Raw genomic sequence first — 72,089 nt, forward strand, 5'->3', positions numbered from 1 at the left:
CTTCTATAAGAAAAGTTTCGCCGCTCTACTACTTTTTGGTTCAATGTTAATGTATAAACTCAGGTTATACCATTAAAATATTCATGGCTACTGCACTATGCTAAATATATTTATTGATAATAAGTTAAAAACTGGGTCATTTCCTCTCAAATTCAGGAAATCAAAGTTATTGTTGACGCATATGTTAACTAGTCCTCACCACATCATAATGAATGCGTAGTATCCAAACATTCGATCGTACATTCTTGGCATCGATCGTGAAGAGCTCGGCTATCCACAATATTGGGTAGGGAAGACCACGGTATAGAGCGTCACGAAACTCTCGATTGATTTGACCGGCTGGAATAAAATGAAAGAGATAGACGTGATTAGGAAATCGCATAACTTTGATATTCAGGATAGAATACTGTGTGGCCCTCAAACATCGTACACACAGTTATATTTCTTGATGCAGCACGGCTCATTCAACGAAAGAGAAGTGGTGAGGAAAGGACTTCAGAAAAAGCTCACGATTTCCAGAATTTATAGGAATCTTACCGAATGGTGAAAAGAAGTTTCTGCCTTGGCTCCAAGATGGCGCCCATGCAAATCTTTCGTTGTAGTTAGTTTGTTCATCGAGTTGATTTTCAGCTGTACCTGGAAAATACCATGATAAATGAGATCATAATCAAGGTTTCCATTAGAGAAAGATATTTGTGAATTACGAAACTGTATATTCAGTACTTTGGTCAGAGTTGGTTATTTAAATCATGGAGGTATGAGGGGAAACACACCATGTTCAAATGTGTACAGTGTCAACACACAATACCTCATTCTCGAAAACTCCAGCTGATATTTCTTTCGCGATACTGCAAAGACGGTGTCGCAAAAGATGATGTGGTTTACGACGATGCTGTGGTCTCGAACACCTACCACAAAGACGTTCCCCCTAGGACTGTGCAAGAGTGTATTAAACTGCCTGTCTCTTCCCCTGCTGAGGTGGGCGGAAGGAGAGGGTACCCATTGGTGAATCTGGGCAACAAGCCTACAAGACTGACTATCCAAATGTCACAGTATTTAAGTTAAGTAGCTGATAACTACCAGTATGGTAAGATATAGTTGGTTAAGTTGCTGATAACCACCACTATGATAAGCTAACAGTAAGTTAAGTTGCTGATAACCACTACTATGATAAGCTAACAGTAAGTTAAGTAGCTGATAACCACTACTATGATAAGCTAACAGTAAGTTAAGTAGCTGATAACTACCAGTATGGTAAGTTATAGTAGGTTAAGTAGCTGATAACCACCACTATGATAAGCTAACAGTAAGTTAAGTAGCTGATAACCACTACTATGGTAAGCTAACAGTAAGTTAAGTAGCTGATAACCACTACTATGATAAGCTAACAGTAAGTTAAGTAGCTGATAATCACCACTATGGTAAGCTAACAGTAAGTTAAGTAGCTGATAACCACTGCTATGGTAAGTTAACAGTAAGTTAAGTAGATGGTAACCACCACTATGGTAAGTCAATAGTAAGTTAAGTAGCTGATAACCACCACTGTGGTAAGTTAACAGTAAGTAGATGATAACCACCACTATGTGTGTTTGTGGTTTAAAAGAATCGCCGTTTAACAATCGCTGTTTAAACAACTGCCTATCAACCAACGTAATATACAGGGCACAAGTCACACCAGATAACAACATCACAAAACTATACTTTGGGCTAACAGAGAATTCATTTAAACAGCGATTCTCCATCCACAAACACATTTACTCATAAGAAGCTACAGTACAGCACATCTGGAGACTTTTTTGAACATTTATACCTAAGGAGCAGTCATTTTCCTCGTTTGCAAAATTGTACGCTTCATTAACCTACCATACATTTATTGTGAGGCAGTCAATAGCCGAGCAGATGTGTGTGTCTGCCAAAATGTATGTGATCTGAATAAGTTAAAGAGTAGGTAATAAAGCTGTACAGTTGTAAAATAATGTATTGACTCTATGTGTTTGATAGTGTGTATGATTTGACATTTTATGCCATTAAATGATTTCTTATTGGTCCTTAAAAAGTGCTTATTGTGGACACACCCTCTCTCGCCCTACCCATTAGTTGTCATGGTGACGCTGTTTCTGCCCAAAATCAAGACTGAAAGAGAAAACCCTGCTGACTAAGTATTTCCAAGTATAGGTTACAGCTCAGTGCGAGACCCTTTTCGCAAAGCTCACATCTATTTGTCAAGAAATCTCTCATTGTTATGTATTGACGCTGAAATTGATTTCCACTGTTAGTTTAATATAGTGTACCATACTGAATTGGAGCTGTAAAATACACACTAAAATGTTTGTAGCCAGGTTAATTTCGGAGGGGCTTGAAATATATAGCGCGAAGGGGTAGGGGGCTGCGAAAATTGTTATGACCAAAAAATTTATCTCCCCCCCCCCCCCCACCGTCGTGAATTCTGACCAACGTTATCAACTTTAACAGCCATGTCTGGTCTACTTTTAGAAGCTTGCCTATCTTCAAGTTGAAGATAGGGCCGGGGCTTCGCGGTAACACGGAGCATCTCAGTACATTTCAACGAATGGTTAGCCGAGCGTGGTCGCTGAGGGCACACGATACAAGGTAGATATCGGTACATACAGAACAGCCCTTTTACGTAGCGATGCAAAGCGCTAAGGACTGAGAGAGAGTCTACGATCACTGCTTGTCATAGCACTGTAGAAGAGAGAGAGCGATATATAAAATTATTCTTGGCGTGCCTTATAGACACGTCATATACTGACGTAATGATCACGTGGTTTCGTATCTTCACGACGGCTGCATCCTATTTACATCCTTCTTCGCTGGGCTCTGGCTGTGGGGTATAGAAGTAAACATAGTCACCTTGGCAATCAACTGAACCCGGATCTTTGTTTTAGAAAAATAGAACAAACTATAAATATAATGTGATACCTTTATTTGTGACACAGTACTTCGATACTGTCGTCCTAGTAGTGGTAATTAAGTAGGATAGGAGACTAGTATAATTGCAGAATAGTATTAACAGGGTTTGATAAATTTCCCAAGGTTCATCACCAGAGGGCGCAAGAATTACGCCTAGTGCTACGAGTATGTCATTAACATTTACAGGTCGCCAAATTTAAGACGAGGTTTAATTATCAAAATAAACTTTTTGGTGTATTTCATTTTCAAAAGTCATGTGACCTGTAAATGTAACATAGTAAGAGAAAATGGCCATTCTGAAGACTCTGTGGTCTGAGACATGGATATGGATATGAACTGCAAGTTGAAGACTCTGTGGTCTGAGACATGGATATGGATATGAACTGCAAGTTGGAGAAATTTTAAGACGGGAATACGCGAATGGCAGATAAATACTTTTGTATGAAAAACAAGAACTGAAATTTGATTTGCAGAGTAGCTGTATTACGCAAGTTTTAATCTATCTGGAGAGGTTAAATTTCCAAAACGTGAATGCTGTCAGTGGATCCTCGTTTTAATAGTCTCCGTCGCTGACTGCCCCTAATCACGTGATAGCCTGACCCTTATTTACCATATATAACCCCTGTTCATGTGTAACCGATCGAGGTGCTCACACACGCACACATACATCGAGCTCCGCTTCATATAACTATAAGTGCCTTTATTCTGATCTCTTAGGGTCCCTGGTAGCAATTAATTACAAGGTCAAGGTCGAAACGAATCTAAACCAACCCCACCGGTGATGGCAACTCGTGGTAGTGACAAACCTTGTGAACTTGGTGACAACCGTGAAGACGTTCAAACTACAGGAGAAGAAATTGACATCACCAATGAGCTGAAAGCGTACATTTGTACTCCACAGGGAGACAAGCCTCCTACAGTTGCTGTCATAGTTTATCACGATATATATGGCTGGGAGTTGCCTGCTAATCGAGTGGTAGTTGACAACTTGGCAAACCATGGCTATTTGGCCATCATGCCAGATTTCTTTCATGGCACACCGTGGTCACCTGAAAAATTCGGCGACACAACCGTGGAAAAGTACCGCACATGGATATCTTGTCATCCTCAAGGTCGAGTTGATAATGACACAAAGACAACTGCACAATATATTCAAAATATACTTGGCATTGACAGCATAGTGATCATAGGATTTTGTTGGGGAGGTTTACAAATAGTCCTCCAAACTTGCCATTCGGATGCCATGTTCAAAGCAGCTGTTGGATTCTACGCTGTGGAACTTACACCTCAAGATGTTCTAACCATGAAAGCCCCAACTTTGCTGATTTTTGGTAGTGAAGACAAAACCTATCCAATCGAAAGGATCAAAACCTTACAACATGCCCTTTCCACAGCCAATCGACTCATCGATTCCAGCAGAGAGGACGAAGGACATTTATCCGGACCAGCGGCAATGATTAAAATCTTTGATGGAATGGGACATCGCTTTGTTCACAGAGGAGACCGAAATGATGCAATTGTTCAAAAGTCTGCAGAAGAAGCCATGGATGACATGTACACGTTTCTTCAAAAATATACATAATGAATGGACGTGTACACTGTTTGAAATACAACAAACAAACTGTCAACTGCTCATATTTAGCTGCGTGAACGTGAATAGACATGTCTGAATGACTTCAAAGTTACATGACGTCGGAATAATGAGTTCATAGATATAGACATGTTGAATCGAATACAGGTTAATTTTTCAGTGTATGAACATTTGTTTTTTCGAATGGAAAAAGGTAGACCCGGTGATTACTGACTGTATAGAGTTTATAAATGATAAATTATCAAGTCTTCAGGCTGAGACCCAAATTGTACTCAGACTTTGTACTCATTACCAGTAATTGGACAGTTAATCCAACCCTGGTTTTGACGTCAGGCTTTGAATTCACCGGTATATTCGTAAATACATGATTAATAACGTGCAGATAATGGGGGGGAAGAGAAGAGAAGAGAAGAGAGAGAGAGAGAGAGAGAGAGAGAGAGAGAGAGAGAGAGAGAGAGAGAGAGAGAGAGAGAGAGAGAGAGAGAGAGAGAGAGAGAGAGAGAGAGAGAGAGAGAGAGAGAGAGAGAGAGAGAGAGAGAGAGAGGGGTATTAAGGCAGAGGCAGGGTCACGCTAATTGCAAACGGTCAAGTCATACGTATGTCGTTTCGGACTGACCAAATCTCAATTTATTACCTTCAGCCAGCGTATTAGGTACGTACGTGCGATTGGTAGTCGATAAAAGATGTACTCAAAGAGTTAGACAATGAGTGGCTATGAGTGACAAATAAACTATTATGCAATTATTTCTACGAAGTTTAAAATGTATCAAACTCTGACATCGGTAAATAACACATCTAATTGATAGGGTAGTTGCTGAGACATGTTAAATGTACCTATCCACACAGCTATGCGGAAATGGGTTTATTTGGTTATTGTGAAAAGAAAATATGCTGGGACATAGTTTGAGTCGAACTGTAAGGTCAAAGTCATGTCAGCTATTTTTATATATAAAGAGACCGCAATAAAGTGAACGTTCGTTTGATTTCTTGGGGTATGTTGGAGGGATGATCTCACGACACTAGCTACCAATCAAACAGTCAATGTTTAGGTAACCATAGAAACAGGTTATACTCTTGTTGCTATCACCTAGGTACATTAACCGTTATTAGCTTTTGATTTATTTTTTTTGATAGATGAAAACGGAACATTTATTTACTGTAACATTCACAGGAATATTTGTTTTTTCGAATGGAAAAGTGTATACAGACCCGGAGCATGGGAAAAGGGTATATAGACCCGGTGCATATGAAAATGGTATATAGACCCAGTGTATGGGAAAAGGGTATATAGACCCGGTGCATGGGAAAAGGGTATATAGACCCAGTGTATGGGAAAAGGGTATATAGACCCGGTACATGGAAAAAGGGTATATAGACCCGGTGCATGGGAAAAGGGTATATAGACCCGGTGTATGGGAAAAGGGTATATAGACACGGTGCATGGGAAAAGGGTATATAGACCCGGTGCATGGGAAAAGGGTATATAGACCCGGTGTATGGGAAAAGGGTAGACCTGGTGCATGGGAAAGGGTATATAGACCCGGTGCATGGGAAAAGGGTATATAGACCCGGTGTATGGGAAAAGGGTAGACCCGGTGCATGGGAAAAGGGTATATAGACCAAGTGCATGGGAAAAGGTATATAGACCCGGTGCATGGGAAAAGGGTATATAGACCCGGTGTATGGGAAAAGGGTAGACCCGGTGCATGGGAAAAGGGTATATAGACCAAGTGCATGGGAAAAGGGTATATAGACACGGTGCATGGGAAAAGGGTATATAGACCCGGTGTATGGGAAAAGGGTAGACCCGGTGCATGGGAAAAGGGTATATAGACCCGGTGTATGGGAAAAGGGTATATAGACCCGGTGCATGGGAAAAGGGTATATAGACCCGGTGCATGGAAAAAGGGTATATAGACCAGGTGCATGGGAAAAGGGTATATAGACCCGGTGCATGGGAAAAGAGTATATAGACCCGGTGCATGGGAAAAGGGTATATAGACCCGGTGCATGGGAAAAGGGTATATAGACCCGGTGCATGGGAAAAGGGTATATAGACCCGGTGCATGGGAAAAGGGTATATAGACCCGGTGCATGGGAAAAGGGTATATAGACCCGGTGCATGGGAAAAGGGTATATAGACCCGGTGCATGGGAAAAGGGTATATAGACCCGGTGTATGGGAAAAGGGTATATAGACCCGGTGCATGGGAAAAGGGTATATAGACCCGGTGCATGGAAAAAGGGTATATAGACCCGGTGCATAGGAAAAGGGTATATAGACCCGGTGTATGGGAAAAGGGTATATAGACCCGGTGCATGGGAAAAGGGTATATAGACCCGGTGCATGGGAAAAGGGTATATAGACCCGGTGCATGGGAAAAGGGTATATAGACCCGGTGTATGGGAAAAGGGTAGACCCGGTACATGGGAAAAGGGTATATAGACCCGGTGCATGTGAAAAGGGTATATAGACCCGGTGCATGGGAAAAGGGCATATAGACCCGGTGTATGGGAAAAGGGTAGACCTGGTGCATGGGAAAAGGGATAATAGACACGGTGCATGGGAAAAGGGTAGACCCGGTGCATGGGAAAGGGTTATATAGACCCAGTGCATGGGAAAAAGGTATATAGACCCGGTGCATGGGAAAAGGGTATATAAACCCGGTGCATGGGAAAAGGGTATATAGACCCGGTGCATGGGAAAAGGGTATATAGACCCGGTGCATGGGAAAAGGGTATATAGACCCGGTGCATGGGAAAAGGGTATATAGACCCGGTGCATGGGAAAAGGGTATATAGAACTGGTGCATGGGAAAAGGGTATATAGACCCGGTGCATGGGAAAAGAGTATATAGACCCGGTGCATGGGAAAAGGGTATATAGACCCGGTGCATGGGAAAAGGGTATATAGACCCCGTGCATGGGAAAAGGGTATATAGACCCGGTGCATGGGAAAAGGGTATATAGACCCGGTGCATGGGAAAAGGGTATATAGACCCGGTGCATGGGAAAAGGGTATATAGACCCGGTGCATGGGAAAAGGGTATATAGACCCGGTGTATGGGAAAAGGGTATATAGACCCGGTGCATGGGAAAAGGGTATATAGACCCGGTGCATGGGAAAAGGGCATATAGACCCGGTGTATGGGAAAAGGGTAGACCTGGTGCATGGGAAAAGGGATAATAGACACGGTGCATGGGAAAAGGGTAGACCCGGTGCATGGGAAAGGGTTATATAGACCCAGTGCATGGGAAAAAGGTATATAGACCCGGTGCATGGGAAAAGGGTATATAAACCCGGTGCATGGGAAAAGGGTATATAGACCCGGTGCATGGGAAAAGGGTATATAGACCCGGTGCATGGGAAAAGGGTATATAGACCCGGTGCATGGGAAAAGGGTATATAGACCCGGTGCATGGGAAAAGGGTATATAGAACTGGTGCATGGGAAAAGGGTATATAGACCCGGTGCATGGGAAAAGGGTAGACCCGGTGCATGGGAAAAGGGTATATAGACCCAGTGCATGGGAAAAGGGTATATAGACCTGGTGCATGGGAAAAGGGTATATAGACCCGGTGCATGGGAAAAGGGTATATAGACCCGGTACATGGGAAAAGGGTATATAGACCCGGTGCATGGGAAAAGGGTATATAGACCCAGTGCATGGAAAAGGGTATATAGACCCAGTGCATGGGAAAAGGGTATATAGACCCGGTGCATGAGAAAAGGGTATATAGACCCGGTGTATGGGAAAAGGGTAGACCTGGTGCATGAGAAAAGGGTATATAGACCCGGTGCATGGGAAAGGGGTATATAGACCCGGTGTATGGGAAAAGGGTATATTGACCCGGTGTATGGGAAAAGGGTATATAGACCCGGTGTATGGGAAAAGGGTAGACCCGGTGAGAGAGAGAGAGAGAGAGAGAGAGAGAGAGAGAGAGAGAGAGAGAGAGAGAGAGAGAGAGAGAGAGAGAGAGAGAGAGAGAGAGAGAGAGAGAGAGAGAGAGAGAGAGAGAGAGAGAGAGAGAGAGATGAGAATGAGAAATGAGAATTCTTATATATAACAAATACAAATGCTTCTATTAAACGTCTAAAATGCTAATACATCTCTGGCTAAGTACGTGTTTTATACCATGATATTTGTAATCACTAAATGCCATAAATAATTTAAAGTTGTCGAACATTTGTATGGGACCTAATATCATAGTCCACAGTGGGAAATGGTCATAGCTCTATTAATCTGAAAGAATATGACAGATAAATGGACCATGGCCTAAATAATTAAATTTCTAATGAAAAAGGACAGCAAACATGGTGGTGGCTTAATGAAGTAGTCATACACACATATATGTTGTACATGACAGAATTTCTCATAACTGTATTTCAGAACTTACATTACATAATATAATCATACGTACGTACATCAAGTAGTCTAGAATTCTAAACTGGTACAGTAAATTACGTATTAAAAACTTCATTACTAATATTAATGAGTATTAGTAATGAAGTTTTTAATACGTTATTTACTGTACCAGTTTGGAATGAATTCTAGGCTGGCAATCAAGTCGAAAACGTAAACATGTATCATGAAGGTCAATTCAAGGAAAAATACTGAGGTAAAATAACAATGAACGATTGGCCGACATCTATATCGGATTGTAATCAGATTGCACTTAAGATATAAAACTTTCGTTCAAAGCTCTTGGAAATTAATGAAAAGTTTTGTTTATTTTTTCTTAGCGTGAAAGGTTACGTTGCCGTGTCACTTTCACATGCGCTGTGCTATTTAAAAGAAATCAGTGGCAACACTTTTCCACACAGGCATGTCTCTGAATATTTCTTTCAGAATACAGTAAAATCGACAATATCGATAATATAGACGTGTTTAGCCAACTATATATGAAAGGGGTAAAAATAAACTTGCTTCTTTGATCGCGCAAGTTCACTCACCGCGAAATCAACGTCTCGGGAAACAAGTGCCTGTGCTTTTCCAAGTACGGACGTTAGGCTTTCCCATAATTCTTGAGTTTTAAGAAAATGGCGACTCCTAGCAATTTGGTTCATGGCGATACGGGACCAGAAAAAAAACATTCTGATTACCTCTATCATGATGATTTTGTAGGTGTTACATATGCCGATTGTGACGACGAGGAGAGTTTGGGTAAGTACTTTTTCTATAGGGGCTTTAAATACGATGAAATTGTTCTATTACTGTCCAAGTATTATTACATGCACATGTGCCGTAGAAGAAAAGAGTTCGGATTGAAAAGAAGCTACGTATGATATTGATGCAATCAGGGACAATATAAGGCAAGTTATTGATGGTCCTGGTTGTACAGGAGGCTATCGCACAGTATGGCACACACTCCAAATGAAGGGTATTCGAGTTCCAAGAATAGTTGTACAGGAATTGCTGAGAGAATTAGATCCAGAGGGAAGTGAATTAAGGAGAGCTCATCGTCTGAAGAAAAGAGTGTATTTATGCCAAGGTCCCAACTATGTTTTAGTCCAGTTGCCAGGGGTGGGTTTGGGGGGTTAACCTTGCAATGTGAGTAATATGATATTTTTTTTGCAGATTCCACCTCAGAAAGGTGTCCTGTTAGCATATCTGACGGGTGCCACTCGCGCACCCCTGGGCATTTTGTTATATCGCGAGAAAACCGAAATACCATTGCTATGGGTAAACACATGTTTTGGTAGGCTTAATACTTACTGCCTATAAAACCATGTCAAAGTTACTTTAAAGTCATATTTACATGTTACATAATAATCATTCAATTACAAATATTTTAAGCTGTTTCTCATTACCCGACCAACCCAAATTTTCAGCTCCGACATCAAAGTAAACAAATATTGTTATTTTCACTCAATCTTGATATTTTGAGGAACAGTGTCCTCTCTGGCAAGAAAAAAGTCATGGAGTCTGGACTGTCGACATCATCTATAGTCATGCCGGTGACAATGAAAATTGTTCACTAACAGAGCATTTCTTTCATGACAGAAGTTATTCAAGTAGGGAAGGGGGCTGAGAAGATGAAAATTGTGTAGAGAAGCTGGGAAACGGTTTGTTACCAGGAATTCAATAAAAAGAAGATGGAGAGGAGGAAAAGGAGAGGCAGAGAAACATGATGAAGATGACTTTTTACTTTTTTTTACTTTTCTTTTTTAAATCAGCCAACCGACCAACCCATAGTTGACTGAAAAAGTAATGAGAAACATAAAACATGGAGGGTGACCCTAACGATTCCACTGAAAGAGAATGTTCACCCATCTTTTGATATCAATTTATACATATCAGAGGTGTTTTTTCAATTTGCATTGACAGTGGTAGAAATGCTCAAAATATAGAAATGTTGCTTGAAAAAATGTACATGTAGATTTAATTTTCAGTTTTAATCACGAAGACAGTCGTGAAATCTGATGGGCATTGTGGTTGAAGAACAACCACCACCACCACCACCACCACCACCACCACAACCACCACCACAACCACCACCACCACCACCACCACCACCACACATACAAACACACCAACCGATATCCAGGCCCTTATCAATCAAATTATTACTTCAACTTTAAGTGGCTATATGGATGAGAATTGGGTATTTATTTTGGATTATTAATTTATAAAACATTTTTATCATGGCTTCCTACTTGAAATATCTATGTGAAACATGTACAATATAGATCAAGTCTGTGTTTGTAACTTAATAAACTGCAGAAGATTGAGAACATTTTATATGTGAAATATTTATGTACGCACAATAACAAAGTTTTTGCATATTGATAAAGTTGTTTAAATTTGTAAATTCAAAATTCAAAATAAATTCCAAGTCCTAATCCATACGGCCATTAATTCTTTGTCTATATAAAATAGAAATGTTATTTTAATCCCCAAAGGAGGCTAAATAGACTCTTAATGCAATACTTCATAGAAACATTATGGGAAGACTAGCTTAAATCGTGATATCCATGGGGTATGGTTGTGCCAAATGTCACCTGGTAGTGGATATAAACAGCGCCCTCTATGAGGTCCTGGTCCTTTTGAAATAATATAGATATCCTTGTTTTCATGGAAATCAACAAATCTTTTATTTATCCATGGATTTAACACATTATTCAGCAGCACATTGGATTCAAAAGTGAGGTTATTTTTAATATAATTTTGACCTAAAAAAATTGCATGATGAGCCCAAATTGTCACGTGTTCATGATTCTAACCAAGAATGAATATGTTCATGTGTTGTGTATGTAATGATCATCAGAATGGTTCTCAAAACATTTGAGAGTTTTCTTGAACAAGTAACAAGTTTTGACTTATTTCTGAGGTACGTACTACGTTAAGGTAAGTTGTAAAAAGGAATAAAAACATAACATTAGTTTCTGCACGGGGGGGGGGGGGGTCCGGTGGATTTTTCCATTGGGCCGGACAGACGAAAAGTCACTGGACCCCCCCCCCCCCCGAAAAAAATCGTAAACCTCATCCACTTTTACGTTATCGTCTAAGATGCATTTTACGAGGTATCACAGAAGAAAAATAAGCTCTGTTTTGCGAGATTGTACGCGTCTGACTTTCCAAATAATAAGCTTACCAACTTAAATTAGATACACAGTCACAGCAGTGTTACAAACCTTTTCATTTTGCCCGAAAACGGATTGGGAATAATAACATACGAAAGTGGAAATCAGGCTTCAGCTTACTAAAATAGGTCTACATAAACTAAAACTATTGTTGCGACATCTTGATAAAAAAAAGTATTGAATCCACGTTGGCTTAAACTGAGAGCAGGGTGACGTTTCCCATGATCTCCAATGCGTACGTTTTTGGACTTCCACTCTTTTCACTATCTTGATTTACATTGTGGTTATATCTGCACAGCAAAGACATTGCCATCCATAGGGGCGTGTAATATTTCTTAGATTGTTGTTTTCCTGGTCTACAGGCTAAATATAACAACCTTTTGACTATATATTCCTAAATACAAGGTCGTGTTCTTTCTACTAGTACTAGTATAAAGATTGATACATTTGTAGCAGCAGGATTCATACGATATTTTCTTAAGAAAACGGCAATTTGAGCAATAATACGTGCCTCTGTGTTGCCATCACCCAATTGTGTAATCTCCCATGAAATAAATCAACAGCAGTTTTAGTTTGTACGTAAGTTGAAAGCACATGGTTTTCGCAGTAGTATTTAAATATTTTGTCTTGTCGGAAAGATACTCGTTACACTTTTGTTATGTCGTATAAGGTCTAAACGATAACTGATATAAGGAAAACAAACTGTACAGTTTTCAGTATGTATAAACATGATTAACTACACTGGCGCAAACAATTGTAAAATTTAGCAAAAACGCTACAAAATATATTTTGTATTAATAACAAAATCTATTTTAGATACTTTAACGTGTTATTGACTTAGCTGCTGTTTTCATCATCTATATACATGCAAAGCACTGTAGATTATTAATCAAAATAAGACCAGACACACATGTCGCCAGAGAATGAAATAAGGGAGCCGTCTTTATTTACGTTTGGGGGAGGGTCGGAGGAATTTTTTTGTTTTTTTGTTTTTTTGTTTGTTTGGTTATTTTTTTGGGGGGGGGGGTTCACTTGAAAATTGGAGTTGGTCGGGGGGGGGGGGGCTACCGAAAAATGGAGGAAAGGTAGGGGGGGGGGGCTACACAAAAATCTCTTTCGAAAAACTTGTGTACACAGTATCAGGATTATTTAACCTGTTACATAAAATGTAACTTTATTAACATTTTAAAACAATTAGAAAATATTGTCAAAACATTAAAGCTTTTGGTTTTCCTAAATATTTGTTTTATGTACAACATGTAAATGTGGAGTTGTGTGTGAAGTAGAAACTAAATTATATAACAATATCTTAAAATAAATATGTGAGTAATATATAACTACTAGTATAAACTCTGAAAGCAAACTTTGAATCAATTAGTTGTCAGGTTGTCACCCAGTTTGTAAATATGTAAATATGTACTGAAGTCATTATAATTTGACAGGTGTCATTGTAACACTAGCTTGCCATTACTAGTTTGTTTCAGCTTAGAAGTGTCTCTGCTTTGTATTAAATAAGGTAAAACTTCTGATTGCAAATATATTAATGGAAAGTCTCGACTAGTAAAACACATTGCAAAAAAACTGTCTTACAGTCTCGTAAACTTCACCTGATTATTTCACTCTTTGGATTCTTGACTACTAAAAGCAAAGCTATGCAGTGATGCAATACCTGTGAGCAGACAGATGACCATTCCAACAAACTTTGGGTAATTTGGCTTACTTTAAGGTGGAGATGCACAAAGGGAAGATTTTAAGGGTGACATATTTTCACACATTATTGTGATGGTTACCCTTACTCTCACAAGACTTGCCTTGTTTCTGGTGAGTCTAAATTATTTAAATTACAAAGAAGTGAGACAAGGGTTGTAACTGGATTTGTTGTTGCTTATCTGTCTTATCTGTGGCAAAACTTTATCAGCACACTATTGTTTTTCTTTTAATTAAAAAAAAAACAAATAAAAAAAAACTTTGTCACATATTTGTGGAAAATACTGATATGATTATGTGTAAATGTAATAAATTCCTTCTGCAAAAACTGTTTTTCCAAAAAAATTGAAATAAACGGTGTCAGAAATTATGTACATATTACATTTACTGTATACTGTAAAACAACTGGTACTTGTACAGATCATAAAACTTTCATTACCCTGAAAACTTCGAAAGAAACCTTCAACACTGCAGCCAAACACTTAAAAACAATTACATCTAAAAATCACATATTGGTGATATCCACATAAAGTTATCATTATGATTGATACAGTGACTTTAAATGTATGTTGTTCACGTGCGCACACACTCACACACACACACACACACACACACACACACACACACACTCTCTCTCTCTCTCTCTCTCTCTCTCTCTCTCTCTCTCTCTCTCTCTCTCTCTTCTCTGACTATAGACACTGAATTAAGTTGTGTCTCCAACTAAACTACTGTGTTTGATCATTATTTTGTTATGTTCATGTTCAAATGCTACAGTGTATACCCGATACTGCACAACCTTTGTCACTGTTTTTAGGATGTATCACTTGATATTTCACTGGAAACTGACGATTGTCTCATGTCCTCTAGGAAATGCTGTATTTTCTCTGTTGATTCAGTACTGAAGCATTGCTTCTGCAGCAGGTACTTCAGTGATGTATTATGGTGTTTGTAGTTCATGCTATGTAATTCCTGTTCATTAAATGTGTCCACTGGTGTCCACCCTACGTGGTTGTTGTTGTTTACATGATCGATGAAAGTTGTTGCTGTAGATTCATTAGTAAGACGTGTCAGGGTCACACAGACTCTCATTAGAAAGCGCTTATGTTTTCGTGTTCTTGCCTTGTGACGGTTTTAATATTGTGGGGGGGGGGGGTCGTCCCAATTTCTAAGTCAGGTGGGGGGTCATTGATTTTTTCCCTGCAGGATGGGGGGGGGGGAGTTGAATTTCCACTTCTTATCAACCAATTCCTCTGACACCCCCAACCGTGAATAAACAACACAATCACTGCCGCTCCCCCCCCCCCACTTTTTTCGGGAAAGTTATAGCTTACATATTCATTTTAATTATATACATAGTTGGGAGTTATATCTTTCTTTGTAAAATGGTTGACATAAATATGAGTTCCGTTATGTGCATTTGCGTTCAATATATTGATAATTATTGACATTTCCAAAATACACAATTAGTCAAAAGGGAAACCGAAATAAAATAAAACTTTACCGTTAATTTTATGATTATTCACCACAAAAAAAAATACTAAAACACTGCCACCATCAGATCTCGATATCATTTTTATTTTTGTGATTATAGTTTGTGTAATTGTCTAAAAACCTGAAATCGTTTCGTTACTAAATTGGATCTATCCCAACGGTAGGTTAAGTGCTGTTAACCTCTGACCCTATATTTTAATACGAAATCCTGGAACATTCAGATGAAATCTGGCTAGATAGTAAAAATCTGTTCCAACGGTGGGTTAAGTGCTGTTAACCTCTGACCCTATATTTGAATACGAAATCCTGGAACATTCAGATGAAATCTGGATAGATGGTAAAAATCTATTCCAACGGTGGGTTAAGTGCGGGTAACCTCTGACCTTATATTTTGAATACGAAATCCTGGAATATTCAAATTTGTCCTGTGAAAAGAAGATGAAATCTGGATAGGTGGTAAAGAGCTATTCCAACGGTGGGTTAAATGCTGGTAACCTTTGACCCTATACGTAAATAACAAATCCTGGAATATCCAAATTTGTGTTGTCAAAAGAAGATGAAATCTGGATAGATGGTAAAGATCCCAACGGTGGGTTAAAGTGCTGGTAACCTCTGACCCTATATTTAACTTACGAAATCCTGGAATATCCGAATTAGTGTGGTGATTTTGACCGCTCACACTGGAAGCACAATAGATAGAGAGCTCATGTGAGTATCTACACTCATGTTTACTAACCAACAGCTTCTAATGAGACCCTGACCTTTGACTTTGACCTCTAATTTTAAGGTCAAATAGCTAAGAATATTCGAAGTGTATATACATACTTACATTCACTGTCCGGTTTCAAACAAATCTGATACTAAGGGAGTGTCCAGATTTTATTTCCAGGGGGGCCGGAGGATTTTCGGGGGGGGGGGGCATCAATTTCTCTCAGGAAAAATTAGGGGGGGGGGGCTAAACAAAAATTTAAATTTTTTTAGGGGGGTCATGGAAAAAAACATGATTATTTAATGCAACATAAATTGACCTGCAATTTTGCCACTTCTCAGCGTAACTTTTCCGCGAAGATGTGCAAGACTTGTTTCATCACAATCACTATCATCAGTGTTATCATCAGTACATGAATTTTCTGAGCTATCAGTATCACAATTGTCTCCATCACTGCCTAGGACATGCATTACAGATGTGTCATATTCACCAGTCTCAGAGTCACTACTACCTGTTTCACTCATGTTTCACTCATTTGCAGTCATTTTTCTAGATGTAAATGCTGGTGTTCCTACCATTGTGAGTGGATATTATGTCTAATTTTCCTCTTTTTAATTTTCTCTGTTTTGGTAATTTATGAGCATCAAGATATTTATCGAACTCTTTCACTTTCAATTTTTCAAGAGTTCCACCCAAGAACAACTTCAACCAGTCATAGTCATTATATTTTATTTTCTCTTTTTTTCTGTTGCTCTTCCCGATGTTTGGATCTGATTTTACTCTCTCCAGATTTTTCAGATGTTCAATGTAGTTTTTGACAACACTTATGCTGACAATGCATTTCTCTGCAAAATGAGATATAGCAATTTCATCATGTAATTGTTTAGAAGCATACAGCTTTTTTATGTTGGCACAGGGTTGGAAGTCATCTACAGTTTGGTTTGTGTTTGCGGAATCACCTTATACTGGAAATAGAAGTTAACATTATATATCAGTCAAAGTATAACAAGCAAAAATGTTGATAGTTAAATTATTTCAGTTTTTGACTATTCCTTCTAACAATATAAATGTTCACATTTATACTTGCATTGTTGACAAACTGAGCAACACAAACCGGCATTGGAACTAAAGTTGTATTCAATACGTATCTAAAAAGTAGAACAGTTGTGAAGTATTTAAAGTATACCCGCATTGCCCAATGGAAATGTTGTTCTTGTCACTGTGCATGAAATGGTTATCTTCTTTTTTCAGTATAATGATTTACCCTGTAAAGGTTTATACACTTTATAAGTTATTTATGAGTATTTTTTTTTTATAACACATACACAATGTATGTACATTGTGTATGTACATTGTGTATGTATAATGTGTGTAAGTCTACGGGGGGGGGGGCATGAAAAAAATTCAAGAACTTGCAGGGGGGGGGCATCAATTTTCCCAAGCTTTTGTAGGGGGGGGGCATGAAAAAAATACACAAGGAAAAGGGGAAATCCTCCTGTGTCCCCCTGGAAGTAAAATCTGGACACTCCCTAATGTTATAGAGACTGGGGTCAGCATATATTCACTTTTGCTATGCGGCATAAACACTAATGGCCAGATGGCCGTTTTATCTCAAAAATTCACATTTTTGCCATTGCCATGATATCCTCATGGCTGTAGAAGTGGGATATTATCCAATGTCTTTACATTATATTGGTGGCAGCGGTGGGATGAAGTCCTTACCATTGATTCTTGGAATCGATATCATGTCCTTTTACATATCTGACAGCATTTAACTCATGTTCTGAATAGGGGAGGGACATGGTTTAAAGAAAGAAAGTTGAGACATGACTTTTTAGCATAATGGAGTCCGGGGAGGGTCACATTTCGCATTAGTCCGAACATATTAAACATCCCCGGCCCCCCTCTTGTAATTACTAAAGGTTCCCTTAGAGGATACCTAACCCCCCACCCCGTACACGACTTGGTGTCTTCTGTTAACTGATATTTGGTTGGACGATAAATCAGTGATTTCACAAGGCCATTTTGTGAGGAAGCAAACATCTAGCAGACCAAACATACAAAGAGAACTGGGTGGAGAAGCCGCGACTAGCGTCCACTTGAGGTTAAATTTACAATTTTCATTCACGCAAATTATGTCATTCATCATGGGTTTAATTTATAAGCATTCACAATGCACGTTCGAAGATAACGATCATTCACCAATAACGCAATATTCACTATTCACAAGTTTCAAAAAAAAATGCTTTAACATTCACGCGTAATGTATACCCACCCCCCTCCTGTAGTTGTGTGCATGCTATAGATGTGACTGTTTATATATCATTCACTAAAGAGTTGAGACTGTGTAACTGATGTCTGTGTGTTATCTTTATGGTATCTATCTCAACACGAAACCTTGTGATCAGGCTCATTGATGTGGGCAAACTTCTTCGTTAAGAGTCGTAATGTATTCCTAAGATACCTGGTCAGATTACACTAATATATATATTACGTGTATGTTTACTGGGGTTCTACACTGTTTTTACTCATCTTCATGAAAATGTAAAGTTTCATTTTGTTATTGCAGTTCACAAACTTGATGTAGCCATGAAGTGCATAGTGTTGTCATGTAAATTAGACTTTACAATTCGCTTTCTTAGTATTTCAAAGGGACCGTTGCGTCATTTAGTTCTATGGTGGTGACATTATCAAAAACTTCCGCTTCTAGAATGAACCTTTTGTCCAAAAAATGAATCAGCCCGTAAGCAGCTTACAAACTCATTGCGGCGTAAACAATACAGTGAACATAAGCTTTGTTCACATTATTTGTTTGGAAAGTACGAAAAAAAAAGAACTTGGAGTTGGGCAGTACCTGTGTCGCCACCCACGAACGATGATTGCATATACTACTTCCGGTTTCTGATCAATACACCGTACATCCTGTTTTGAGTGCCCAAAGTCCGATGCTTGCTTTCGTTTGGACCTCAAACCTCAGACCACAGTGTCTGAGCTCAGACTGAGTCCGAATCTGAATTTGAATATTTGGACGTATTCTCCTTTGTATGCAATGTGTTTTAAGTTTGCGCCCCAGTCCTATGTATATGTGCCGATAACACTTACAACATCTAACAGTCTAAAAGACATATACTATAGAAAAAACACCGTATATAAGATAGAAACACTTTATAGTTCATTATATATATATATATATATGTATATATATATATATATATATATATATATATATATATATATATATATATATAATGAATGTATGTATGTATGTATGTATGTATGTATGTATGTATGTATGTATGTATGTATGTATGTATGTATGTATGTATGTATGTATGTATGTATGTATGTATGTATGTATGTTACATAAAGTTTAGAATTAAACATATTTGAGTTTGTTATCTCTTAGTTTTTATTACACAAATACAACTTCGTAACAATTCTGACATACGTCATTGTTGTGTTCACAGGATGTTACACTTATCTTATTGTATTGGGAACATTTACAGTAGGGAGGTGTAATTTAGTGTACCGGAGAAACTCTTGGAAAGAAAAGACCAATAAAATGTCATTTTGTGAGATAACTGGTGACGTCATTGGCAACATGGCTTACAATATACTGTCCTTACTGTCAACACCTCAACCGAGTTTCAACAAACACATTTTTTAAGATTAGTGTAAACTTTTAGTGTTATACCACACACAGTTGATTTACGTTTTTCTGACAATGCAATGCGTGAAAATAACACCTGTTGAAAGAGTCATGTCACCGAAATGGCGCCGAAACTCTAGAAAACTATCGACTATTATTAACCTTTCCAAAGAACCATAAATGGTATTGTACTCATCATACAGTTTCAAATTCTCCTCTGCCACGTTCGCCGTCGTGTTTGTCGCAGTGTTTCATAAAGTTGTAAATTTTTACAGTGAAAAGCTACTTCGACTTTACTTGATTCAAAACTTTGACATTATTCACGTATTGACTTCAACTAAATAGCATAACGATACAATTCGGGAGACATGAAACCACAATAGCTGTACTGATCGCACACACTACTGCCAACATAAAGGGTGCCGCCGGTAATGTAATCACCAATGTACTTTGTGATTGGATAGAAACATGACTGTTTCTATAGTAACTGTCACACCCTTGTAATCCAAAGTGACGTTGTTCACAGGGCCCCCAACGTCGATAACAATCCCTGGGAAAACTAGAGGTGAACCCTATTGACAATATTACTCCGCAAAACCAAGTATATAACTTTCGTTTTATCGTTTCCGTTTGTTTGGAAAGTGTGAAATCCATAGTTAAGCATAACTAAGGTCAAGAAGTATTTATTTTGAACGGGATATTACGACCGAATAAATAGTCACAGGTACTATTTTCAGGGCTGCGTAGTCATCGACAAATCAACTGTCGGTAATTGGTGGTTACGTTTTGACTGGAGTCATTTTCATAATCTCGATGTGTGTACTGTATATTCAGCCATCGTGTTTATAGTGAACTTTATCTTTAAACAGGAAATCGCGAATGGTACACGTAACCAGCAACGCGACGTTATTTTCTGTGGAAAGTTGATTCTTGTGTATTTCAGTTTATCGACAACGGGTTGGTAGGTGTATTTTTTAAAACTTTATTTCCGTGGGGTTGATCAAGTGGGTACTCGCCATGGATCCAAATAATGGACACCAGGTCGTTCACGTTCGGGGAGATTCCGATACAGACTTAGAAGAACTTTTTCGAGCAGTTATGAATCCAACCAAAGACACTATTCCACCACCATCTACTCAAGTTCCGTTAAGGTTGAGAAAATTACCGCCGTCTTTCTTTAAAGAACCAGACAAACCAATGAAACCACCGTCAGCCAGTCACTCCAGGGAATCGAGTGCGGACTCAAATAATGCAGGTGGGCCGTTTGCTACCCAGAGTCTGGGTCTCCCCTTACATCCAAGGGCCCACTCTAGTCCAGCAAGTTTACAACAAATGCACGCTGCTGCTTCTCAACAAACTGTAAGTTCACATGCACGACAGCATAGTAGTTATGATGTCTCTATTGACGATCTGCCATTTCCACCAGGATGGGAAGAAGCAAGAACGCCGTCAGGTCAGCGGTACTTCCTAAAGTAAGTATATTGTATGGTGTCGCTACTTTTCTGCGTTCCCATACTACACACTGTCATGCTTTCAGTTGTAAAATAATTACACTTTCTCAAGTTTTCTGAAATGGAGAGTATTGTTCAGGATGTGTGATATTGATGAACACGGGGATTGAAGATGAAATGTCGGAAATCCACCCGTATAACAAACACACATTACTATGTTTAGCTCGGATCACATAAAAACAACACTCACAGTGTCCTGACTGTACACAGTGCTAGTTCGTACTTTAATATGGGAACAAAATGGCGTCTTAGATTTAGGTTGTTACGCTCCACTTAGAAATAGCGTGAAGAAAGTTAGAACCAATTGAAACGATTGTGATCTAACTGTACGATTTGTATGGCGGATAATGTGTTGTTTTCACTGAACAATCGTTTCTCAACGATGAGAACTGCCAAAGTGTGAATTTGTTGTAGTGTCGAACTTTGTAAGTCAGCCACTAGTCTGCTTTTTGATATACACACGTATTCCCCAGATCGGGGGCCATAGTTGATTCATTATGACACTACATGACGAGTTTGTATGGCACAATTTATTACGCTGTATTTTACACTTGTGTTAATTGTCATTTGATACTTCCAACGTAACAATATTCGTGTGCTTAGGACTCCATTCGATTAATTCTAACTGCTGTATAGAACTACATCAATCTATTTAAAGACCCCTAAAGTTGAAAGAGTAGATTCAACTGTGGAGGCCATATACAAACTTTTCCAAGTGTTATGTTTCTCCTCAGTGTCTTAAAAAGACATGACGTAGAAAGTAGTATCGTGTTACACTCTGTCTGAAGTAAGGCCATTTATGTCGATAACCAGCTCAGAATACATTATTTTTAGTCATATAGGTTTTAGCCAATGCCCATTTGGTTATCCAAACATACACATCAGATCATTGTGTATAACTGTTTGACCTTAGTGTGTAGTTATAATGTTCAGAAAGTTTTGACAGCCTGTGGGGTAATACATTAACCTTGGCCTCTAGATTAAAGTAGTGTTAGTAGGGGGTCAGGTCATATTTATCAACCTGTATATTGTATTCAGCTGTTAAATGGTGATAAGACAATATCAGCTTTTAGAGTTGAATGGGATAGAAGGGAACTACTACTGACACCAAATTGTATTCTTGTAGACAAACAGATACCAAAGTTAAAACTTTCTGTCTGGAATCACATTACAATATTAATTATTGTGTTAGTGTAAGAATTTGTAATGGAACTGAACACAAGCAATCTACATTAATTAAGACCCAACACCTGTAATGTTTCAAAATTTATATTCATATGTTTCCACTTTGGAAAATTCAGTGACCCCTTTGATAGAAAAACTGGTCAATCCCAGTTCTCTCTAGCTTGGAATCCATGTGAATGGCAGTTTTTAATTCTTTTTTCCCTATCAAAATACAAAATTGCCATTCATCTGGATTCTCGGCTCAGTTCTCTGTCTCTCCATATGTTTGTGTGTTTGTTTGTGTTTGTGTGTGTAAACTCTTATGAATAAGCACATTGTTGTAAATATATCGATATCAGAAGAGAGGAAAGGGGTACTCCCATTGAAGAGTATACAGCCATGTGCTGCACAAATGGGTTATTTTTTCACAAACAAATCCCTAAGACTAGGTCAACTGTTCATCTGAAAATTCCATAATCATGGGGCCGATAACATGGGAAATGTCATCATGTTTTAGAAATACCTTCACACCATCAGACTCAGACCAGAAGATTATGGGAATCCTTAATAATAGGTTTGTTTTTGGATTATACATGAAATGTTTTGAACACGGGTCACACACACCCTATCACCCACCCCATCACACACCCTATCACACACCCCCTATCACACACCCCCCATCACCCACCCGCAATCACCCACCCCCTCTGAATTACATTAATAATACAAACACATTTTGTGATTGTGTGACTTGGTAAGAAAAGTAGAAAACCATTTGATTTGTCATCATATGACATAAACTAGGCCTACATTCATACTATATACATGTGTTGGCCATTTCATACCTGTACTCAAATTGGATGCTTGGTTTGTATGACTAACCACAGTGCTCATGTAGTTTTGGGCAATGACTTGTAAACAACAACAACAACAACAACAACAATAACACACACACACACACACACACACACACACACACAACATATACATTATACACACACATTGTATAAATGTGAATGAATAAAATATTTATTACCGAAAGTTATAAGTACAGTTTGGTATAATCTAGTATTGATGGTGTATAGTAGACAAATAGGAATTGATAGAATAAATTGAAAACTTGATGAAAGATGACAAATACATCATGGTTCATACTTGTTGGGTCAGCAAAATTACAACGAAATTGTGTTTCGGATAACCCGATCTAGTTTAAGCCGCCGACCCTAAACAATTCTTTAAACATTTATAAAAGAAACAGTTGATGGTGGTTGACCAATTCTTTGTCTTCTTCACCTTCATATACATATTTGTATGTCTGTTTTCTTTCCCCAGCAGTGTCTTTCCAAATTTCATGAAACTATCACAGAAGGGGTATTCTTACCAACATTTCATTTGGTTTTTGGGTTAAAGCAGTATTTGTCAAAAATAAAAAAGGTAAAATGAAATAACAGAAAATCAAATCCCGACCTGCCTAACCTGTTTTCTTAGGCCAGGTTATCACACACACACTATTATTTTTTTCTGTCTCAGTGTGGAGATTTTTTGTGATCAAGTGATACATGTACAACAATAGGAGTAGGATACCAAAAGTTCATGTCCTTACTTGTAGTCATTATTTTGAAGCCCACTAAGGGGCCGTGTCATTTTAAAACTGACGCACGACAAACGTAATTCCTTCGTTGGGGGGGGGGGGGGGGGGTAAGAGGGGTAAGAGTTCATTTCGTTTTGCTTGCGTCAAAATCGCAATAAGGATTTTTAATTCTTAGTATTAAAGTTAAATGTTGGGGTATAACTAAATAAATATGAATTTAAATCCAGAAATTACCGATGCGCGATGAGATGTCACGTGTTTGACGTGACCTCTAAACTTGGACTAAATTGTTGTAGATAGCGTGGTGTTGAGAACATTTATTTCGGCACGAGCAACAAGTTGATCATTGATTCAATCCTTCTATTAACGTGAAAATCAAAAGTTCGATCGCCTGAAAGAATAATTATTCAGCAATAGTTTAGTAATTCCAAACAGATTTGTAGATGTTTTCACGTGGTAGTTGAAACATGCCTGTGAAAGCTGTGGTTAGCACCAGTGTGTTCATCACTGTTGCGACAGTCAAAATCAGCGTGTATAAATTACAGAAATGTGCGAATAAAAACCACTCGACAGAAACAACTTGAAGGCTAAAAAGTATGAGAACTGGTAAATACAATTTCCAGTTGAAACTATGTTAAGCAGAGACAGTAAAATGTTTTTCAATTTGAATTGCAATTAGAGTTTGTTGTGTTTATCGATGTCATATGGTATATAATATAAACATAAATGTAGGACAGGTCATTCATTTTCCCATTAAGACATTTCAATTTGAGGGGGAAGAGGGTTTCTTGTGTGTCAGATTTAAAATGACACAGCCCCTAACTGTAGTGAAGTGACTGATATGAAAGTTGAAACCTATGGAGATGTGGAATAACTATATAACAGTAATATTAAAGATTACAATCATTCAATGTAGGTCATAGGAAATGAAAAAGGAAGTAACAAGTCAAGATATAGCATTATTACAGGATTTAGTATTTCCTGTACTTCACTTGTATTCCAAACTACAATCATACCAATACCAGAGTAGATCCATTCCAAATTGTATTCTTGTTGTATTTTATGATTAAATCTGGAGTCAATCATAATGTACTAGTTACTGTAAAGAGTAAAGTATAGTCTTCACTGTGACTCTGAGGTCAAAGGTCAAAATGGAACTTGGAGATAACTATTAGAAATGACAGCCATCACTAGTATTGCCAGTTCATTTCCACACCCATACATGTGTAACATTACTTGAGTGCTTTCTGGTATGTGTGGGTTGCATGAAAATAAGTGATTTCCTTACTGTCAGTGTCAGAGTTATGAGTTAGACTATGTTGGCCTTGTTAGATCTAGAATTTGTCTCTTTCTTACATGTATGACAATACATGTATACTAACCCAATAATTCTTGCTTGAATCTGACTGAAACAAAACAAGGAAAGAAAATAGCTCAATGGTAAGATCAGTAAAAATAATATCTCACTGGTGATACATTGATGTAATGCCACAAGTACATTCATTAAAATTATAATTGTAATATTGCTAAAATTTAGAACCTACATGTATATAACATTAGTATAAGTAATAATTAAAATTTGTGAAACTTAAGTTGCTATTTTCAAAGGTATCTAGATTGTTACAAATGCAGTTATAAATTGAAAGCATGTCTTACATAAATACACACCCTTATCTCCCCCCCCCCCCCCCTGTTTTTGACTGACTAATTATTTTTAAGGTGTTGTGATGCCAATAGTATTGGCCTTGAGCTTTACTGCTAAACTTCTATACAATATTAATACACTTTAAATTGAAGTCTCTATTTGATATTAGCTGTATTACCTTTGAGGTCACGTCAGTTAATTTATTACAGTAGTGAAAACTGCTTGCTTATTGTAAGATACTGCCACTGTTAGTGTTTATTGTAACATGCACTCACCAAGTGTACATAACCCTTTGAGGTGCACCTTGCCTTTCTAACAGTACAGTAGATATATAATGTCAACATTTCAATAGTTACAAGCCAACTTTGTGGTAAAGCCCTAGTACTAGTCTAGTTGACTACTGTTCATAAGCAGTGTTTATATCCCTTCCATTCAGAAAGTCTATGCTTGGCAGCTTTTTTACAGTGCTTCAAAAGTATTGTACCATCCTTTAATTTTAGTAATCTTTTGAATGATAATGTTATAGTAATACTTTCATATGAAGAGAAATGACTGTTCCCAGTGTCCATATGTACATTCATGTTAAAAGTATGTTTCAGTGTTGAAGACATTGCATACTACTATATATGCTGATTATTCTTTATGCAAATTAGCATGTTTTGATATGTAAATTTATGTGTTCATTAGCCTAGCTATCTATCCTGGAAAGAAACATTGAATTAGAAATAAGATGTGTCTGGTTGTTTTAATGTACTACATGTAATTAATGTGACAGTGATCAAACACATGCTCATGAATATTAATCCACATGAGTTTAAAATAAGCTATGATGTACATGTATATATTATATGTAATTACAGCTACAAGTTAAAGTTAGTACACAACAATTGATACAAGAATTATGTTTATTTGTAGTTTATATACTATTACATTACAAGCACTGGTACTAGATCTATTGGCACGTACATTAACCAGACCTGACCATACATTTGTATCACCTGTTTTAAGTTTCTTTATTTGGGAAAGAGTTCCTTTTTGTACCCCTCACTCATTGCTCTTAACAATGTCAAGTGGCCAACAGATTTATTGTTAACCATCCAAACTAACCACTCTAAACTGAAAGTTAGCTACTTGTGTTACATTCCCTGTATTTTCTGAATAAAACAATGGCAAATGGGAAAATGTAGTGAAACTTTAAAACTAAGGGGGTACAGAAGGAACTCTTACCATAATATGTGGAGAAGAAAGTTTGTATTTTATATTCAACAGCAATGACATGGTACAACTACATGTGTTGATAAACTAAATAGTCATGTTACTAAATGTACATCTAATATGAAATATAATTATTGTAAATATGTATTGTTATGTAAATTAGATAAAAGTTAGAAAGTAAAGGTAAATATATATAATACAGGTTATAAACGTATATGTACTTGTATGTGACTTTTCAATATTGGTTGTTATTATGCTCTGAATGTGAAAATCACCTTTATGTAATCTAAGTAACTAACTGACTAAGTATAGTGTTGCAGCCAGAGGGGTTTTTTGGGTCATTTGACACACATTTTTTGGACCTGACCCACAATTTTGGAAGTGACAGGTCATAGATGACCCACACTAAAATTGTATGCAAATATGTTTAGCAACATGACCACGCCTATAACAACAGCCACATGATTGCGTATATTGCATAGATACATGTAACAACAGGGTTGGATAGGCAACTGCAAATATCTAGCATGGATACTGTTATGGGTAGATATTTTTAAAGGCTGTACAGTTTGTGCTACAATGCCATTGGCACTTTTTTTATGTCCCCAACAAATTGATAATGACCCACAAAAATGAAAGTCTCAGGACACTATGTCCCACTCTTTCAAAAGGCTGGCTGCAACACTGAAGTAATAGATAGTCAACGAGTTCGGGAGGGTTATGTGGCAATAAACTAGGGGCGTAGCCCCTGAGTTTTTGGCACATACATGTAACCCTACCGAATGAGTGGCTCAAACAGATATGAATGAATTGGTTATGGCCCATATAACCAACCACAATCAAGGCCTCTGATTGGCCAAGTCAGTCTAGCCCTCGTATAAGAATTCCTACTCACAGAGTAAAGAGAAATCTATTTGAAAATAAATACATCATATTTGGCCGGTGTTTATTACAACAGGCTGTCGTAATAGGATAAGACTCATATGCCAGACACAACCTATACATTTGATAGGTACATGTACAGACCTGACACCACAACCTATACGTTTGATAGGTACAGACCTGACACCACAACCTATACGTTTGATAGGTACAGACCTGACACCACAACCTATACATTTGATAGGTACAGACCTGACACCACAACCTGTACGTTTGATAGGTACAGACCTGACACCACAACCTATACGTTTGATAGGTACAGACCTGACACCACAACCTATACGTTTGATAGGTACAGACCTGACACCACAACCTATACATTTGATAGGTACAGACCTGACACCACAACCTATATGTTTGATAGGTACAGACCTGACACCACAACCTATACGTTTGATAGGTACAGACCTGACACCACAACCTATACGTTTGATAGGTACAGACCTGACACCACAACCTATACATTTGATAGGTACAGACCTGACACCACAACCTATACGTTTGATAGGTACAGACCTGACACCACAACCTATACATTTGATAGGTACAGACCTGACACCACAACCTATACGTTTGATAGGTACATGTACAGACCTGACACCACAACCTATACGTTTGATAGGTACAGACCTGACACCACAACCTATACATTTGATAGGTACAGACCTGACACCACAACCTATACGTTTGATAGGTACAGACCTGACACCACAACCTATACGTTTGATAGGTACAGACCTGACACCACAACCTATACGTTTGATAGGTACAGACCTGACACCACTCTACTGTACACCTGGTAAAGCTAATCAGTGAAAATTTAACATTTATTTTCCAAGATCTTTTTATTTTTGTATTCATTGAATAGAAATTTTCATTTAATACTAAGTTAAAGTCCAAGTTCTGAGTCCATGAACATATATCCTTGTCAATAATCAACATTTTGTAAGAGCTTACGTATAATTGGTCTCTTCCTAGTCAGTTGAAATGGTGAACACCGATACATATGAAATTTAGTGCTACAGTCTACAGATCAAAAGTTACCCGAAGTCCTTGAAACAGTGTTGAGGTCAATCATTGACACTAGATTTAATTTACTAGACTGTGCCATGACCTTTTTCCAGGGTCATCTGTTATCACTCACAAAGACTTGTTGTATTCTAATTTACATCTGTATTCAAATCTGACTATAATCTTGTTTGAACAGTCTATAAGTAAATAGATAAGTTAATAGGTAGATAATGTGATTGATAAATAGATAGATAGATAGCCAAATAGATATATAGCTAGAGAGAGAGAGAGAGAGAAAGACATACATACATACATACATACATACATACATACATACATACATACATACATACATACATACATACATACATACATACATACATACATACATACATACATACATACATACATACATACGAACGTATATATGTATGGGGAGTTTATGTCAGTGTTGATGTAGCTAAATGTATGCCTAATATTGGGTAAGTCATTAGTCAAGTAGATGTTAGTGTTGATGTACATGGAGCTATGCCTAGTATTGGTAATAAGGGGAGTTTACATAAGTTAAATAATACAGGTATAGAAGTAGAACTACCAGCAACAGTTGATGAGATAATATTCAACAAATCAATCAACTCTATATGGACAGTGAAACCAATGTAATTCTATAATTGTAGAACATGGGGTCACCATCAACATGTCTGCTTAAAAAATACCCCATATATACTATATAGTCAAGATTTCATCAAAACTTAAAAAAGTGTTCAAAGACCAGTACAATACACCTTATAGGTGTAACTTACATGTACAATCTACAGTTTTCTTGTTAGAGTTGCTGTGTGTGTGTGTACATGTAGATACATTGTATAGGAATAAGATCTAAATGGTTTTACTATCCTAGTTGGTGTACGTTGTATGTATACATGTAGATATAGGACCTAAACAGTTTTCTCTTACAGTGAGTGATAAATGACAATTGATGTGCTTCACTCATTTCTTGTGTTTGTGTTCAATAGTTTATTTGTGGTAGCCTGTCTTTCAATCAATGACTGGGGTGTATCTATTGAAACCAGCCTGTGATCCTATTCATTACATGTAAATGCAAGTTGTGACAAATTGAAAGATGTGGAGTAAATGTCAGTCATGTGAATAGAAGGTCATTGTAGACTGAAACAGTAGGACATACCATGCTGTTAGTCTTTATTGAACTACTACTACCAAATGTTACAGTGTTCTGCATCAGTAGTTTAAAAACAACATACTGTGGTTGTACCATTCAATATGAATATGTTGATATATAGTTAAGTCTAAGTAACAAGTTATAGGATATATACAGTATAGACTTATAGAAACTGTAATACAGCATAATTATGAAGTTATAGAAAATGTATAAGTATTTTAACAGTTGTAACATACTGAATATGTGACTTACACAATTTATGTGTCAGGGATGTAGATAAGAGCCGAGATGATATCTGGCCAGCTACTCTTAAATGTCTGCTGGCTACACTTTTCAGGAATTTCTTTTGAAAAATTCTTTATTTCAACTATTATACATGTATATCCATTGTTACAGAGATTCATGGGTTTCAAGTCTTACATGTAGGTATTACCCACCTACTTTTAGTTACATCCCTGGGTGTATAAAACACACACTAAACACTTATGCATAGTCATAGATATATTAATTGGTGAATATAAATTACTACATTGTAATTTGTTGCTATTCAGTTTATCATTTTCACACTGTGTTTCATGAATGTTTGTCTTGTACAATTTGCAGGTATTTGTTTATCATACTGGTACTTCTAATATTCCATGTAATCAACTATGATGGCCTCCTTTGTTTTGCCATCAACTTAGTTTCACACAGCTGTCATAGAGCTAGTATCAGTTACAATATTGTGTATATTTGTATAGAAGTATGTATGTGTTTTATATATGTAAATAGATTGTGTATATGTGTGTGTGTATGTGTGTATGTATGTGTGTGTGTGTGTGTGTGTGTGTGTGTGTGTGTGTGTGTGTGTGTGTGTGTGTGTGTGTGTGTGCATCTTTAATGTATATATAACAACATAGATATAGATAGTAATGTCGATCATTATGATTTATTTTTGGTCCCAGGAAGTGTAACTAATATGATATTTCTGTTGTTGTTCTCACTGGTAATGTGTGATTGCTTTGGGTTTCATATCAGTTAGATGTATAAACATTCATGAATCATGTACAGACCCCATAGCTTGTTTGTCAACAGTCATGAATTGTGTACAGACCCCATAGCTTGTTTGTCAACAGTCATGAATTGTGTACAGACCCCATAGCTTGTTTGTCAACAGTCATGAATCATGTACAGACCCCATAGCTTGTTTGTCAACAGTCATGAATTGTATACAGACCCCATAGCTTGTTTGTCAACAGTCATGAATCATGTACAGACCCCATAGCTTGTTTGTCAACAGTCATGAATTGTGTACAGACCCCATAGCTTGTTTGTCAACAACTGGTAATCTATTGATAGTTACAGTATGATTGTTAGGCTTCAGTAAATACATTTAGCACACGATTGATAAGTGCAATATGATTAATGGCACTCCTAGTTACAGCTATCAGGGCTGTATACAAAATATTCTATGATACGTAAACTTGTCATGTGTGTCATAACAGAGCAATGGAGAATACTCTATTTAATAGGAATAAGTTGTGTGTTTGATTGACTATTGAATTGCTTTGTCATTGACAGTAGCTACAGGTAAGTAATACATGTATGTGTTCTATTCTGTTTTAATGTTTGCTATTTTGTACTGTGGTCACATAGACCAATTGCTAATGTTTGCTATTTTGTTCTGTAATCCCATACATGTAGACCAATTGCTAATGTTTGCCATTCTGTTTTGTTAATGTGTGCTATTCTGCTAATGTTTGCTATTCTGTTTTGCTAATGTTTGCTATTCTGTTCTGTAGTCACATAGACCAGACCACAACATGGACAGATCCCAGGAAGAATTACACTACAACACAAATAGCACAGCTTCAGCATGCGTTATTACAACAACAGCAGCAGCAACAACAGCAACAACATCAACAACAGCAGCAACAACAACAACAGGTACAGCAACAATCAGGACAAGATATTGGAACATTGCCTCAAGGCTGGGAGCAAGCGTCAACACCAGAAGGTGAAACGTACTTTATTAATCATTTAGACAGATCAACCAGTTGGCTGGACCCTAGAATTGGTAAGAAACAGTGAAGTTACTCTAACTCTACCAAATTCTCAGCACCCTTCTTCATCCTCTTGACTCATTTTGTATCTGTCCTGTCGTCTGACATCTTAAGTTTAAACAATAAATACAGTGTTTTTGTTAAGGGCGGTAAGTCAAATCTACCTGATGTTTACAGTCTTTTGATAAAGTTACTTACCAAAATTATAAAACAATATGTACTTGTGAGAATGAACTTAGAAACTATATATACTTCCTATGAATAAGTTATGATTGATTTCTATGTTAAAATTAACAGTGTCTGAGTCGACTCTAGTCCTAGCTAAGCCCAAAGCTGATCAACATGTACATAGATACTATGTCGTCTGACCTAAGTTGACCTCAGTCCAAGTACCCTCTGACCCACACAGACTAAAGACAGTGGAAATCTTTTTCTGTCATTTCTGCTTTGTCTACATTTTTACGTGCTAGAATATTGAATTTAATCAGGCATATAACTAACTAAAAGGATACAATGACTGAACAACAGAGACAATAATGAATAGACCCAGATCATGGTATACTCAAGATTATGTTTAGAAGTACCATTTACTGTATAGCATTTTAGACATCGTCCTTCCAACTGGTGATCACATGTTTTTTATCTTCTTGTATCAAATTAATAGTGAAACGTGCGTACCATAATTTGGATTTCAACTGTGTAATTATTTCCATGTTTATGACAGCCGAAGGCATAAAGTGGGACCAGAGTCGACTTTATATGTATGTGTTTACTTTCATGACTTTAGGCTTGTTTGGCCTAAACACCCCTCTCACACCGGTCACAAGTGCACATACCCTGGATTAAAGAAAACTGTTCACACTGATTTTTCCAGGTTGTCCTAAATTCAGAGTCAATCCTTTTCATTACAAATACTCCTTACTATGGTGTTCCAAACCTTAGCAAAAACACTGCCATTTCTTAATGATTCATTGCAGTAACTTCAAGTAGTGATAAAATAATCATATTCTGATCTGGTCTGTATGTATGTACAATGTAGTATCATGCCTAATGATAGTATACAGTATGTGAGTCACTCTCTCACTCATCTCATCCTGACAACCTTTGTGTCATAATAAAGCCATGGATCTAAACAACAAATCCTATTTCTTGTCTTACATAAGAATTAAAGCATTCAACAATGGCAGTTATCAAATATATCATATGGTATGGTGCTAGGGACAATAATACTTGTGATAGAAATATAGAAATAAGACTAGCTGGTAACACTTTCTCTTGAAATACTCAATCCTTAATAATTTGCTGGGGGAGAAATGTGTACACATCACTAAACAACATATAACCAAAACACTGCCGACCAAAGCCATTCAATATTATGACATTGTACACACACAATTATATATATACAAACAAATGTGGTAGTAGTATTTATTGACAAAATGTGTACCTGGCCAATAGTTAGTATTAAAGGTCCATCAGTAGGTGTTATGGCAATCAATTTTAATCAAACCTGTAAAGACATCTTTATTCTAAATATGCAGTTTTACAAAGTAAAACACACCCTGTGTTATTCTCATGGAACTAAAGTATGCTGTTGTGCTAGCAACAACATGTAGTCAATACCAGAAGTGTTTGCTATTTTCAATTTTTGGTATGGACCAAAAGCTATTTTAATCACATGACAATATGCAAATTATATGCATTTTAGCTCATAAAGTGTCCATAGTAAATGGAGATGCCCCACTGGCCATTGACAAGTACACATACTTACAGTAAATAGGTGTGATTTACTGGCCAATAACAAGTACACATACATACACTAAATAGGTGTGATCCACTGGCCAATAACAAGTACACATACATACAGTAAATAGGTGTGATCCACTGGCCAATAACAAGTACACATACATACACTAAATAGGTGTGATCCACTGGCCAATAACAAGTACACATACATACAGTAAATAGGTGTGATTTACTGGCCAATAACAAGTACACATACATACACTAAATAGGTGTGATTTACTGGCCAATAACAAGTACACATACATACAGTAAATAGGTGTGATCCACTGGCCAATAACAAGTACACATACATACAGTAAATAGGTGTGATTTACTGGCCAATAACAAGTACACATACATACAGTAAATAGGTGTGATTTACTGGCCAACTGCTACAAACTGTGTCAATAGCCACAGACAGCTACTTTGGTTTGAGATATCCTGATAGTGGCACTAAACACCCAAATCACCCAATTGTATTTTGCAGCGATGAGAACAACAGGCCAAAATGTTGCATTGCCACCACCTCCACCTCACAGGACACAACAGCAACAACAACAACAACAACAACAACAACAACAACAAGCATTACAAGGACAACAACAGGGACCTCTCTCACCACAGCAGCTTCAGCAAAAATTACGACTCCAAAAACTGCAGCTGGAAAGGGAACAGTTGAGACGGAGGCAGCTTGAAATACAGCAACAGGTGAGGGAGACTACAGACTGTGAGGTCAAAGGTCAATGACTATCTTGTCCTTACTGTCTACATACACAAACAGCTGTTTTACATCTAAAACAGCGAGTGCTTGCTAGAAGACTGTACATAACATATACATTTAATGATCAATGCCCAACATTTGGAGAGTTCAGATTATTGTTTTACTCACTAGATAAGAGCACTTTTATTGTTGAACACAGCAGGATTGTGATTGAAGAGTTTGAAGATAGAGTTCTGTTCAGCTTTTGAAACTTTCCTCAATAACAATCATGCTGTGTTCAGCAGTAAAAGTGTTGTTATCTATCAAATGAAACTTTCCTCAATAACAACCATGCTATCTTCAGCAGTAAAAGTATTGCTATCTATCCCGTAAAACTACAACCTAAACTTGTAAAATGATCAACTTTGATTGTAAATGAATATGTTACATATAGTCTTCTGATGAACGCTGTGCTGCCCGGTTTAGTTCTATTTGTACCAGTTGATGCCTAATTGGTTTGATGTCTGTACTTGATAAATTAACTCTGTGTGTAGCTGCTATTTGTTAGTAGACTTGTGTATGTGCGTGTGTGTGTGTGTTGTTGTTGTTGTTGTTATTGTTGTTGTTGTTGTTGTTGTTGTTGTTGTTGTTTGTTTTACCATAGTTATGAATGTTTAATAATGTTAGTTGTTACCATAGTAATACTTGCTATGTTTGCAACTGTTGTGTGGTATTACATGTACCATAGTAATGATTGTTGTGTATTTACATTGTTGTTACCATAGTAATTGTTGTGTATTTACAAGCTGTGAAGAACAAAGGACTGATAGACATGACTATGTTTGTATGAAACATGAAATAATTTTAAAGCTTAAGTAAGCTAAAAATGCTTTGCAGTTACGTAGGCATGTTTAGGTACCAGGGTGCTGTATGACTGCCTAGTGTATGTGTAATTCTATATTAAATTTTACAACTCACTCACTGAAAACAATTGTAAACGTCCCCCAAGAAATTGTAATTTACGAAATTTACAAGTGCCAGCGGAAACACAGGTAGTGTATAGACATTGATGAAATAAGTATGTCAGTTGATGTAATGTTTAAGATGTCAGTTGATGTAATGTTTAATGTTCTTTTGTCTGAAAGTGGCACAAGCTGAGTTTATAAGCTCTTAACTTAATTAAGAGAAAATACTTACAAAGTATTCTTGTATGATGTCAATGTAGATGCATGCTTTGTATGTATTCTGGCATTGTTAGAACTGATGATTGCATAGTAGGGAGTTCTTGTATATTACAGTTTGTATTCTGGCATTGTTAGAACTGGTGATTGCATAGTAGGGAGTTCTTGTATATTACAGTTTGTATTCTGGCATTGTTAGAACTGATGATTGCATAGTAGGGAGTTCTTGTTTATTACAATTTGTATTCTGGCATTGTTAGAACTGGTGATTGCATAGTAGGGAGTTCTTGTATATTACAGTTTGTATTCTGGCATTGTTAGAACTGATGATTGCATAGTAGGGAGTTCTTGTATATTACAATTTGTATTCTGGCATTGTTAGAACTGGTGATTGCATAGTAGGGAGTTCTTGTATATTACAGTTTGTATTCTGGCATTGTTAGAACTGGTGATTGCATAGTAGGGAGTTCTTGTATATTACAATTTGTATTCTGGCATTGTTAGAACTGATGATTGCATAGTAGGGAGTTCTTGTATATTACAGTTTGTATTCTGGCATTGTTAGAACTGATGATTGCATAGTAGGGAGTTCTTGTATATTACAATTTGTATTCTGGCATTGTTAGAACTGGTGATTGCATAGTAAGGGAGTTCTTGTATATTACAATTTGTATTCTGGCATTGTTAGAACTGATGATTGCATAGTAGGGAGTTCTTGTATATTACAATTTGTATTCTGGCATTGTTAGAACTGGTGATTGCATAGTAAGGGAGTTCTTGTATATTACAATTTGTATTCTGGCATTGTTAGAACTGATGATTGCATAGTAGGGAGTTCTTGTATATTACAGTTTGTATTCTGGCATTGTTAGAACTGGTGATTGCATAGTAGGGAGTTCTTGTATATTACAATTTGTATTCTGGCATTGTTAGAACTGATGATTGCATAGTAGGGAGTTCTTGTATATTACAGTTTGTATTCTGGCATTGTTAGAACTGATGATTGCATAGTAGGGAGTTCTTGTATATTACAATTTGTATTCTGGCATTGTTAGAACTGATGATTGCATAGTAGGGAGTTCTTGTATATTACAATTTGTATTCTGGCATTGTTAGAACTGATGATTGCATAGTAGGGAGTTCTTGTATATTACAATTTGTATTCTGGCATTGTTAGAACTGATGATTGCATAGTAGGGAGTTCTTGTATATTACAATTTGTATTCTGGCATTGTTAGAACTGGTGATTGCATAGTAGGGAGTTCTTGTATATTACAATTTGTATTCTGGCATTGTTAGAACTGGTGATTGCATAGTAGGGAGTTCTTGTATATTACAGTTTGTATTCTGGCATTGTTAGAACTGGTGATTGCATAGTAGGGAGTTCTTGTATATTACAATTTGTATTCTGGCATTGTTAGAACTGGTGATTGCATAGTAGGGAGTTCTTGTATATTACAATTTGTATTCTGGCATTGTTAGAACTGGTGATTGCATAGTAGGGAGTTCTTGTATATTACAATTTGTATTCTGGCATTGTTAGAACTGGTGATTGCATAGTAGGGAGTTCTTGTATATTACAGTTTGTATTCTGGCATTGTTAGAACTGATGATTGCATAGTAGGGAGTTCTTGTATATTACAATTTGTATTCTGGCATTGTTAGAACTGGTGATTGCATAGTAGGGAGTTCTTGTATATTACAATTTGTATTCTGGCATTGTTAGAACTGGTGATTGCATAGTAGGGAGTTCTTGTATATTACAATTTGTATTCTGGCATTGTTAGAACTGGTGATTGCATAGTAGGGAGTTCTTGTATATTACAGTTTGTATTCTGGCATTGTTAGAACTGATGATTGCATGTATATTTGTTGATATGTATAAATAGATTATGTTAAATATACATCAGTATCTAGAATACTTTTAGTACTTCAATATGCAGAAAAATAATTATACTCCAAAAACCTATACACTCAGCATGTGCCCCTTTCAGTATATACTAGCATATTATAAATATTTTTGCAAGTGTGAATGAAAATGGACTAGAACTGTACCTCTGTAAAAAAAAAAAAAATAATGCTTCTGAGCTGACTGAACAATTGGAAATAATGCTATTCATAAAGAACAAAAGAATATTATGGTAAAAATGGCTGAATGAGTTACAAGAGCAACAAACAACTCTAACACATGAGCTGGCGAGAAAGTTAAAAACATTCATGTTGAAGTGATACAGTAATTCATATTAGACATTCAAAAAAAGTAATTATTTCTACAGCTGTAAGCTCATTATAAATTTTATTATGAAGTGCAAATTGAAATAATATTTAATGGACAAAAGTCAATTTTTAGAAGACTAAGAATAAATGAGCAGAAAGAAAACCTATGTGTTTTGTTTAATGAAATTTAAGCCAGTAATTATTAGAGTAATAGGGAAAGACTTGAGTGATGATGACAATCTAACGTCAATAAAAGACAATTTCTATCTCTTATATTATTAGAATTACATTACTTTATTTTTTTCTCATTTTGTCATTTGTTCACCAGGATATAATGATCAGCACAGTGTTTGTCGTCGTTTGTTGTAACTGTTAATATTCTGAGATGGGTTATATTAGAAATATCATACCCATTAAACTGAGATGGGTTATATTAGAAATATCATACCCATGACACTGAGATGGGTTATATTAGAAATATCATACCCATTACACTAAGATGGGTTATATTAGAAATATCGTACCCAATACGCTGTTATATACTGAGATGGATTATATTAGAAATACCGATTACACTATTGTACATAGTCTGTGATTGGCTGTTGGCTTGCTGTTCTAATATGTCTATTGTACATAGTCTGTGATTGGCTGTTGGCTATCTGTTCTAATACATCTATTTTACATAGTCTGTGATTGGCTGTTGGCTTTCTGTTCTAATACGTCTATTGTACATAGTCTGTGATTGGCTGTTTGCTATCTGTTCTAATACATCTATTGTACATACATGTAGTCTATGATTGGCTGTTTGCTATCTGTTTTGATACATCTATTGTACATAGCCTGTGATTGGCTGTTTTCTATTTGTTCTAATACATCTATTGTATATACATGTAGTCTATGATTGGCTGTTTGCTATCTGTTTTGATACATCTATTGTACATAGCCTGTGATTGGCTGTTTGCTATCTGTTCTAATACATCTGTTGTACATAGTCTGTGATTGGCTGTTTGCTATCTGTTCTGATATATCTATTGTACGTAACCTGTGATTGGCTGTTTGCTATCTGTTCTAATACCTGTTGTACATAGTCTGTGATTGGCTGTTTGATATATGTTCTAATACATCTATTGTACATAGTTCTGCTAGACTTGTACATATCAGTGTTAAGCATCTGTTTTTATCTATTGTAGAGTTTGACATTTTAGACTTCAGGCTAGAGTGTTACGTATCAGTCTGACAAGTGAAACTGTGTGATAGAGGTCAACAGATCAGACAGGGAATAACATAAACCAGCAGCTACTGAACTAACAGTAAATCCTAAATACAGACACTACTCACTACATATCCACTTTACAAGTCTTTTATCTATCACCATGTGTACATTTAAACCAATTCTCAGTAGTTTGGTCAAAGGTAAATCTCAGAAACACTTCATTTAACACTTCAGTCATTCACAGAAGACATTCCTCAGTAATCTGAAATAAAATTACAGTGGAGTATAAAGTTTTGTAAATACGACAAATATAAAATGAGTGTAGATGGAGCTAAAATATATCTACTGACAAAAGATAAATCAACATTAAAGTGGTCATATGGATGAGGATTGGGTATTATGTTGGATATTTATTTTATAAAACATTTTTATTATGACTTCCTACATGAAAAATCACAACATATGCCAAGTCTGGGTTTGTAACTCAATTCCTTCAGTGTTGTCCGAGGCCCCTTTCAAAGGGGTACTGGCCTGCCCCATTACATTTTGCTACCTCCCCATTAAAACTGCTGCCACCCTTTGAAATTTACATACCCAGCCACTCAGAACTTTGGCTTGTTCAGACTTTGTCTTGCTTAGGGATAGTCTGCTGCCCATTGTTTTACAAGGGGTTGCTTACATATGTGTTACTTTTGAAACAATAAAAGGGAAATTTTAAGTACATACACTTGTCTGACAACTACAACAGTGCTAATTATGACTTGTTAGTTGGTTTAAGTCCAACACAAGATGTGACTCAAAATAATAAATGTATTTCACACCTACGAGCCAACAGGATTATGTAGTGGCAAGATAGATGTATGTATTCATTTTCATTGACATCATAGAGTACACATCCATTTGTGCCCCAAGAATCATCAAAATAGTGTAATAGACTAATCTACCTTAGATAAAGTGGTGATATTATTTCCGATTATTAGTTCTGAGTTCAATTTTACTATGAAAACACTTTTAGTTTGTAGTTTGACATCGTACATTGTGAAATGCCAAGCAACTGAAAAACATGCATTTTCCAATATGGCAAGTAATGACATCACTAACTATCATGAGTTCATAGTAAGTCTCATGTTTCACGAGATTTAGGACAGACGTGATGCCTGCATGTAAATATATATGAAGTTTAAACGAACTTAAATTAAAGATTTTCTTTGATTTCAAAAAGGCTTTGAAGTTATGGGCTGGAGTTGAAATAGAAAGATTGAACTGTCTGTGCCATAAATATTTTACTACTAAACTACAAGCAGCCAAGGACAGTAACCCAGGCCCTGCTATTACAATTCTACAAGTAACTGTAAAGTGAAGAAAAATGTGCTGGATCATTTGAGTAGCTAGTGTATAATATACTCCCAGCTTACATAAATGCAAATTAGTATGCTAATATTTATGCAAATGAACCACCCCTTAATTTTTTAATCAGTGGAGAACACTTAGATTGCAAAAGGCTAAAGAAGTGTGTAAAAAAGTTTATTGTACGTACAATAACAAACACATTATCTTTTTCAATGTATTGAGATACAAACCCAGATTTGGTCAATGTTGTTTCACATTGATTTTTCAAATAGGAAGCCATGATAAAATTGTTCCAATAAATTAAAAATCCAAAATAAATACCCAATCCTCATCCATATGGTCACATTAAGTCACAAGAATAAAACTTTAAAAGGCCAGAAAACAATAAAAAGTTACAGGTAAGAGAAACTCGGAGAGGACTGGAATAAAAATCAAAACTATCCAATGTAAAAAGTGCTGTCTAAACTGAAGCAATAGCAATGATGTTAAAAAGCAAAAGAAACTAACATTTTTTTATATTGCTTCTCTCTCATAATGTACAAGTCTGTAAGTTTTCTGTTAATTCACCAGTTCTTCATTTGAATTCAGTTAGTCAGTCTTTTCCTGTCTGATAAGTTGGCCATGTTGTATTAGGATTCAAATCTAGGTGTGTAAACATGGTTGTATGGCACTGACAGGGATATAGAAACAGTTTGTGTCTACCAAGAGAATGTTAGCATGTAATCCCTATATGACTCTACTAACCAGATAACAAAGGATTGATACATAACCTGTCAATCATATAATGTGAATACCTTAGTTTCTGATATAATTATGTAGATGTTGTAGAAACTATTAAAGAAAGGGTTTGTAAATTATAGGTTTAATCCATGATATAAGTACATCAATATTATGCAGTAATCACTCCAGTATACAGGTAGAATATAAAATGTTGTAGTCATTTGAATGCACACACTTTGTCTTAGATTATGTGTTAATGTCAGATGTGATGTCAATTCTCAAAATACTGATACAACTTTATCTATGTAATATCATTCAAGGAAAAGCTGTGATATGGAATTGGTATGACCTGTCCATTGTCAACAAGTGATTGGAATAAAGGAATAGTCCATTTATCACGGATTAAATCGGCTAAATTACATGTCATTTATTACAGTGTTACAGAATACACATTGTCTTAGACTTAACAGCTTTGAACACATGGAAACCTAGCCCTGCTTGCAGACGGTGCATAGGTTTCGCTCAACACCGTCCTGCGAAAAGCAATGCCTATATCGAGTGTGCATGCAAAATGCTTTCGCACCATTACCAAAGGATTTCATACCCACTGATCAAATATTAGCAATCGATTGAATATATACTTTTATATCTCTTTGATGATGGTAGTTGCTGGTAAGATAAAAAAAAAGTGTCGAAATTTGAACTTTTCCAGTTCCGGTTGTAATTTCAAATGTCTCATCATAAATGCCTCCATATTTGATCGGGACGTCCACTAGGGCATTGTATGTAAGGCAGAGCCATGAAATTACCATTGAACTTGTGATTTCGGGATTTTTGGTCCTCCGAACTGGGACTTTTGTTGTCACGGCGAGGTAAAATTTCACACACATATTACATTGTATATACAGTGTACATACACACATATAGTGATACATAAATACAATACATATACATGTACATACGTACGTATGCATGCATGCACACACATATATTTGTATGTGTGCATACAAAGTAATAGTATACAATAGTATGTATGTATTTACCTATGCATATGCACACACACATATTTTAATACAATGTACACATGCACACACATATTCACACATACATACACAGACCTTTAGGTGCTATGATCTCAACATGTAAGATAGCATTAAACAGCTGGTTTACCAACCCAAGTTCTGTAATTGAGAAGTGTAATACAAGACATCATATGATAGTGATTGATAGCATGGACAGACTAGACATGCAGTGTGTTTCAAAATGTAGCATTGAAACATTATAGAAAGAAAGACTTGACATTGACAATTATGAATAATGTCACTAGATTGGTAGAATTAGGACCATGTCAGCCTACAGTTTATATGTACATGTACCTATGTTTATAAGTACATGTGTGTGTGTGTGTGTGTGTGTGTGTGTGTACGTACGTACGTGTATGAATGTGTGTGTGTGTGTGTGTGTGTGTGTGTGTGTGTGTGTGTGTGTGTACATGTATGCATGTATGTATGCATGTATGTATGTATGTATGTATGTATGTATGTATGTATGGCCTTGTTTTTATAGCTAGCTGTACTTCCTATGAGTCCTTTAGGTTAGTTGGTAAGATGATAGGCACTTCTTGGGAGGTAAGAAAAATGAAACTCCAACAAACAGCTGTGCCTGTATACTGGTTTATGTGAGGATTACTGGCCTTGAGTCACTATATCAATGAACTGTCGACCTTCAGATGGGTAGAAGAACTGCTGTCAACTGTGTGTGTTAAAGACAAAGGAAATGTACATCATATTATCTGATAGCTATGACACTATCTCTATTTCAAGTCCTATCAAGTCAATAAAGATATTTACTGTGTTTAAGACTCCCAAGTTAAAGATTTCCGTGGCGTTATTTTTCATTAAAACACTTAAAATCATTACTTTGATGGAGGCCAGGAGAAAGAGAATACACAAATGGGACTACAGACATGATTAAAGAAATATTAGAACTGTTTGGTTAGAATTGTCATATGTTTCCTGAAGTTGTTTCAAAATATTTTATAGTGGGATTCGCAGACATTATGAGGGGTGAGGAGCCCTTAGGAATTATATGTTTTGCTAGGGTAGAGTACTTGACTACATGTTGTTCTCAGTGTTATCAACACTATGGGTAGGGCTCCCAGATGTACATTGTAATGAGGGCCATCCCAGCTGCCTTTAAAATTTGTATTTCTTGTTATGGTAGAACATTTCCGACAATATTGGTCCCTAACATCATCAACACCACACTGACCCCCTCCTTATCAATACCACACTGCCCCTTCCTTGTCATCAACACCACACTGCCCCCCCCCCCTGTCATCAACACCACTCTGCCGCCCCCCTCTCCTGTCATCAACACCACATTGCTTCCCCCCCCCCCCCTTCCTCCCTGTCATCAAGTTATATATTATGTGTGTAATGAATCTGTATGATGGCATTGATATGTTTCAACTTGTGACTCATTTCTTTCCTCCTTGTCATTTGATTGCAAGAGTTAGTCAGTGTGACTGTCATTTGATAGCAAGAGTTAGTCTGTGTGACTGTCATTTGATAGCAAGAGTTAGTCAGTGTGACTGTCATTTGATGCAAGAGTTAGTCAGTGTGACTGTCATTTGATAGCAAGAGTTAGTCAGTGTGACTGTCATTTGATAGCAAGAGTTAGTCAGTGTAACTGTCATTTGATAGCAAGAGTTAGTCTGTGTGACTGTCATTTGATTGCAAGAGTTAGTCAGTGTGACTGTCATTTGATAGCAAGAGTTAGTCAGTGTGACTGTCATTTGATTGCAAGAGTTAGTCAGTGTGACTGTCACTTGATTGCAAGAGTTAGTCTGTGTGACTGTCATTTGATAGCAAGAGTTAGTCTGTGTGACTGTCATTTGATAGCTAGAGTTAGTCTGTGTGACTGTCATTTGATTGCAAGAGTTAGTCTGTGTGACTGTCATTTGATTGCAAGAGTTAGTCTGTGTGACTGTCATTTGATAGCAAGAGTTAGTCTGTGTGACTGTCATTTGATTGCAAGAGTTAGTCTGTGTGACTGTCATTTGATTGCAAGAGTTAGTCTGTGTGACTGTCATTTGATTGCAAGAGTTAGTCTGTGTGACTGTCATTTGATTGCAAGAGTTAGTCAGTGTGACTGTCATTTGATAGCAAGAGTTAGTCAGTGTGACTGTCATTTGATAGCAAGAGTTAGTCAGTGTGACTGTCATTTGATTGCAAGAGTTAGTCAGTGTGACTGTCACTTGATTGCAAGAGTTAGTCTGTGTGACTGTCATTTGATAGCAAGAGTTAGTCTGTGTGACTGTCATTTGATAGCTAGAGTTAGTCTGTGTGACTGTCATTTGATTGCAAGAGTTAGTCTGTGTGACTGTCATTTGATTGCAAGAGTTAGTCTGTGTGACTGTCATTTGATAGCAAGAGTTAGTCTGTGTGACTGTCATTTGATTGCAAGAGTTAGTCTGTGTGACTGTCATTTGATTGCAAGAGTTAGTCTGTGTGACTGTCATTTGATTGCAAGAGTTAGTCTGTGTGACTGTCATTTGATTGCAAGAGTTAGTCTGTGTGACTGTCATTTGATAGCTAGAGTTAGTCAGTGTGACTGTCATTTGATAGCAAGAGTTAGTCAGTGTGACTCTCATTTGATTGCAAGAGTTAGTCAGTGTGACTATGTGATATGCATACATGTGCATATCCATTTTCATCTTGATACGATCCAATATGGCTGCCTGGCAGCCATTTTGTTTGCGAATTTTCCTTGTTCAAAGCCATAATTCAGACATGCTTGAACAGGTCATCCCTCCTCCTTAGTTGTGTGTTGTTGTCATTTAGGTTTCTCTATGGTACTTAGTTGTGTGTTTTCATTTAAGTTTCTATATGGTACTTAGTTGTGTGTAGTTGTTATTTAGGTTTCTATATGGTACTTAGTTGTGTGTTTTCATTTAGGTTTCTATATGGTACTTAGTTGTGTTGTTATCATTTAGGTTTCTATATGGTACTTAGTTGTGTTGTTGTCATTTAGGTTTCTATATGGTACTTAGTTGTGTGATTTCATTTAGGTTTCTATATGGTACTTAGTTGTGTGTTGTCATTTAGGTTTCTATGTGGTACTTAGTTGTGTGTTGTCATTTAGGTTTCTATATGGTACTTAGTTGTGTGTAGTTTTCATTTAGGTTTCTATATGGTACTTAGTTGTGTGTAGTTTTCATTTAGGTTTCTATATGGTACTTAGTTGTGTGTTTTCATTTAGGTTTCTATATGGTACTTAGTTGTGTGTTGTCATTTAGGTTTCTATATGGTACTAAGTTGTGTTGTTGTCATTTAGGTTTCTATGTGGTACTTAGTTGTGTGTTGTCATTTAGGTTTCTATATGGTACTTAGTTGTGTGTTGTCATTTAGGTTTCTATATGGTACTAAGTTGTGTTGTTGTCATTTAGGTTTCTATATGGTACTTAGTTGTGTGTTGTCATTTAGGTTTCTATATGGTACTTAGTTGTGTGTTGTCATTTAGATTTCTATATGATACTTAGTTGTGTTGTTGTCATTTAGGTTTCTATGTGGTACTTAGTTGTGTGTAGTTTTCATTTAGGTTTCTATATGGTACTTAGTTGTGTGTTGTTTTCATTTAGGTTTCTATATGGTACTTAGTTGTGTTGTTGTCATTTAGGTTTCTATGTGGTACTTAGTTGTGTGTAGTTTTCATTTAGGTTTCTATATGGTACTTAGTTGTGTGTTGTCATTTAGGTTTCTATGTGGTACTTAGTTGTGTGTTGTTTTCATTTAGGTTTCTATATGGTACTTAGTTGTGTGTTGTCATTTAGGTTTCTATGTGGTACTTAGTTGTGTGTAGTTTTCATTTAGGTTTCTATATGGTACTTAGTTGTGTGTTGTCATTTAGGTTTCTATATGGTACTTAGTTGTGTGTTGTTTTCATTTAGGTTTCTATATGGTACTTAGTTGTGTTGTTTTCATTTAGGTTTCTATATGGTACTTAGTTGTGTTGTTGTCATTTAGGTTTCTATATGGTACTTAGTTGTGTGATTTCATTTAGGTTTCTATATGGTACTTAGTTGTGTTTTGTTGTCATTTAGGTTTCTATATGGTACTTAGTTGTGTGTAGTTTTCATTTAGGTTTCTATATGGTACTTAGTTGTGTGTTGTCATTTAGGTTTCTATATGGTACTTAGTTGTGTGTTGTCATTTAGGTTTCTATATGGTACTTAGTTGTGTGTTGTCATTTAGGTTTCTATATGGTACTAAGTTGTGTTGTTGTCATTTAGGTTTCTATATGGTACTTAGTTGTGTTGTTGTCATTTAGGTTTCTATATGGTACTTAGTTGTGTGTAGTTTTCATTTAGGTTTCTATATGGTACTTAGTTGTGTGTAGTTTTCATTTAAGTTTCTATATGGTACTTAGTTGTGTTGTTGTCATTTAGGTTTCTATATGGTACTTAGTTGTGTGTAGTTTTCATTTAGGTTTCTATATGGTACTTAGTTGTGTGTAGTTTTCATTTAAGTTTCTATATGGTACTTAGTTGTGTTGTTGTCATTTAGGTTTCTATATGGTACTTAGTTGTGTGTAGTTTTCATTTAGGTTTCTATATGGTACTTAGTTGTGTGTAGTTTTCATTTAAGTTTCTATATGGTACTTAGTTGTGTGTAGTTTTCATTTAGGTTTCTATATGGTACTTAGTTGTGTGTTGTCATTTAGGTTTCTATATTGTACTTAGTTGTGTGTTGTCATTTAGGTTTCTATATGGTACTTAGTTGTGTGTTGTCATTTAGGTTTCTATATGGTACTTAGTTGTGTTGTTGTCATTTAGGTTTCTATGTGGTACTTAGTTGTGTGTAGTTTTCATTTAGGTTTCTATATGGTACTTAGTTGTGTGTAGTTTTCATTTAGGTTTCTATATGGTACTTAGTTGTGTGTAGTTTTCATTTAAGTTTCTATATGGTACTTAGTTGTGTGTAGTTTTCATTTAGGTTTCTATATGGTACTTAGTTGTGTGTTTTCATTTAGGTTTCTATATGGTACTTAGTTGTGTGTTGTTTTCATTTAGGTTTCTATATGGTCCTTAATTGTGTGTAGTTTTCATTTAGGTTTCTATATGGTACTTAGTTGTGTGTAGTTTTCATTTAGGTTTCTATATGGTACTTAGTTGTGTGTTGTTTTCATTTAGGTTTCTATATGGTCCTTAATTGTGTGTAGTTTTCATTTAGGTTTCTATATGGTACTTAGTTGTGTGTTGTTGTCATTTAGGTTTCTATATGGTACTTAGTTGTGTGTTGTCATTTAGGTTTCTATATGGTACTTAGTTGTGTAGTTTTCATTTAGGTTTCTATATGGTACTTAGTTGTGTGATTTCATTTAGGTTTCTATATGGTACTTAGTTGTGTGTTGTCATTTAGGTTTCTATATGGTACTTAGTTGTGTGTTGTCATTTAGGTTTCTATATGGTACTTAGTTGTGTGTTGTCATTTAGGTTTCTATATGTACTTAGTTGTGTGTAGTTTTCATTTAGGTTTCTATATGGTACTTAGTTGTGTGTAGTTTTCATTTAGGTTTCTATATGGTACTTAGTTGTGTTTTGTTGTCATTTAGGTTTCTATATGGTACTTAGTTGTGTGTTTTCATTTAGGTTTCTATATGGTACTTAGTTGTGTGTTGTCATTTAGGTTTCTATATGGTACTTAGTTGTGTGTTTTCATTTAGGTTTCTATATGGTACTTAGTTGTGTGTTGTCATTTAGGTTTCTATATGTTAATTAGTTGTGTGTTGTCATTTAGGTTTCTATATGGTACTTAGTTGTGTGTTGTCATTTAGGTTTCTATATGGTACTTAGTTGTGTAGTTTTCATTTAGGTTTCTATATGGTACTTAGTTGTGTTTTGTTGTCATTTAGGTTTCTATATGGTACTTAGTTGTGTGTTTTCATTTAGGTTTCTATATGGTACTTAGTTGTGTTTTGTTGTCATTTAGGTTTCTATATGGTACTTAGTTGTGTGTTTTCATTTAGGTTTCTATATGGTACTTAGTTGTGTGTAGTTTTCATTTAGGTTTCTATATGGTACTTAGTTGTGTGTTGTTGTCATTTAGGTTTCTATATGGTACTTAGTTGTGTTGTTGTCATTTAGGTTTCTATATGGTACTTAGTTGTGTGATTTCATTTAGGTTTCTATATGGTACTTAGTTGTGTGTTTTCATTTAGGTTTCTATATGGTACTTAGTTGTGTGTAGTTTTCATTTAGGTTTCTATATGGTACTTAGTTGTGTGTTGTTGTCATTTAGGTTTCTATATGGTACTTAGTTGTGTGTTTTCATTTAGGTTTCTATATGGTACTTAGTTGTGTGTAGTTTTCATTTAGGTTTTTATATGGTACTTAGTTGTGTGTAGTTTTCATTTAGGTTTCTATATGGTACTTAGTTGTGTGTAGTTTTCATTTAGGTTTCTATATGGTACTTAGTTGTGTGTTTTCATTTAGGTTTCTATATGGTACTTAGTTGTGTGTAGTTTTCATTTAGGTTTCTATATGGTACTTAGTTGTGTGTTTTCATTTAGGTTTCTATATGGTACTTAGTTGTGTGTAGTTTTCATTTAGGTTTCTATATGGTACTTAGTTGTGTGTTGTTTTCATTTAAGTTTCTATATGGTACTTAGTTGTGTGTAGTTTTCATTTAGGTTTCTATATGGTACTTAGTTGTGTGTTGTCATTTAGGTTTCTATATGGTAATTAGTTGTGTGTTGTCATTTAGGTTTCTATATGGTACTTAGTTGTGTGTTGTCATTTAGGTTTCTATATGGTACTAAGTTGTGTTGTTGTCATTTAGGTTTCTATATGGTAATTAGTTGTGTGTTGTCATTTAGGTTTCTATATGGTACTTAGTTGTGTGTTGTCATTTAGGTTTCTATATGGTACTTAGTTGTGTGTTGTTTTCATTTAGGAGGTACAACTACGCAAAGAGATTCAAGATGATGGCCCCACTGCAAACAGTAGCCAATCGGCACCACAGAACAGTGAAATGACATCAGTTTCAACTACGGGAATCGATCCATTTCTTGGTGGAACTGGAGGAACCTGTCACAGCAGAGATGAAAGTGGAGACAGTGGCCTTGGTATGAGTTCTAATTACAGCTTACCAAGAACACCAGATGACATGCTGAGTAATGTGGATGAAATGGATACAAGTGACGCTGCAGGTTAGTGCAAGGTCAAAGCTCAACTGAAGACTTCTAGAGGTCATCTCATCACTTCTGTTTCATTGAGTATTTTTGCAGAAATGGCCTTACATAGACTCACATAGAAATGGCCTTACATAGACTCACACAGAAATGGCCTTACATAGATTTACATAGAAATGGCCTTACATAGACTCACATAGAAATGGCCTTACATAGACTCACATAGAAATGGCCTTACATAGACTCACATAGAAATGGCCTTACATAGACTCACATAGAAATGGCCTTACATAGACTCACATAGAAATGGCCTTACATAGACTCACATAGAAATGGCCTTACATAGACTCACATAGAAATGGCCTTACATAGACTAACATAGAAATGGCCTTACATAGACTCACATAGAAATGGCCTTACATAGACTCACATAGAAATGGCCTTACATAGACTCACATAGAAATGGCCTTACAAAGACTAACATAGAAATGGCCTTACATAGACTCACATAGAAATGGCCTTACATAGACTCACATAGAAATGGCCTTACATAGACTCACATAGAAATGGCCTTACATAGACTCACATAGAAATGGCCTTACATAGACTCACATAGAAATGGCCTTACATAGACTCACATAGAAATGGCCTTACATAGACTCACATAGAAATGGCCTTACATAGACTCACATAGAAATGGCCTTACATAGACTCACATAGAAATGGCCTTACATAGACTCACATAGAAATGGCCTTACATAGATTCACATAGAAATGGCCTTACATAGACTCACATAGAAATGGCCTTACATAGACTCACATAGAAATGGCCTTACATAGACTCACATAGAAATGGCCTTACATAGACTCACATAGAAATGGCCTTACATAGACTCACATAGAAATGGCCTTACATAGACTCACATAGAAATGGCCTTACATAGATTCACATAGAAATGGCCTTACATAGACTCACATAGAAATGGCCTTACATAGACTCACATAGAAATGGCCTTACATAGACTCACATAGAAATGGCCTTACATAGATTCACATAGAAATGGCCTTACATAGACTCACATAGAAATGGCCTTACATAGACTCACATAGAAATGGCCTTACATAGACTCACATAGAAATGGCCTTACATAGACTCACATAGAAATGGCCTTACATAGACTCACATAGAAATGGCCTTACATAGACTCACATAGAAATGGCCTTACATAGACTCACATAGAAATGGCCTTACATAGACTCACATAGAAATGGCCTTACATAGACTCACATAGAAATGGCCTTACATAGACTAACATAGAAATGGCCTTACATAGACTCACATAGAAATGGCCTTACATAGATTTACATAGAAATGGCCTTACATAGACTCACATAGAAATGGCCTTACATAGACTCACATAGAAATGGCCTTACATAGACTCACATAGAAATGGCCTTACATAGACTCACATAGAAATGGCCTTACATAGACTCACATAGAAATGGCCTTACATAGACTCACATAGAAATGGCCTTACATAGACTCACATAGAAATGGCCTTACATAGACTCACATAGAAATGGCCTTACATAGACTCACATAGAAATGGCCTTACATAGATTCACATAGAAATGGCCTTACATAGACTCACATAGAAATGGCCTTACATAGACTCACATAGAAATGGCCTTACATAGACTCACATAGAAATGGCCTTACATAGACTCACATAGAAATGGCCTTACATAGACTCACATAGAAATGGCCTTACATAGACTCACGTATAAATGGCCTTACATCGACTCACACAGAAATGGCCTTACATAGATTTACATAGAAATGGCCTTACATAGATTTACATAGAAATGGCCTTACATAGACTCACACAGAAATGGCCTTACATAGACTCACATAGAAATGGCCTTACATAGACTCACACAGAAATGGCCTTACATAGACTCACATAGAAATGGCCTTACATAGACTCACATAGAAATGGCCTTACATAGACTCACATAGAAATTGCCTTACATCGACTCACACAGAAATGGCCTTACATAGATTTACATAGAAATGGCCTTACATAGATTTACATAGAAATGGCCTTACATAGACTCACACAGAAATGGCCTTACATAGACTCACATAGAAATGGCCTTACATAGACTCACATAGAAATGGCCTTACATAGACTCACATAGAAATGGCCTTACATAGACTCACACAGAAATGGCCTTATATAGACTCACACAGAAATGGCCTTACATAGACTCACACAGAAATGGCCTTACATAGACTCACATAGAAATGGCCTTATATAGACTCACACAGAAATGGCCTTACATAGACTCACATAGAAATGGCCTTATATAGACTCACACAGAAATGGCCTTACATAGACTCACATAGAAATGGCCTTACATAGACTCACACAGAAATGGCCTTACATAGACTCACATAGAAATGGCCTTACATAGACTCACATAGAAATGGCCTTACATAGATTTACATAGAAATGGCCTTACATAGACTCACATAGAAATAGGGTGCTGATTTATAGGTGCGGACCCAAAAAATATTTTAATTTGATTTATAATACAGCTACACAAAATGTGACTCAGTACTGTTCAGCTGGAGTGTATGAGTTTATGACTACGTTATTGTATCTAACAAAACATTTTCAAATTGCAGTTACTGAGTTAGTACAGCTTTAAATGTAGTATGTTGTATTATTTCTGATTAAAATTATTGTCACAATAAATATCTAATTATTTCTGATTGTAATTAATTGCTTTTACAGAGAGAAAGACAGAGGGTGCAGCAGGCAGTAGTAGTCAAACTCCAATGGCAGACTACATGGAAGCCATGCAAGGGACCAATGTTGATTTAATAGATTCAAGTGGTGAGACTGGTGTATCTAACCTGGAAGGAGAAGATTTAGTACCTAGCTTACAGGAAGCACTGAGTAGTGATATTCTAAATGATGTAGAAGCTGTACTCTCTCCACATAAAATTGATAACTTTCTTACTTGGTTGTAAAGTCAATCAGATTCTAGTAATCCCATTGCTTGTCAGGGTCTTCCAAAACTGGCTTTTTATCACGTGTACCTCCAAAACTGGCTTTTATCACATGTACCTCCAAATACTAACTATTACATGCATTTTTGTGTCATTATTATATTGTCTTATGTAATACATTTTGGGGAGAAATGGGGGAGGGGAGAAATCTGCTCAGTGTCAGATGAATACATTGGAATATGTGATATCTGTATGGAGTGTTACACAAACCTAACACACTGTATGATATGACAATGAGATAGTATTCAAGCTGCAGAGTCTGACAATTCACATTCAACATCAAATTTTGAGTTTTTTGAATAGCGTTTTCATTTCCTCAAGGTTTTCTCTGTCAGTTGAATATTTACACTAAGGTACAAACTGATGTTATTGGACCCTAGATCAGTTAACTAACAAGATATAACACCAGTGAGCTGATAATAGCCAGAATTTAATTCAATCATTGCTTCTCATTAAACACAAAATTAGCATGAATTTAAATGACAATATTACTCATTACCATAGTTTACATAATTTATCATAAATTTGAATAAAAGAACTTCATTTATTGATAAACTTTACATAAATTATCTTACATTTTAATCAACTGAAAAGTACTCATTCAACAATAGCTGGAATTAACGATATTCTGTCAAGATCAGCTACCCTATGATGGTAAAGAAATGCAGAAAAATGGACCAGTGCTAGCTATAAATTCCATTTAGTGCCTTAATAATATCCAATTTCAGGTCTGTAGTCTAATTTATTTTATAATAGAGTAACATTGGTGATTATAATAATGCAAGTTCATATCACTTACAAATATACATGCTACACAAGTATGGAGTATCTGAGTATTGCCATGCACAGAACATAGCCCTGCTATGCACACAGTATGGAGTTGCCATGCACAGAACATAGAGTTGCCATACACAACGCAGCAGAGCTGTCGTGTACAGAACATGGAGTTACCATACACAGAACAAGGAGCTGCCACACACAGAACATGGAGCTGCCATGCTGATCAACATTCAAAGACATTTTAGTATGTATAGTAAATGTGTGTGTCTGCTAGCCCAATTTCTAAGTTGGTACCTTTAATGTTCATGGATAGAATGCAAAACTGTTTTTACAACAGCATGGCATATATAATAGAAGTTTGTTGTCTGTACATGTAACTTCACTACATGGCTATAATACAACAAATGGCAGTGACTGTAGCCAACAGAAATATGGACTTGACATGTTACTTTGCCTTGGAGCATTAAAATATGCATATTATAATCTACCTTTTCTTAATAACAGTTTTTACAGATTCACAGTATTTTCAAAGTCAGCACACGTAAATGTCATAGTAGAGTAGAAGTGGAGCATATAGTGAGTTAAGTACATGTATTACACTAAAGTCCAATCATGTCCACACAGTGCCTTAATGACTCCACTGCCAATCAACAATGCTTTGTGTATCATACCGTGACAAACATGTGGACTAGTCAGTCGGGGATGTATCATTGTTTGTTTTTTATTGTAACTTAGTCATACTTGCAGTAGCATTCAAATAGAAAACAGTATACATTCATGTGTTTGTCATATTTACTAAATGTTCTGTCATCTCCAGTGAATGTTCTGTCATCTCCAGTGAATGTTCTGTTATCTGTCTCAAGTGTCATGTTGTCTCCACCAAATATTTTGTCGGAAAATCCTGCTGTCTCCTCAAAATGTCCTGATATTTCTTCTGAATGTCTAGTTTTATCTCCTGAATTACTTCCTCTGAATGTCATATTATCATCTCTGAATGTCTAGTTTTATCTCCTGAATATCATTACTTCCTCTGAATGTCATGTTATCATCTCTGAATGTCTAGTTTTATCTCCTGAAAATCATTACTTCCTCTGAATGTCATGTTATCATCTCTGACTGCCATGTTACCTTCTGTGAATGTCATGTTATCTCCTCTGAAAGTTCAGTCTTCACTTAATGTTGTGCTGTCCTCATCTTGACTGTACTGACAACTGATTGTCACATGGTTTTTTTTCATGTGGTATGACAGAAGTGAAGATGACTAGACCTAATACGTTGTAGACTATACTATCTGTTATTGTCATTACAAATGACAAGTGGTACTTTCAAACCTAATAGATGTCTGTATCCAATAATAATGAATTATTAACTGTATTAATGCAAGTCACAGCTGATTACTATTGGGCTACTCAAAATACAATATTAAACAAGACTGCCTACTATAAAAATGTGTGGTGACAGAACATTTGAAATAAATAAGATAACAGTTGTGTTGTATTTATGTACTACTAGTTTTTTCCCTTACACTGTCTATGGTCTATTATCTATAGACAGTGTTCCCTTACACTGTCTATGGTCTATTATCTATAGATAGTGTTCCCTTACACTGTCTATGGTCTATTATCTATAGACAGTGTTCCCTTACACTGTCTATGATCTGTTATCTATAGACAGTGTTCCCTTACACTGTCTATGGTCTATTACCTATAGACAGTGTTCCTTTACACTGTCTATGGTCTATTATCTGTAGATAGTGTTCCCTTACACTGTGTCTGTGTGTTACTATTGATATGTGTAATTGTGTGAGTCGTGGGATTATTTTTTAAGAATGTTATATAGTATATAAACTATCACAAATATCAGTGTCTTTGTTAGATGAAGACTTGTTCTCTAGTTATTTATTTATTTGATGATTTTAACAGTTACACAAATATAGTCTTTAAAAGCAACAATTGAAGTGTCTGACAATGTGGATTGTAAATTGGACTATCAACCAAGTCTGTATAATAGAGCCTATAGTGTGCATACTACAGTATACTGTAATTTGTGTACCTTGCCATTGGTTTATTTTCCAAGTCACTCAAAAATGTCCTAAATATTCAGTGTTTGAATGAATAAGAGAATTACATCATTCAAACCTCTAAAATACACCATATTCTGGTTGTCATAGAGATAAAACATTTCATGGTTTGGCCACTAGGAGTGCTGTTTGCAAACTTATACGAGGCAAGACGTGAGGGACAGTATAGTAGTACCATAAGGACAGCAAACATGAAGTTACAATACATTGTTCATGTTGTTCTCAATGTACTGTTTTATTAGCAACTACCAGATGTGAAAATATGGCTAACCACTACTGTGATGTTTCACACATTTTATTGACTTCTTCATACATTGCCATACAATCAGTGGTCATCACCAAATTTTAGTCCTCACTTTGTCAAATCTAGTATTTGGTGTGTGAAATGGCCAGAACTCTGGTAACCGGAATACGCCGTATTATGCATGCAACAAAGTCTGACTTACTCGCCATTATAGTTGCTGTTTTGGTGTGGGTTTTTTCATCCTTTTTTTTCAAAGAATGTTTTAATTTTAATGAACGGTGATGACATTTCACACCTTAAATCCTAAATGCTTAATGTGACTGTCAGATAACAACAAGACCCATATACAGCACTCCTAGAGTATTTTATAGCATAACTGACAGTTAGTAACAAGACCCATATACAGCACTCCTAGATAACAACAAGACCCATATACAGCACTCCTAGATACCAAGAAGACCCATATACAGCACTCCTAGATACCAAGAAGACTCATATACAGCACTCCTAGATAGCAAGAAGACTCATATACAGCACTCCTAGAGTATTTGTAGCATAGCTGTCAGTTAGTAACAAGACCCATATACAGCACTCCTAGAGTATTTGTAAACTACTAACATGACATGGGTCAGAGGTCAAATAGTTAACTACTGAAAGTGTCCAAGTGCTTCATTTCTAGTTATAATTTTCATTATTACTTTCACCTTGCAATCAATCAGTCAGCATTTATCATTGTGCTATCCTATACAGACTATTCTTTCTGCAACGTATTGTATATTTTGTGACAAATAGTTGATAGATGAAAGGAGTGGAGTTGAGTCAAATGTATTATTAACCAGAGTGTTATATGGTTTTCTTTTTAGATTATTTTCTTTTATACATTTTTAAACCCTTTTTCCCCCACAGTGCATGTATACAAATGAAACTGTACATTTGTACTATTGTAATGTCTTATCAACTCCATTACTATACAGAATCAATTTGTTAATAAAATGGAATCCAATCCTACTGCTGTCTTTCATGTTGTCTGTCTTTGCAGTTCCATGATGTAAAACTCTGAATACCATGTTGCCTTGACAACCATTCAATATAGCCAGGTTTGAGTGTAAATGTGAGTGTATATATGAAAATAAGAGTTGTGGATGTAGGTGTATGTATAATGAGTATCATCACAAAAGGAGCCATGGTATTAGTATGATATACAACTTGGAGCTTACGTGGTTTGTCTATCCATTACTTACAATTTGTGTCTGGACATTGCTCATTGAATTCAGACACATCACAAACTGATCTGGACAGTTTTGGAGTCAATCTTACACAAAACTTGACCCTTCACAAAAATTTAAAAAAATACTTTTATAATTGCTACCCCCCCCCCCCCCCCCCCGACCGAATAAAAAAACTAAGCCCAAGGTAGTGGGGGGGTTCATTGGGTTCTGTATATCCATCCATTCATTTACATCTGTATGTATGACTATGAGGTACAATGACCAATTTCTTTCAAACTTGGCACAAAGTTGACCACCATACTGGGTATTTACGTGTCCTTTAGGGCTGAAATTTGGGTGAAACATTCTTCAGGGTGTTTATACTAAGAATTGTTCATTATATGATGGTCCCATCAGTGATAGGCAAATTAGGGCTAAAAATGTGTCTTTTTGGTCAAAAATCAATAATTCCAAAACTACTGAGCAGATTGGGCTGAAATTTAATGGGAATGCATCTAGGGATGTATGGACGAAGAAATATTAAGGATACAGTGATGTCATGAATGATATGCAAATAAGGTATAAAAATGTTCATTTTTGGTCAAAAACATATCTCATTAATAGACAAATGAATTAACTTTTTAAAATGTATGCAAATATGCCTAACAACAAGACCACGCCCATAACAACGGCCAAATAATCAGGTATATTGCAAAGATAATATCAGGAATTCATACACAAGTGAACAAAAACATTCAAAAATGTATGCAAATATATCTAACAGCATGACCACGCCCATAGCAACAGCCAAATGATCGTAAAGATAGCAACATGGTCGGATAGGCAACTGGATAGTCATTCAGCAAATGAACACCTATTGTTAGCATGGACTAGCATATGGATAAACATTTTTAAAAACTGTACAGTTGTGCTACAACGCTATTGGCAGTATTTTTTAGACTTCAAATTTGACAAATGACGGCCATATTTGTTATGAGCCTAAACGTCCACTATTTGTACAATAACCCAGGAACTATACTACATAGACACTCAGTCCAAGTATCTACCCTTGTATTATCATGTACAATAGCCCATGAACTATACTACATAGACACTCAGTCCTTACCTACCCTTGTATTATCATGTACAATAACCCAGGAACTATACTACATAGACACTCAGTCCAAGTATCTACCCTTGTATTATCACTGTACAATAGCCCATGAACTATACTACATAGACACCCAGTCCTTACCTACCCTTGTATTATCATGTACAATAGCCCATGAACTATACTACATAGACACTCAGTCCTTACCTACCATTGTATTATCATGTACAATAACCCATGAACTATACTACATAGACACTCGGTCCAAGTATCTACCCTTGTATTATCATGTACAATAACCCAGGAACTATACTACATAGACACTCAGTCCAAGTATCTACCCTTGTATTATCATGTACAATAGCCCATGAACTATACTACATAGACACTCAGTCCTTACCTACCCTTGTATTATCATGTACAATAACCCAGGAACTATACTACATAGACACTCAGTCCAAGTACCTACCCTTGTATTATCATGTACAATAACCCAGGAACTATACTACATAGACACTCAGTCCAAGTATCTACCCTTGTATTATCATGTACAATAGCCCATGAACTATACTACATAGACACTCAGTCCTTACCTACCCTTGTATTATCATGTACAATAACCCAGGAACTATACTACATAGACACTCAGTCCAAGTACCTACCCTTGTATTATCATGTACAATAACCCAGGAACTATACTACATAGACACTCGGTCCAAGTATCTACCCTTGTATTATCATGTACAATAACCCATGAACTATACTACATAGACACTCAGTCCTTACCTACCCTTGTATTATCATGTACAATAACCCAGGAACTATACTACATAGACACTCAGTCCAAGTATCTACCCTTGTATTATCATGTACAATAACCCATGAACTATACTACATAGACACTCTGTCCAAGTATCTACCCTTGTATTATCATGTACAATAACCCATGAACTATACTACATAGACACTCAGTCCAAGTATCTACCCTTAAGTTGTATTATCATGTACAATAGCCCATGAACTATACTACATAGACACCCAGTCCTTACCTACCCTTGTATTATCATGTACAATAGCCCATGAACTATACTACATAGACACTCAGTCCTTACCTACCCTTGTATTATCATGTACAATAGCCCATGAACTATACTACATAGACACTCAGTCCTTACCTACCCTTGTATTATCATGTACAATAGCCCATGAACTATACTACATAGACACCCAGTTCTTACCTACCCTTGTATTATCATGTACAATAGCCCATGAACTATACTACATAGACACTCAGTCCTTACCTACCCTTGTATTATCATGTACAATAGCCCATGAACTATACTACATAGACACTCAGTCCAAGTACCTACCCTTGTATTATCATGTACAATAACCCATGAACTATACTACATAGACACCCAGTCCTTACCTACCCTTGTATTATCATGTACAATAACCCAGGAACTATACTACATAGACACTCGGTCCAAGTACCTACCCTTGTATTATCATGTACAATAACCCATGAACTATACTACATAGACACCCAGTCCTTACCTACCCTTGTATTATCATGTACAATAACCCAGGAACTATACTACATATAGACACTCAGTCCAAGTATCTACCCTTGTATTATCATGTACAATAGCCCAGGAACTATACTACATAGACACTCAGTCCAAGTATCTACCCTTGTATTATCATGTACAATAGCCCATGAACTATACTACATAGACACCCAGTCCTTACCTACCCTTGTATTATCAATAATTTACAATTATTACCCCTGGCTCGGATCTATATCGGCACAACGGCCCTTTATACTTCCTCAGTTACCTGGGGAGCATACAATCCATTGCAGTCTTTATAATGGGATTAAAGCATTCAGGTTGCAACCTCTATCCTACCAGGACCCCAATTATACAAGCTGGGTGGACTGAGGCATAGTCGTGGTTCAAATCTTGCCCAAGGACTTTATAGCCACTCAGTAACAAAACGGCAGCGATGCGGCTCGAATCTGCAACCTGCAACCTGCAGATTCCAAGACGGTATACTCTTTTTTTTCTTTAATCAAAAGACAATCCTGATGGCTTGCCTTGTGGAAAATGAATTTACAGTTCTGGTTACAAAATGATTCTGTTACGAAAGTACATATTCAAAGACGGTATACTCTAACCATTCACTCGTCATGACTCCACATGGCAAGCTGTTCAGGCCAAAAGTATTATTCTTATTTTAGCTATTGTATTTTATTTATTTTTTTCGGAGTAACATGGAATAAAAGTGTGGATTCCATCGAAAAACTACACATAAAAGGTTAAAATTAGTTTGTAACTCCGAAAAATATCAAATACTATAAGAATAATACTTTTGGCCTGAACGGCTTGACATAGGCTGGGCTAGTTTTTTATCCTACATTGATTTCGTCCCTAAGGGTTCGGTCAGTTTCTTCGGCCTGGGGGGGGGGGGTGGATTGGTGGGGGGGGGGGTCACCCTGTTTTGCAGTAGGGGGGATCATGCTGTTTTGAAAATTGTGGATAGGGGGGTCATTGTGTTTTAAATTGTGATGGAAGAAAAAAATCCTTTCTACAATGGCATATAGCCTTGTCTGAAATGTGGTACATGTCAATATTTGTTCTTGTCCCTGTTTCTTACATGAATTCTTTAATATTACTTATTAGTTCAAACATAACTATACATATACATATACATGTATTGCCTACCTACCACACTAGTTACAGAACATGTCATGTAAATGCTTGGCTGTTTCACAATCAATGCTTCACTTATATTGCAGTTTGGGGCAAAAGTGAACTTGTGACTTGAAGGTTTCGTAATGGCAATTTTCATAGATAGTTTATAAATGAAGTTAATCTAAATTGTTCTACTCGTCATGTTATTGACACTACAAATCACCACATCTCATCAGATTCCAGTTTCTATTGTACACTAGGTATGACCACCTAAAGTTCTCTAACATACCGGTGACTTTATTATACATATATTAATGTCCCTATACTAATGTTACATGTCTATTTTATGTGATATAGGAAACTCATTTAAAACGTACATTTAGGTTAGCTTTTCGAAGCTTGGAAATATTACCTCAAAGGTTATGAATACCTAAACATTGCCTTAGTATCTCAAGCAAAAAACTCCATATCTGCCAGGGGGAAAACCCCAAGGACTTCCTCACCCCCAGAGGTCACTCGTGCATTCAACCAACAATCAGATGCACCAACAACCTTTTTACTGTCATAATGGTATTAAACTTTTCTTAAATATTTTCACCCTATTCTAATTTGAGATGATATTGTCTTTTCAAGATGTGAAATGTTTGCCAAGATAGTCTAAAATTGCCTTAATCTCCAAATCTCCCCTACCAATGATACTACCATTAGATGTGCTGACCTACATGTATATAATGATGCCATTTAACTTTTTAAGAACACATTTCAACCCTTATTAGTGTAAGTTATAAAGAATAGTTTCTGATACTTGCTGTCTTGTAAAGCATGGATTAAGTTATTGCTTGAAGGGTCTAAATAGTGTAAATATTGGCTATAAGAGTAAAAATCCTTCAGGGCTTCTAGAGGGAGACCCCCTCAGACCCCCCGCATGAGGTGGACATATCCCAGTCTCAAGCTCTTCCCCTCTTACTGTCAAGATGCTATCAAAGTATATTTCAAAAGTATTTCAACCCTATGTAGTTGTTTTTTACATGTTGGTGTTGTCTTGTAAGGCTTGGAAATTATTGTCTGAAAGGGTCTGAATAGTCTCAAAATTGACTTTTCAGGGAAAAAACCTCCAGGGCTTCTAGGGGGAGACCCCCTAAGACCCCCCATGACAGCTGTACATATTCCCTTCTCAAGCTTTCCCCCCTACCTTTCACTGTCAAGATGCTATTAAACTCCTTTTCAAATATATTTACCCTGTGTAGTCAATAATTATAATTATGATAGTGCTAACCCGGGATCTTATAAAGTAGATGCAAGACAGTCAAGCAGTCCACACTGAGTCACGATCAAAAAATACCTGTCACTCATGCGAATATCATATATGGCGGGGGGGGGTCATCATGTTTTAGAATTAAGTGATAGGGGGGGTCAGCCTGTTTTAGAATTAAGTGATAGGGGGGGGGGGGGTCAGCCTGTTTTGGGTTTTACAGATAGGGGGTCATTGACTTTTTGTCGGCCCGATTTAAGAATCCACCGCCCCCCCCCCCCCCAGGCTGGAGAAACTGACCGGTCCCTAAGATGAAGACTTGTCATTTTTGACATGTAACTAGTTTCATCTGAACTCTAGGTGGCGGTATTGCCAGACGATTGTACATGTTTGATATGCCGCACCGTAGTGGATGTTTTTATCCCCCAATTCCCGTGTGTTGTTGGTAGTCTCCCAGTGTGTTCTATGTCGGATTGATCCCACCGCCATCTAGAGGTATTAGTAGGTGCAGTTAACGAGTCAATTTTATGAAATTCTTTCGAAAAAGTTGAATAATTATCACGCCAGTTTGGGGAAAGTGGAAGCTCTTAACTTGCCCTCCCGATGGATTCACATGCCCACTGCCTACTCCCAAACCGCCTCCTTTTCCCACGCTTCCCATACTAAAGTACTCCAAGCCCCCCCCCCCCCCACCCCCGCCATTATTCAACATTAAATTGATGCATTGTTGGTACCTTTAACATTTCTCCCCTTGAAGTTTTACCCACTGAAATAATGGCTGTCTCCCCCCCCACACACACACACACTGAAATACTGCCCCCCCCCCACACTGAAATACTGACAGTCTCCCCCCCCCCACATTGAAATACTGGCTGTCTCCCCCCCACACACACACACACACACTGAAATACTGGCTGTCTCCCCCCCCCACACACACACACACTGAAATACTGGTTGTCTTTCCCCCCCCCCCCCCCACACACACACACACACACTCACACTGGAATACTGTCTGTCTTCCGCCCCCGCCCCCCAACATACACACACACTGAAATACTGGCTGTCCCCCCCCCCCCCACACACACACACACACACTGAAATACAGGCTGTCACCCCCCCCCCCCCACATACACACACTGAATAAAATTATGTATGGACAGCTCGTTGCACGACAGTTTCGTTGGCTGCACCTATATTAGTCACGATTATCTGACATCGGCATCAAAGGTACCCCCCTGAACTGGTTTGCATCATACCTCTCCAATCGTCAGCAATCTGTTCTAATTAAGGATACTGTCTCTACCCCAACTCTTCTTCAATCAGGTGTTCCACAGGGCTCGGTACTTGGTCCTCTACTCTTTTGCATTTACATCTCCCCACTTGGTCAGTTAATTCGGCAGCATAATCTTAACTTCCACCTATACGCAGATGACAGTCAACTCTACAATGCTCTTACTCCATCAGACATCTCTCTATCGGTTAGAAACATGGAAGCTGCTGCTAATGACATCAAGACGTGGATGACCAAGAATAAGCTCAAACTCAACGACGACAAAACTGAAGTCTTACTCATTACATCGAAAATCAGTCGACCTCAAAGTCCAACTATTGATAACATTCATATTGGCGAAAGTACAATTCAACCAGCCGAAACAGCTCGTAATATTGGTGTAACTTTCGATTCTCATCACACGTTAAAAAAGCACATATCCACAACATGTCAATCAATCTACCATTATCTCAGGAAAATTGGCTATATCCGTCCCTACCTCTCCAAATCTACTTGTCAGAAACTCGTCCAGGCATTAATATCAAGCAAACTTGACAATGGTAATGCCCTACTCTATGGCTTACCCAACGATCATATCAAACCACTCCAACATGTTCAAAACGCTGCAGCAAAAATCATCATGCGAGCCAGGAAATATGATCATGTAACACCAGTCCTAAAGGAACTACACTGGCTACCAGTTCAGGACAGAATAAAGTTCAAACTTTTGCTCATGACATACAAGTCCCTCAATGGACTCGCTCCAAGATACTTATCAGACCTTCTTCACTGGAAAACAGCTACGAGAACACTGCGATCAACAAATAAACATCTCCTATATGTACCTAAGTACAAGCTGGAATCTTATGGAGGAAGATCGTTTTCTTCTGCTGCGCCTCGTCTGTGGAATGAACTACCAATTGAAATTCGCGAACAAGTTACAATTAGCACATTTAAAAAACACTTAAAGACTTACCTGTTTTCTAAAACATTTTGACTGTACAGCGCCTTTGAACTCTTGTCATAGTGGAATTGGCGCTATATAAATTGCATCGATTGATTGATTGATTAGTCATAACAACATCGTCCACAAGGGTATTTGTTGATGAGAATAAGTCGAACTTCCCGAGTATTCTATTGGAATTACCAACCTGATAAACAATGGTATAATGGCGAGAGTGGTCAAATTATCTGACAGCCTCGTAAAGTGACGGTAAATCCATCTACACAATCTTTTTAGTTCGATTTATTTATTTGGTCTAACGACAACACTGACATAATGTATAATATTGTCCATTTGTCGTAAACCACAAAGCCTCACAGAAGAAAAATAATCTCCGGTTTATGAGAATGAGCAAAGATAGAAAATACAAAGCACAATCTTACAAAGGGATATAATGACTGTTTAGACAGTGTAATAATCTATACAGATAAACAATACTGTATTTATGTCTTATCTGATAGTTAAAGATCAATATTTGTTCTATAACCGAAGTTATACTTCGAATTAGACAAGTTTTTAGGTTTTTTGTCACCAGAAAGTCAACCTTGTTATCTACAGCCTTGTTACATAACCTCTTACTCATTATCAACATTCACTACTACAAAAAGCCCATCCCGCATATCCCGCAAAATAATCCAAAAGTTCATGTGAAATCCATTAACATGGCAAAGACTCGTACTGTAACAAAGTTACAGTTCCAATAACGAATAGTATTTCCGTTTTTTATCCACCAACAGCTCTGTTACTAGCCCTGTGCACATATTGCTTTCTACACAAGTCACTTTGTAGTGAAGTGACGTGGTTATAGAGCATGTCTTTGGATAGATAGTTACAGAAATAGATGTACTGTGTTCGAGACCCACCAAGTCAAGGTAAGGGCGATTTTTGATACACACTTTACAAAATGACAGGTGCAGAATTAGGCGCTGTAGAAGACAGTATTAGGCAGGGCAGCACGTGTTGGTTACATTGTAAGTTGATGGCAGTGTTATAGACTGAAATGGTTAGCATTCTGAGGACAGTTTCATTCATGTATAAAACAGTATGCAGACACTTTCTTTGTGTAAAAGTGTCCCATTAACTGAAAAAAGTGATCGCTAAATGACATGGGGAGCACAGTTGAAAGAATGGGGAAGAGTCGGAAATATTATGTTAAAATACGGTTTCTTTTGAAGATAGTGCCAAACTAAAGATTGAATTGTCAATGGAAGTGTTTTCCATTCATTACTTACTGTGTATGCGATGTATAGGTAAAACCTGTCACCAAACTAGGAGACGTTATTTAGTATTAGGCCAAATGTAATAAATACTGTGTATGCGATGTATAGGTAAAACCTGTCACCAAACTGGGAGACGATATTTAGTATTAGGCCAAATCTAATAAATACTGTTTCAGATAACCCAGTCGACCCTAGTTTTAAATCCATCGACCGCAAACATGCAAACATATAAAATGGTAACAATTTAGCAGGTAAGCATAGACATTGATCATTGACGCCATTTTGTATAGTTAGTAGTAGAGGAAAGTTACCCTTTAGTTGATATTGGAATCTAGTTTATGAAGCGACTACGTAGCTTTCATTCGAATCATTCAGACGTTATCAGTGGAACGATAGAGAGGTTTAGGTTGGGGTCAGAATTTACGACATACGACAAGGAGGCCTGGGGAGAAATTGGGGGGGGGGGGCATGGAAAAAAAGGGGGGTTCAAAGGGGTGTGGCCATAAAAATTCTGATGGTCTGAAAGGGGACCCGAAATATTTTACTCATGATTTGAACCAAATTAAACCTCATTAAAATATTTCTCGCCGCTTCTTCGCAATATATACCTTCTAAAACCTATATTCAGTGATGAGTTGGGTGACAGCCAAGCGAATGTATTTGTGTATGCCTTTAATTCCTCTATCTATCTATCTATCTATCTATCTATCTATCTATCTATCTATCTATCTATCTATCTATCTATCTATCTATCTATCTATCTATCTATCTATCTATCTATCTATCGATCGGTCGGTCGGTCGGTCGGTCGGTCGGTCGGTCGGTCGGTCGGTCGGTCGGTCGGTCGGTCGGTCGGTCGGTCGGTCGGTCGGTCGGTCGGTCGGTCGGTCGGTCTGTCTGTCTGTCTGTCTGTCTGTCTGTCTGTCTGTCTGTCTGTCTGTCTGTCTGTCTGTCTGTCTGTCTGTCTGTCTGTCTGTCTGTCTGTCTGTGTCTGTCTGTCTGTCTCCCTCACTCTCCTCACACACACACACACACACACACACACACACACACTGTGAATACTGTTTTGAACATTCAAACATTCAAACCTCAGGAGCAATCGTTTACCTTGTAGTTTGCAAAATTGTACACTTCATTTACCTACCATACATTTAATTATGAGGCAGTCAATAACCAAGCGAATGTGTGTGTCTGCCAAAATATCTATGAATAGGTAAGATAAAGTGTAGGTAATATAGCCATACACTTGTGTATTGACTCGAGTACACTTGGATACTGAAGACAACTTTAATTAAAGTACTCTATGGATTTCGATAATGTGTGTGTGGTTTGAAATTTTATGCCACTAACTGGCCTCTTACATGTCCTTATTTTAAAGTAAAGTGCTTACTGTGGGAGGGGGATCGACACACACCCCTTCCCACATTCCCACACCCTCCCCACTAGCTATCATGGGGGGGGAGGATTCTGCCCAGAATTAAGATTGAAAGATAAAACCCTGCTGACTAAGTATCTCCAAGTACAGCCCATTGTGAGACATTTTTCGCAAAGCCCACAACGTCATATATTTGTAAAGAAATCTCTCATTTATATACAGTAAGGCAGAGATAACATATACAGTACATCTATGTTTGCTGAACAAAACTAGTATGAGTGTTGAAAGCTTTATGAACAAAAACTGATAATTTGTACTGAACTACTTCATTCTTACATGCCAGTAAGGAAAAACATTTTTCTTTCGTGGGGGTTAATTCTAAATTTTGACTGAGGAATCATGAAATCTAGTCTGTGATCCGATTATATAAAGGGCAAAACAATATAAAATGACAGTCGTCCTCAACATTAACAACTGTAAAACCTTGTCTTTTACAATATAGACACACTCACTCTAAGTTCAACAGGAATAGGTGGACTACAATGACGTCTCACTTCAATTGCTAAATTGTGACTAGAACATCTGAGCTTAGCAAGATCAAATTTAAATTATTTTAAGATTTTAACACATGAGAGGTTCAAGCATTGACTTAAAGTTTACATAACTGCGCATGCGTCTAGCGTCATTAAGTGAGGCTGACAAATCTTGTCTGTAACAATCTTGTAGTCTTTCACAAAACAAATTTAAAAGGTTTTTGAGTCCCCACCTGATGTTCAAACCAAACAACCCCCGAAACCATATCTGAATAGTAATTCTCTTATCTTTGTTGCCCGTGTGATCCTACCAGCAGAGTCTAGATGATTTAACATTTCGTAACATGCCTTTGGGTATCGAGAATTGTCCATTTGTACAAGTTTCAGCCAGTAAGAGATACACCGCTTCATATATACACAAGATAGTGGAAATCTACCACACTCACCCAGAAGTACTTCTGAGTTGACATTGAGTTCACACCTAGAAGAAATCTACAAAATTTGTATCCGGGACATATTCATATCCCCAAATTTCAGCTCCTTAGCAGAGCACTGGTACAACACACGTGCCAAAAAGTTTAAACGCTTGGATTAGGGGAAGACCGCCTAGTTTATTTTATAACAACTTGAATTTGATAAATAGCCTTATTGCCTTTAGAATACAGGTTCTCCTTGGCAGATGACCAAGAAAGCCTTGATGAAAAGTGTATTCCAAGATAATTATAGTGTTCGACAACATTTACAGGCGATCCCCTATAAAACCACTTTTCATTCTTTTTAAAAATACCCCCATTTCTATAAAAAATTATTAAAAAATCCCGCATTGTTATGTATGAACGCTGAAGTTGATTTCCATTTTTTGGGGGGGGGTGCATGAAATGTCTGAGAGCGCGAGGGGGGGGGGCTGCAATTTTTTTTACCAATATAATTTCTCCCCAGCCCCCCTTGCTATAAATCCTGACACCAGCCTTGATGCACGTATTTACGTATGTTATATACGCGTAGCACTATAGTCACATGATTCCGGCGTAGCAACCCACGCGTTCTGTATCAGACGATGCTACGTCAAAAGGGCGGTCCGACGTAACTGTGAGTACGTGGTAAGTATTTGTCTTTTTTCTTGTATTAAATGTCGTAATTTTATATATTACAATTCAGAGAATTAACTGTAAAACTAATTGCAGGGTTTTTTCCTTTGACTACTTGCATGAAAAGTGTCTAAAATACAGACAAGTTTGAAAAACAAAGTCTTTCATCATTTTAGTCTTCCAGACAGAAGATACCAACACGAGTGTGCACATTCCACTGTCTTTCAAGTTTGTGCTCTGAACTAATCGGATCAGTAGATCTTTACACTCACTACGCAACGTGTTAATTGGGCAAATAGCTCGTCAGTTTGTCGTAGGATTAGCAATCTACTAATAAATGCAAAGTTAGTAAACTCTGATAAGACTGTGATAAAGTAGGAAATAGGAAAAAACAGTGAGAGGAAAGAATAGTTACTTGAAAAATAGAGAAAATAATATCTAAAATCTGGAATATCGTAAGTAATCGTTCTGTACCCTGTGGCTAGACAACTTTGTATACACGTAATGACGTGTACGCCTGCACGATAATGCCCCGTACCCTCACGCGTTCTAACGTGTATCGAAATCTCTCTAATGCCCCCGTACCCTCACGCGTTGTAACGTGTATCTAAACCTCTCTAATGACCCCCGTACCCCCACGCGTTCTAGTGTATCGAAATCTCTCTAATGCCCCCGTACCCTCACGCGTTGTAACGTGTATCGAAATCTCTGTAATCTACGTCTATTTCCGTGTACACCTAGCCTTCATGTCTTTGCCGCGTCTGTGGTCATTAAAAAAAAATCGTATTCCAGAGAGAAACCAGGTCCTTTTTAGATTATAACAGCACAGTCTGCATACCGTGGTCATCTATAACTAGTTTACACTTCATCAAACTCTCACGATAGTATTGCGACCGACGAGAGTCTTATCTCGGGGTCGAGGTATTTTATAAAAATGTCAAGTAAAATAAAAATGAAATCCCGACCTATAGTTTCTGAAGTCATGTTATCGGAACAAATACTTTGTTTTGCTTTATTACATTGATAGATTGCTGAAAATAGAAACGTCTGATAAGTATTTTGATGTATGTTCTCTTACTTACCTATGACATTTATACCTTTTAGTATTGGACTCTCAAACCAACAGACAGCCAGCCAATACTATCAAAGTGAGGTGAATATATTCGAGAATGGCAAATTTAAATAATTTCTCATTTACCACGTTTGAGTGGTTTTGCGTTTTTCCTTGTTAGCTCACTGTAACTGGAAAGCTTATAGTCAAAGAAACACTTTATTATGTAAGTGACTAAATTGTATATAATATGCATATCTTCACAACTCGTGACCCGTCAAAAAATGATTGGTTCCGTTTACCCGACTCCTTTTAGTTTTTCCCTGTCAACCCTAAACGTTTGTTTACGTATTCGAGAAAAAAATTAATAAAATCACGAAAATTGTGAGGTCTCGCCTGAAATTATGGATGTGGAAACTGACATCAAATTAAAAAGACAATAAAAAAAAATGTTTTTTCCAATCTGTAATGGCTGAACATCTGATGAGAAGAAACCACTAAATAACATAGATACCATTTTTGAAAACAATTAATGGAAAACATAACTACCTGAACTAGACATTCACACATTAAAACAAACAAATAAAATAAAATCTACCTACCCCACCTATTCTAAAATGGAGCGTAATCGGAACACACATTTTTTGGTTAAAGCCGAACAGGGATGAGGGGATGGGAATACCGGCAGTATACAACGCCCCCTGCGGTCAAATCGGACAATTGCAAGTCACGGTCATTGACCAGTAGACGTTAACAGCTCAAGAAGGCTGGGTGATGTTTTAGTCGAAATATAAGTAAATTATTTACGCTCTGTGTTCGGAACTGATTTTAAAAAAATTCACATTTCTGTTATTCGAAAAATGAAGACGTAGGTTTGTTTTCGTAGTGACTTTGGCAACTCTACACAAGCTGTAACTGAGCTATTATTTTGTCGATCAGACAACCAACAATATTTTCACTGAAAAGACTAAATTAGCGACAATTAGACATGATACCTTTCAATTGGTGGTCTACTTTATCTATAAGTTGTATACTGATAAGTTAAAATCATTGTTCATAGGAGAAGCAATGTGTACATTGCTCTTACTGCTAAGCTATATTGATACAACTTTCGAATTGGAACCAAACCAAACAAGATGTGTCACGTTTTAAGGTGAAGAGACGATTTACTGTCAACTAACCAAATATATTCTGTGTTTCAATGTAAACTTTCGACTGGACTTTGCTCAATATCCTTCCATGGGACAAGGGAAGAGGGGGGGGGGAGAGAATCACCTTCATAATAAAGTAGTCACATTTTACAGCTGACATGTCACTAGTATAGAATAGAGAATAGCACAGAGGTCACGTGATTCACACACACACACACACATACATACATACATACATACATACATACATACATACATACATACATACATACATACATACATACATACATACATACACACACACACACACACACACACACATACATACATACATACATACATACATACATACATACATACATACATACATACAATACATATATATATATATATATATATATATATATATATATATATATATATATATATATATATATATATCGATAGCCCGTTTACTGCGTTGACTGTGACTTTCAATTTATCTATGGTCAACTGAAAGTTTCATAGTAGTCTTCTCAGTTGCTCAGTTCAGTCACAGACTAGCCTTGTATGTGGTGCAGTCACAGACTAGCCTTGTATGTGGTGCAGTCACAGACTAGCCTTGTATGTGGTGAGTTAGGTGCGGAACTGTATCTTTCCCTAAGGTATGTAGCTAAACTCTATGTATTACCTATGGGAGCTAAACTAGCTAAACTAGATAAACACAGCTAAACTACATGACTTTAACGGAGACATATCGTTCTAAACTTTATAAACTATCCGCTAATTAGACAGACCGTCCTTGGTTAAAAAAGTTTTACAAGGATATATCGGCTAATTATCGCGTCTAAATATCGTTCTAAACTTTATAAACTTTATAAACCATCCGCTAATTAGACAGACCGTCCCTAGTGAAAATAATTTTACGAGGATATATCTGCTAATTATCGCGTCTAAATATCGTTCTAAACTTTATAAACTATCCGCTAATTAGACAGGCCGTCTCTAGTGAAAATAAATTCACAAGGATATATCTGCTAATTATCGCGTCTAAATATCGTTCTAAACTTTATAAACTATCCGCTAATTAGACAGGCCGTCTCTAGTGAGAATAATTTTACAAGGATATATCCGCTAATTATCGCGTGGAACGGGTGTACATATCCCATCCCACATATCCCGGGTATGTAGGGGATCACGAAAGCCGAGTACAGTCGAGGATGGCAATCTTTCCTGGCATTTGAACAACGTTCTTGACAACTAACTTTCACTGGGACTTGAAAATATCACAGATGTAGAGCTAAATTTCTTGCATAAATCATGAAATTGCAAGACTACCCATACGGAAGGCATTCAGATTAAATCTGGTTAGATACACAACTAAACGATATCACAATAGCTAACGAGACACGATGTTTGGAGGAAAGATGTTGTGTCCACAACCACGGTGTTACCGTAATCTTCTTAGAAGTGCCAGTATGTCTGGTGGTGCACCTAACTGCATGTCAATAGAGTAACAAAATTATAATATTGTGGATGAATAAGAGTGGTAACGATAAAACCTGTGTTTCATTTTGATTGTCGTTGTACTTTTAATTGGAGGCTTAGATATATGGATTAAAGATTTTAAAAAAATTAGCGCGTTCT

General features: G+C 36.8%; 2 protein-coding genes across 3 annotated transcripts; both read left to right on the plus strand.

Moving 5' to 3' along the window:
* Window positions 1-3,712: 3,712 nt before the first annotated feature.
* LOC144442161 (carboxymethylenebutenolidase homolog) lies at window positions 3,713-4,513 on the plus strand. The gene has a single exon (XM_078131429.1). The coding sequence runs from the start codon at window positions 3,713-3,715 to the stop codon at window positions 4,511-4,513; it is 801 nt and encodes a 266-aa protein (XP_077987555.1).
* A 15,715-nt stretch (window positions 4,514-20,228) lies between these two features.
* On the plus strand, window positions 20,229-56,498 carry LOC144442855 (transcriptional coactivator YAP1-like). Of its 2 annotated transcripts, none has more exons than XM_078132247.1 (5): window positions 20,229-21,134; window positions 31,703-31,977; window positions 34,236-34,456; window positions 49,085-49,340; window positions 52,124-56,498. In XM_078132247.1, exons 1-5 carry the CDS (start codon window positions 20,680-20,682, stop codon window positions 52,360-52,362), a joined length of 1,446 nt encoding a protein of 481 aa, XP_077988373.1. In that variant the 5' UTR covers window positions 20,229-20,679; the 3' UTR covers window positions 52,363-56,498. The 2 variants fall into 2 exon arrangements, with proteins under 2 accessions (XP_077988373.1, XP_077988374.1); XM_078132248.1 differs by having other exon boundaries at window positions 49,088-49,340.
* The last annotated feature ends 15,591 nt before the right edge of the window (window positions 56,499-72,089 follow it).

Source organism: Glandiceps talaboti, chromosome 11 (genome assembly GCF_964340395.1).
Source record: "Glandiceps talaboti chromosome 11, keGlaTala1.1, whole genome shotgun sequence".
Classification (NCBI taxonomy): Eukaryota; Metazoa; Hemichordata; class Enteropneusta; family Spengelidae; genus Glandiceps; species Glandiceps talaboti.

Bases quoted from the DNA above. Each gene is read 5' to 3' on its own strand.
- LOC144442161 (XM_078131429.1), top strand. From the start codon at position 3,713: ATGGCAACTCGTGGTAGTGACAAACCTTGTGAACTTGGTGACAACCGT.
- LOC144442855 (XM_078132247.1), top strand. From the start codon at position 20,680: ATGGATCCAAATAATGGACACCAGGTCGTTCACGTTCGGGGAGATTCC. The intron at 21,135-31,702 runs GTAAGTATATTG...TCTGTTCTGTAG, and splicing joins GGTCAGCGGTACTTCCTAAA to TCACATAGACCAGACCACAA. The intron at 31,978-34,235 runs GTAAGAAACAGT...TGTATTTTGCAG, and splicing joins TTGGCTGGACCCTAGAATTG to CGATGAGAACAACAGGCCAA.